The 72089-nt window shown below is 41.0% G+C and overlaps 2 protein-coding genes across 3 annotated transcripts in view; one reads left to right on the top strand and one right to left on the bottom strand.

The window, feature by feature from the left end:
• The window catches only part of bsna (bassoon presynaptic cytomatrix protein a), a 205836-nt gene extending 203130 nt beyond the window's left edge, over positions 1 to 2706 (top strand). Inside the window, exons 14-15 of the mRNA XM_078288251.1 lie at positions 623 to 678; positions 2607 to 2706. Coding sequence (XP_078144377.1) covers positions 623 to 663 — 41 coding nt within the window. The 3' untranslated portion in view covers positions 664 to 678; positions 2607 to 2706. The remainder of the gene's footprint in view (positions 1 to 622; positions 679 to 2606) is intronic.
• An 18470-nt stretch (positions 2707 to 21176) lies between these two features.
• osbpl2b (oxysterol binding protein-like 2b) lies at positions 21177 to 44831 on the bottom strand. Of its 2 annotated transcripts, XR_013507168.1 has the most exons (14): positions 44523 to 44831; positions 39936 to 40062; positions 37776 to 37851; positions 36878 to 37012; positions 36040 to 36137; positions 35746 to 35928; positions 34599 to 34706; positions 32306 to 32395; positions 30452 to 30572; positions 29334 to 29459; positions 28986 to 29109; positions 28274 to 28364; positions 25610 to 27844; positions 21177 to 22929 (listed from the first exon to the last, which is right to left on the bottom strand). XR_013507168.1 is itself a non-coding variant. In XM_078288253.1 (13 exons), the coding sequence occupies exons 1-13, from the start codon at positions 44557 to 44559 to the stop codon at positions 27742 to 27744; spliced, it is 1419 nt and encodes a 472-aa protein (XP_078144379.1). In that variant the 5' UTR covers positions 44560 to 44831; the 3' UTR covers positions 21177 to 27741. The 2 variants fall into 2 exon arrangements, 1 of the variants encoding a protein (XP_078144379.1); XM_078288253.1 differs by having other exon boundaries at positions 21177 to 27844.
• Positions 44832 to 72089: the final 27258 nt, after the last annotated feature.

Below are 72089 nucleotides of genomic sequence, written 5' to 3'. Positions count from 1 at the left end.
TGGTCATGCTATAGTGAAAGACATCAATAAGGTTTAAAGGTGCCACAGTATGTGTAGCAGTCATTATCATAACTTATTAATTTTGAGGCATGAGTAAAATTACCTTAAACAAATGAGATCAGAAGATTGGCCTCTACTCTGCATCCTCCATTGTTTCTCCACCTGGTGGATCTGGAGGGAAATCTGCTGGATCGCTTTATGGCACAAAACAGGAAGAGGTTCTGTTCTTCCAGAGGAGCTAAAGCTTTCAGAGCTTCTGGCAGCAGATGGTGGAAGGAGGGAAAGGCCGAAAATCACTTCCAACATATTTATCCTGAAAGAGAAAACAAACGCAAGCAGAGCGACGCCAGGGAGGGGGAGGGGGAGGGGGACAGGTAGCAGCATCCTCTTTACGACAGGAAGGGATTTATGGGAAATCTGGTTTTAATTTTGAGCAGTACTAGCACTAACAATCCACTGATGTGAGATAGAAGCTACCAGTTGTCTCGACCATGGTCTCATTTGTTTACGTAATTATACCAAGGTATCACAATGACTTTGACAATGATAGATTGATATTTAAAACTGCCATAGATAGCACCTTTAACCTCTAACCTCTCTCTCTTGTCTGCTCCCCTCCCAGCTATCACCGGATTTGGCAAGAAGTTCACCTCTTTCTTCTGAGGTGCTGAGATAAAGGTATGTGGTGTTGGTCAATTTACCTGGTTCAATAAACTGGGTCTTTAGTTGGGAAGCTTTCATTTTGTAAAGATCAGGGCTTTGGTTTGGTTTGTTACATCTGTTGTCTGGGCAGTCTGGGAATTTAAACTTATTCTATTTTTGCACTCATGGTAAGTCGTTCTGGATAAGAGTCAGTTACATGTTCAAAATGTAAAACGTAAATGTAAATGGTGGTGCTCAACATCATACTAGATCATATAGTCAGACTAATGGAAACTTGTAGAAGACTAATCATTCGTAGGAGTAGTAGCTCTCGATAACAGAATACGAAAATAGCTGGCAGTGATTGCTTCATTTTGCACTGGGGCTTGATTTTATGGATTTTATGGGTTTTATGGGTTTTATTGGTTTTATGGGCTGGCGTTCCTACATCCATAACACCTTCCCCAGAGCAGTTTGAATATGTGTGTATCGCTGCAACTCAATTTCAGTGATTGTCATGTTTCCACTTGAGCTGAGGATTTCCCTGGTCCTCAGTTTCGTGATCCTAGGGCCCATGAAATCCATTGAAAACTATGATACAATTTCTAAAATGTACATATGAAAAGGCGAAATCTAAGACCACTTTTCCAAAGATACAAAGTATTCATCAGACAGCAGCAATATTTTTCATCAATGATTCAGGCATACAGTACTGGAAATGTTTCTTCCTTTCTACAATAAACAAATCAAGTGCATCTCAAATCTTTGAAACGTTGGGTATAAAAATAAATATCTGAGATGCCACCGGTTCGAAGTCTGCTGGGAAGACAGATAGCTACAGCGTGTTGACTCTTGTAGGCTTCGAGTGGGTGGCTTAAAGTGGTTTACTCAGAATAGGCGGTGTGTTCTGAAAGCTGTGTAAAGAGCAGTGTGTGTGTGTGTGTGTGTGTGTGTGTGTGTTTTCTCTGTCTGTGTTTCTTATTTTTGGCCCTGTGGAGGGCTCTGCATGTGTGGGTTGAAAAAGACTGAAGTTTAAGTTCACATTGACATGACAACTTACTCCTGCTATATGGCATAGATCTGGATCAAACGAGCAGTGTGTTTACACGTCAGATTAGCACAACTGTACACACAGTGCTATGATGCAGAAGTGTCAAGTCGAGGGTACAGATACAGTCTGGCAGGTACTGGCAGGTACAGCTAATGCACTACAATTGCTAGCTGCAGTCTTTTGCATATCAAGGTTTAGCACTGTTTACCTTTTACAGTCTGATGACAATGGAATGGTTTCATTTTAGGCATGTTGTTTTGAATGTAACTATTTCATTGTTCGATGCATTGATTTTTTGAATTTAGCAGTGAAGTTGGCTAGCCTACTAGCTAGCTAACTAGCTAGCTACCTAGGTTAGATTCTGGTAGCAGCTATATTGGGACAAATATATTACCTTTAAATGTGACCCTGTATCCCTCTGGATTCTTGATATCCATTTGTTTCTAATAGGTTCTTCAGTTGGCAATCTGTGAAATGGTAAATGTTTGTCTCATTTGTGACGTTTGTGATGTGCATCTTGTTACACAACAGTAGGGCAGAGCTGGGATGTACTTTTCCAGGTAGAGTTTCCCACCCCAAGTATGATGTAAGCTCAAAATGGCCGATGTGATAATAAGGTCCATGGTGTAAAAGAGTGGAATTATAGTTTAGTCCCCTCAAAAACGACCATTACACCACTGCTTTAATTCAGGAATGGATATATAGAATATGCAAAATGGGGTGATGAATGGGACTGTTACTGTACTGTCGCATTGTTTTGTAAATTATGGTATTACCATTTGTGTTGCTATTGCTGGTGTGTTGGAATGCTCTCTTTGTAACATGAAATTATGAAAGTATAATAACAAAGGAAATATGATGCTTGTACATGTAAAACTGACTGAAATCTGTGTGTGTATCCGTACATTTGCAGGAGTGTGTAAATGTCTCATGAGGAAGTCACGAGGCCTCGTACCAGAAAAACCTACGAAGTTCCCCCTGCTTTTGTTTTTCTAAAAGAGAGAGAGAGAGGAAGGAGAGAGAGAGAGAGAGAGAGGAACAAAGAGAGGACAGCTGAGCATACTGGTGAGTACTGAAACTGTCACTTGTAAACTTTACCCTGCAAACAAATGTCCATCTTAGCAACTCACTTGATCTAGTACAGTGGTTTCAAACTTTCAAAGTAGGTAAAATAATAGGTTTTCATTCCAATCAATCACTATACCAGCTGTTTTTACTAATTAACACACCTATAACCAAGAGAGGGGGGAACTAATCATTGAAATCAGCTGTGTAGTGTTTGGTTGGAGCAAAAACCTGCAGACTTCTGGCCCACTTTGAGACCACTGATCCAGTATGAGTCTTAAAATATTAATTCCCTTAAAAGAAAGTGAAGAATTCTGCCAAAATTAGATAATGTTACATGTTTCAGTGCGATTCAACTTGCTTCAAGATTTCTTATAAAAAAAAATAAAAAAAAGGAGCCACTGCCTTGCAATAAGGCAGATTGCTTGATGTTTTAAATTCTTAAAACAAATTGGATCATATCAGAACAAGTCTTATCTCACACCTTTGACAGATTTTTCCACTAAAGACAGGAAAGAATAGTATAGGGCAACAGAAAATGAAACTTGTTGTTTGTTTTTTTTGCAGTGTAATATGTAGCATTCAGCACAGTGTGTATGGTTCAGGTTAGATACAAACCCAATGACATATTGCAAGCGACTGCCTGTCACACTCTATCACAGTAATTGCTGATGTTGGATAGTTTTCGGTACTCATCCTTTGAGCAGGTTGGTACTCACATGAGGATTTCATGCTCTTGCTCAGGTACAGTCAGTATTTGACAATGTCAGTATCGATGACTGAACCAGAAAGCAAACCTTGAGTAGTGGACTGTCCCTTGTTTCACAAAGTATGAACAACCTGAGGCCCGATGAAGGCAAATAGATTTCCCCCTTGTTAGCAAAATTATAAAACGGGTCGTTCCAACCGTGCCTTCTGATTTGCCACAAGGCATTTATAAAGTGGCATGTGCAAATAGATTAAAGCTACACTGGGCAAGAGTTTTACGTAAAAATCCTCCCGTCTTATCGGCCAAAATCTTAAAGTGGGGCTGCAGCAGAGAAGAGTGAACCGCCCCCTGTTCAAGATGCCACACTGGTGAGAAATCGTCTCCGCTCACAGAAAGTGACAAATCAAAACATGAGAGTGAAATCCAAACTGTCTCCTGAACAGCAGCAGAGAAAGCTGGACTCACCAGCGTCAGATCTTCTCCTCTCTCGTCTCTTTGGTTTCCTTTGATATAATAAAGCATCACAGACCGGCCGGATCTGTAAACATGAGCGAGCTGTGTGACGTTTACTGACGTCACGTTTCATGGTTTCTGGGTATTGAACGGTCGCCTCTCACACTGCTTGAGACTGCGAATGTGCAAAATCTTCTATTGCAGCTTTAAGAAAAAAAAATATCTTCTAAAATGTCGTCCCTTCTTCTTGCAGCCAACAAGGACTGGAACCCCAGGATACTCGATGTCCCAGGCCTGAACACACGCTGGCAGAGAGAATACCCTGCTCTCTCTGGCAGGCCAGACAGTAAGTATCAAACCCAGAGAACATTTTCACTTCCACTTTTGGCTGATTGAGACAATTGTCACCTTTTAGAAAAGAGCTCTTGCAGGCTAAACCTAAAATTGAGTGATTGTACTGTAAGTTGATAAGACAGAAAATGAGAAAGAATAGGATAGCGGAGATATTTTTTTTAACAAATATTCATCTATGCAGTTGTTATGATGATTATTTTGATTATGGGGAGTATCAAATTCAATCAACATGTATTTATATAGCACATTTCAGGCAATGTAACCCAAAGTGCTTCACAAACGCAGTTAAAAACAGTTCAGGGTCAAGATAACCAACGTCCTACAGGGACACAAGAACCGAAACATGTTACTACTCTTGTCACACCCACCAGAAATTGACCTGCAACTTATTTTGGGTCCCGCTACTTTACAGTTTTTTACAGGCATGTCTCAATGCTAGACTCACTTTTTCAAAACTCTTCACACTGTTAGCACAACAGAAGTCTCTGCGGACCAAACTGTGACTGACTCTTGCCTTGCTTTAACACAAAATGCATCGGTTTAACACAAAAGATATTCAATGACCACAGCTTTCAAAATTCTTGCGTTTTTTTCTCACTCAAAGTCGACCACCAGCAAAACCATGTGCAGCCCATTTTGCAAATGCTTACATATTCTTTTCAAAACTTAAATTTAAGTTCAAAACCTAACATACGTTCAAGTGGACAGCAAGTTGCCATCCCATTCCATTGAAATACATTCAAAATCCTAAAAAAAAAAAGATGGTTATGGAGACAAATAGTGAAAAATTATTGATTGAAATTATGTAAATGAGACCAACCACAGGTGATTCCCATCTCATTACCACCTATAAAAGGAGACATCTTTGGAATGTTTTTTTTTTTACACCTCAATTTCAAAATGGAGCCTGCAAGAGACGGAGGAGAAAGAGTGGCACGGAGAGGGAGAGGAGTCCGCATGTAAGAGACCAGCAGAGAAGACCAGGAGCCTGTAGTCCCTGATGAGATTAGGGCTGCTGTAATTGACCATGCAACAAAAAATATATATATACACACAACAGAAAACTAGAGCACAAAATGATTTACTACATCAAAGATTGCCATAAAATGACGCATCTACTGTAATGCTGCCTGCTGTTAGTGTTTTTTAGGTAATTGTGTTATGAGTGACAAAGTGTTGCTGCTGGAGAAAACTAGTGCCGGTGTTTTGGTAGAATTATTTGATTTTGACACAAGTATGCAGTGTTTTGGTGCATTTTGGGTGTGAAATTAACTGCTGTGCCAAGCTGCGTGTTGGTACAGACAACAGTGTGAAGAGTTTTGAAAAAGTGGACTCAGTATTGAGAAAAGTTTGTAACCTTATGACAAAAACTGTAAATTATAGAGCAGTAGATCAATACAGATCGTCTGTGTGAACAGTTTATATTGACAGTTGTTAGTGTCATACTGTATCTGACTGACTGACTGTAACACTATATGGAAGTGAGATAGAATGACTGTATAGGTCATTGGAGGTTGTGTGTGTGTGTGTGTGTGTGTGTGTGGTGGAGGGGTGAAGGGGGTTGGAAGAGGGTTGAAATCATTCTCATTAGGATACAGTAACATACAATCCGCTAGTGATATGATATCATACCATGCAATAAGGATACCATGCCAAATGCAAAGATGAGCTTAATTACTCTCCCTGAGGGGAAATCAGCTCATTCCTGTTCATCTCCCACAGTCCACAGTCTTCTCATGCTAGAAATGTTCTTTTTTAACAGCTCAGTAGCTTTTACTCTGAGCTCATTGTAAATTATTTGCTTTTTTCTTTTAGTTAAGGAAATGTTTACACCAGCAGTCTCACTTCTACTCCTGTGAAATTTCAGCAACGTAACAATGCTTCCACTAGAGCAGGATATCTCAGCTCTCCCTCCCAGCCTGGTCTTTTGTCCTGGGACACGAGGTCTCGAAAACGTATTGCCATTCTTGTCATGCTGAGACAACTGAGACGAAAGAAAGAAATAGAAGCAGCCTCTGTTGTTCGTTCCTGCAGCGCAGCCTGAAGCCAATTCTGCCTCCTATACTTCTGTGTTCTCGCAGCCGCGGTCCTGTAGCCGCTCCTGCTGCAAATCGGTGGCATTTGGGCCGTGTGAGTCGAGTCGGCTCTGCCGGTCAGAAGTAATGATTCAACACAAGTCAATCTGGCTCAGCGGACTACTGTCTGATTTTCAAGTAGTATATAATTGCGACATAAACCCCCAAATAGGACCAAATCTCTATATTATAGCTGAATTACAACAAAAAAACTACGACCAAGATAATTAAGTCAGTACTTTGTGAATTTTTTATCAGTGTGTTGTGTTGGGCTGCTGCTGCAAGATCTCCCCGCTCTGAAACTTGGCTCCAAACAGAAGTCCCTGCCCCTCTGGTGGGGACACTTCAGAAAACAGGCCTTCAACCCGTTTTATCTCTCAATTCACAGTTTAAGAAACCAGGAAAGATGCAGCACAGAGTGAACTGACATCAGTGTTTGTCTGTTTCGTCCACATTCCCTGCGAGACGCTGAGCCTAAACCGATTGATCGGCATTTTCTCAGGCCGCCTGATTTGTTTCCTTTGTACTGACTGTGATGTCATTTCACGTCGGTGGTATTTAAAATTTGAGATGCTCAAGGGATTCGACTTATTCATTTATTTTAGGGGTTTGGTTTATTTATTTACACTTTGATAGAAACATCACAGAAGTCACAAAAGAGAGAATTACGTCTGAGAGGTCAGAAGACAAAAAAGCAACGGGAACACCTAAATATAAACCAATGAGAGGAACGATGCACAGTGAAAATGCAAAAAAGTGGTTAAGTAATTACATAATATAAAGAGAAATTGTATTTAAAAAAAACACAAATCCCAGCACCTCAGACAGCAGTGTGATTATTATCAAGGCTTATATGACAGTTTCACATCATCTAAAAAAAAACATCTAAAAATTTGTCATCATGCTGAACTGTGTCACTCCATCTCTGACCATCTGTCCTGATTTTCCATCCATATAAACTGATTTCAACTCTATATGTGACACATTTTGCTGTTGTAGTTTTTAGCCTATATATATATATATAGTGTTGCATGTATCTCCAAATAGGAAACTGTTCAGTATTTAAAGGTGCTATGCGTGGCATTTTTGCATTTTTGTTGAAAGTGATTTCCCCATCTTCCTTTCCTCTCCTTCCACCATCTGCTGCCAGAAAACTCTTTCAGCTTTAGCTCCGTTTGCTCTGGGAGAACAGAAGCTCTTCCTGTTTTGTGCCGTAAAGCGATCCAGCAGATTTCCCTCCAGATCTGCTGACCTGGTGGCTCACGATGTAAAATGCAGCGCCAGTAGAGGCCGGTAGAGGCTTCGAAACTTCTCAGCGATGGTCTTTGTTTGTTTACAGTAATCATGCTAATGTCTCTAAATCAGACGTGTGGCTCTGATAAACAGTGTGGACGTGTTTTGTGAGTTGAACAGTGGGAGTGTGCTTCATGCCGGTGACGGACGGTTACACGGTATATGAGGTTTGGGGCCGTGAAAAAAAACAAAAACAAAGCAGCAGCGATGTTAGGAAAATCGCTCGCATACTGTAAGTTATTTTTCACTTCCCCTCACTGCGTTTCCAGTCGGGGACGGTGTGTTTTTGCCTCTGCACGGTGGGTTTTGAAGTGTTTTTTTGGTGCCGTGGGCGCTGAACACACACACTGCTGTTGTGTTTTTGTAGCTTGCACAGTGTTGCATATGTGCCATGAAAGAGAATGTGGTGTCTCGCTGCTCCTCTGCGCTGTGCAGCCATGCGCTGACTAACTGCCTCATGTGACTGCTGCAGAACCAGCTCTCCCTCCGTCCTCCCACACTCTGTTCCTGCTGTCAAACATCTCTCCATTTTTTTCTCTCCATCTTTCTCTCTCTCTCTCTCCTCACTCCACTCCCTCTGTCAAGCATCTCTCTTTTTCCCATTCTCTTGCTCTCTCTACATCTCTCATTCTCTATTGTTTTTTTTCCCTCTATCAGGCATGTCTTTCTCTTTTTCAGTCTCTCTCTCTCCTCATCTAATCTCTCTTTTTGACCCCACACCCTGCCACACACACACACACACACACACACACACACACACACACACACACACACACACACACGCACTCACACACTCTTTCCTTCCCACACATGAAATGTCTTGCTCTCTCTCCATCAGTCTGTCTCACGCTTGCTCGCTCTGTCTCTCCATGCTCTCTCTTCCTCACTCTCGTTTTTCTTTCCCTCCCTCCATCTCTCCTGTGTCTGCTCAGTGAGTCAGCTCTGTGTGTGTGTGTGTGTGTGTGTGTGCACGTGCATGGACAGCTTGCGTGTCTAGACATTTCCGCAGTGCTTGCTGTATACGTGTGTGTGTGTGTATACATTCATGCATGTCTTTGTGTGAACGCACGTTTTTCTGTGAGTGAGTGCTCACGTGTGTTTGCATTTTTGTGCGTGTGGGTGCCTGCGTTCACGTGTGTGTCTTTGTGTGTGTGTGTGTGTGTGTGTGTGTATCAACCCTTTGGGCGCTGTGTTCACTGGCACAGAGTCTGGTGCTGGACGACATGGAAATATACAGGATGTTTGGAGCAGTTAATCTGGGTCAGGCAACAGAAACAGAAGGTTCTCACTCTCAAATGCTTCATATATCCATTTGGGAATAATGCTGCTACCTACCAGGAAGCCAGCAGGGTGCCAAGAAATCAGTGAAATGTGCAGATTTTGACAGACTCCCGGTGCGCCCAGTGTTTCCACATGGACAGGACCTCCATCACCGAGCTGTGCTGCTAATTTGCAGAGCCAGATTGCTCAGCTGACTTCCCTCCCGTGTTACTTCAGGTAACATGCGCCCTTTCCATCCCGGCGACAGGTGCTGTGTCAGCCGGACAGGACAGGGTGTCTAGGGAGGTTTAGGAATATTTCCGGCCTCTTTCTCCTGCTGCCTCTTAAAGGGAAAATCCACCCTAAAACACTTGAACTGTGTATCTGCATTTCTGAATGTGCTTTTCTGGGTCCATTTTGTCGTTTGTTGGAGCGTTTTTCATATTCCTGCGGATAGCTGACATCACATCACATATTTCCAGCGCAGCCACAAAGGAGTTTGATAGCAGAAAATGTTTCAATGATCTAAAACATCAACAGTAATTTTACTTTCATGCCAGCTTTCATTTTGTTAGAATTGTGAAATGACAGCATTCAATATGCACTTTCTACTTTTAAACCATAAACTTATGACAGATTTGAAGTTTTTATCAATTTCTGGATTGCTGAGCTCATTTTCACAGCAATGTGTATTCTTTCATACATCTACGAAAGAATATGTATACATTACATATGTACTGTATATCTATGTATACACGTGTGTGTATGTGTGTGTACATGTATGTGTATACATATTAAAATGCTAAAAAAATAATAAAAACACTTCTTCAGTGATAGAATACACATGTAGACATGTACTGAGTATTTAAATGAATCACTCACAATCTGATGTAAACGATTTGCAATCTGCTTACACTAAAACACTCTATCCAGCCAGCAAAATCCTTAAAAACACATAATCACTGTATTCAGTGGCATGCATAGCTGTTTTAGTCCCAGCCAGTACATTACATTGAATTATATTGTCTCATATTAAGGATCAACCAGGAAACAATACTGTAGTAAACATACAGCAACAGCTGGTTTGTCTAATATATACACAAATGAACATTGTGGGGGCAGCAGCAGTCTAAAGGGTGGAGGGCAGCGCTTGGAAATGGAAGGTCACCGGTTCAAATCTCCATCTGGGAAGTCTGGGAGTGAGGAACCTGAGTGACTCCCGCTCTCCCTTCCTTAACATGTAGCGTTGAGGTGGCAGTGAACCCCCAAATGTATCAGTGGAGCTACTCCAACAGTAGAAGACTGTGGTTTTACTGGGAGGCTCCCAGAGGAGATTGTGTATAACTGCATGAATGTGAAGCAGGGCGTTGCTGAAAAAGAGCAAGCATGTTCAGCAAAACCCTTCACTGCACCAGTAGAGGTGGGTGGGATGTAGTGGAATATCATCCCCATTGTTAACTCAGGATGTACGTCCCTTTTATTTTAGGGAAAAATCAAGAGAAAACATTACTTTTCCTTGCCAAAACATGATTTGAACAAATCAACCAAGCTTTAAAGTCCCAATGAAATGGCATTTTGAGAGCATCTTGCTTCCTTAATTTGATGTATTTCCTGTTGAAACAGGATATTGGGGCGGCACATAACACAGGAAGGGATCATTCTTAAGTGTAAACCAATGTGATATCATTTAGGGAGAGTAATGGGGTTTTGATATAAAACTACAAGAAAATGTTTTATTATTTTTTTATTTTTTGGGCATTTATTGTTAAATAGGTGTATATTGTGGCATGCAAAATTAGCTAACAAGGTGAAAGGTCATTTTTAATTTCAGTGAGTTTAAAGCAAGGATCAAGTGTATTTCTTAGGGTTACACACCATCTAGTGGCCAACTATATCACTGCACCTTTACAGAGTGGTCTCTCTCTGTGGTTTGGAGAATGAGTCTCTGTCATTCATAAAACCTGCGTAGGGGTTTCTGGCACAACTTCACCTACTTCGAAGGTGCATGGAGAAGGGAAAAAGGTCTAAAAAGGTCAAAACTCCAGCAACACTTGTAGTATATAGAACAACTTTATTGTTAGACCAACGCGTTTTGGCTTGTGGCCTTCATCAGGCAATATTATTATTTTTTATGTTATTCTTTTATGATAAAGTAGATGAAGTACCACCCCTTAGGTGCACTTCTCCAGTTTATGACCCAATATGGTGTCACCCATGCCCCTTATTGGACACTCCCCTTGCCTCTCTGCCAGTCTGGGACTATGATTGGCCTGAAGCCACATGACCATACCCAACCCATCTTTGTAGGTACCCCATTGGCTGATATGTGTGTGGATGTATATGACTGGTTGTCCTTTATTATTTTTTTACCTTTTTGAATTTTTTTCTGTTACCCTATTTAAATGTTATTTGTAATGTGTTTCATGATGACCCTGATGAAGGCCACAAGCCGAAATGCGTTGGTCTAACAATAAAATTGTTCTATATACTACAAGTGCTGCTGGAGTTTTGACCTTTTTATTCATAAAACCTGCCGCAGGTTTGATATTGAGGCACCTTGGTGGCTCAGTGGACTCAGCCTCACAGCATTGTGAATGTGTATCAGGCCATCGACCTTTGTTGTGTGTCATTTACTCTCTCTCCTACCTCTATTCTATATTCTATAATGCCGAGATGCCATAATCCTTCCCCAAAAAGAACATTGAATGCATACAGAGAGAGAGCATCAAATCGGTTATATGCAGTATTTTTGACCTAAATCATGTCTTCCTTTTTCCACAGATCATTCCAAGGCCTCCCGTTCACCGTCCATCTTCTAAAGCAGTAGCCCCGCCCCTCCAGCCTCCACAGCCAAAGAATCAAACGCCACCCTTGCCCTGGCTACCTTCGCACCCTAAAACCAACCTACAGCAGTGGGACACCCCATCCATGTCCAATGAGAGAGAGCAAATGGAGGCAAATAAAAAAAAAATAAATAAAAAAAAAACAAGTCCGCATGCCTTGTTTTTGCTGTTCTGCCTCCACGCCACCAGGGGGAGCTCCGCTGAGGTCGCTGGAGGTCTACACAGCCGTTGAAGACGAGCAGAATCAACGGGACCCGAGCTCTCCCCGTTGATTTGCCACTGCAGCTTCAATGGAAGTGAACGGGCGGGCGATGCTACGCTGATTCACTACGCCGATGATTCCACTGTTTATATGAGAGCTTCTTCTTCTTGCTTACAGCGTCAGAGGAGATAGTAGCTTCACCACGGGCACGGCGGCACGCTAGGATCCTCGGTTCCATGCTCCTGTGCTCAAACTAGGAATAACAACAACCCCAGACTCTCTCCTCTTTCCTTTCTCCTCTCAAAGAAGAAAAAAAAAAAAAAAAGAGCGATAAAAGGAATCGAACTTTCTGAAGCGCTTCGCGGGTTTTTCTGGTACTAAAAGACCTCTTGTTTCGCCACCAATCGAGAAGGGGATTGAGTAACGGGGAAATACAATAACGAACGAGTAAGACGATGATGATGATAACGACGTGACCGGCACACAAAACGAGTGCGTTTTTTCGTGTGCGTCTCTCTTTCCATGGTTTGCTCTGTTTCTATCTACATTCCAGATTGGAACTGTTTCAACCCTTCCTCCCCTCTCCTCCTCCTCCTCCTCCTCCTCCTCGCCTCCCTGCGTTTTTTGAATGCTGACTCGTTCTCGCTCTATCGATTTTCCTTCCTTCCTTCCTTTCTTTCTTTTTGTCCTCTTTCCTCAACCTTCTTGCCATGTCTTTAAAGAAGTGTATAGTGGAAAAAAAAAAAAATAATAATGTAGGAATTTGGAATGCATGGAACTTTATATCCAAGACCTTACACTGTTCATCGTTACTTAACAGAGGCCATAAAGACACTGGAAAACACATCTTAGGTAGATGAATAATGAATAATGACGAAGAAGAGAGATGTCCGGGAAGGAAGAGGAAGTGACAACACAGGAATCTGGCCACAGGAAGAGGAGGAGTCATTGGTTTTGATTGATTGATTATTTGAAATGAAGCCGTATATGTGGCCGGGTTGTTTTTCAGCCATTACAAAGCCATTACCTGCAATGCTTGTGGTGATGGTGTTTCTCCAGCTGCTCTACAACATTTGGGTCTCAGATATTTTTCATGTTGTTGTAGTTATGTTTTTTTTTGTTTTTGTTTTTTACAATATTTTTTTTAATTTGCCTGTTTTTTCTGTTACAGGTTAGCTATATCGCCTTAATCATTTTTTTTATGCTTTTATTTTGAAGTAAAAGTGACATATTTTTTATTACTCCATGTTTACCCATATTTTCATCATGCCCTTTTTTTATGTAATGACTATCAGCTGGAACACTGGCCACACTGAGATTAATTTATATTTTTGGATTCACTTTATGTTTGTAATTATTTATGGTATTGTTTCTTTTTTATTTATTTATGTTTTTTTTTAATGTTTTGTTACCGCCATCAATCCTCTGTCGATTTTTCTGGCTCTTTTATTTATTATCAATAATTATAAAAGCAATAGCATTAAGAGTAAGGAAGTAAAGAGCACAATCTTGTGTCATTTTAAAAGTTAGTGGATCAGGAATGTGTTGCCTCCGTCTGTCTATCTTACCACTGAAGTACCGCTCAAGTCTGACTTAACATGGACTACAAAACGTACTCCGACATTGTACTACAGCTGTACTAATACAACATCAGAACAGGACCTCACTTATACAGAGTTTGGTACCGCCCAGATCTTCCCCTACAAACCAATCGCGAGACGTTGGTGTCTTCTATCAGCCAATCGGTGGATCGGCGTCGATTTGCTGCTTGTGTCAGCCGGCTGGGATGTGATCTGAAAGCACTGCAGGACAGCAGAGAGGCACTGAAAAGCAGACCAGTCACACATCGCTACAGAAATGGACTCTGACGTTGTCACCTCCGGGGTTTGGGTTTCGACGTGATTCTTCTGACCTTCCAAGATGGACGTTTGTCGGAGTCTGCAAAGCGCAGGCCGGCTCCTTACACATCAGCATGTGTCTTCACTCTGTCAAAATGTGCACAGTGCACGTGTAAGCACACTCTAAAAATGGTGTCAAAGAGAAAAATCAACACTAATGTGACTGAGGAACCAGAAAACACACTTGGTTGTGTCACAAAGTCACTCGCCTTTTTTTTATTTGTTTTCATTTTCTATCATGGCGGCGTCCAGACCTGCAACCCAACCCCGACCCTCTCTCTCAGACTGTCGGTTGTCATGGAAACTTCTCAGGTCAGTGTTCTCCCTGCTGTTGCTCCTGCAGTGCATTGTGGGATCTGCGGTACGGTACTCAAAACGCACTCTGTCAGGCCAAACATTGTGAGGCCTTCAGCAAACCAACGAACCAACCAACTTCTGCTGTATATTGTCTGTGTGTGAACGCTCGCTGGGAACCTTCGCATGCCTCCCGGCGCAGAAAAACCTCAAAGTCACCTCTATATTGTTCTGTTCCTAATGTTTGTATGTACGTATGTATGTGTGTGGGGGTTCTGTATGCGTGTATTGAACTACCATCATCCAACGTGGAAAAAAAACAACAACAACAAAACAAACACACGAGTTCAACCACAACAAATGCGGTGGGCAGAAGAGGCGACCTCTCATCTCCAACGTTCTATGCAATGAATCATATTTGGAAAAAATTGAATAATGAGGAGGAAAAGGGAAGAGAAACACACAAATGGGAAAAAAAAAAAATCACACAATCATTGTTTATCACGCCTGAGTAATAATGATATCAAGATTGCTTTGTTTTGGCATTCCTGGTAGATCAAAATAAGGAGATTTAGTGAATTTGTTTGTGTATAATATACAGAAGGTCACTTGTACGTCAGGAAATGATGAAAAGGGTCTTTGTTTTATTTGTGTTATGTTAACCCGGCATGTTCAGGGTCCCCTCGCCTCCTACACTGGGAGCCTCTGTGGCCGAAGGGTCTCTCTCTAAAGGTGCGTTCAGGGTAACTGGGAAATGGCAGGTTTGTGGCCTCTATCTGTAATAATGAATGAGGAGACGGCCGTGTTTTCACCAGGGATCCATCAGTCTGTTTTCAATTCAGTCAATTCATGAAGTAGAAATTCTTCAAAATACAAAAAAATGAAAATCTTTTGCCATAAACAGGTTTCTGTAACTATCAAGAAATTATCGCAAATTTGTATTTTTTTATTCAGCCAGGTAGTCCCATTGAGATGTATTGGTTTTCAAGGGAAACCTGCATCAAGACAAACAAAAACAACGTGAACGAAAAAATACAAAGTCACATAATAGAAGCGCTACAATAGGCAGTATCCCAGTATCAAAGTCCAGTTAGCAGTTTAAAGTAATAATCTGCAACATTTTCATATAAATAAAAACCAGTGTAAACTCACCAAGAGAAACCAGCTCTTTCAGTTTCCAACAAATAGATGAGTTATTGTGAATGGCAAGATCAATTTACATTTCAAACTGAATGAGCTGAAAGTGAATTTGTCGCCGTCCTCTCCTCAGGTCGGAAACTTCCCACTTCCCAGTTGTCATGAACGCACCGCAACACTCGTCAGCCATCTTGCTTTTGCTTTGCTTCAAGCATGGGCAGCTGGGTTCAGTGAAAGGTCTCGTCCAGAGTTTTATACATAGAAATACATAGAAATTATATATATATATGTAAAGCATATAGATATACAAAACAGATATCAATATATTCACTTCTACGGCTTTGGTTTTTGTCTGCTCAGGGGTGAAGAAGAAGAAGAAAAGCTCATTTTCTATTGGATAACCTCGGCCCATGTTTCACAGCGATTGGCTGCCTGACTGTGCACTTGATATTCTGTTGGAGAGAATGAAGCTTTTGAAGAATGTACAGGAAACATACAACAAAGCCAGTTCAAATAGAAATTTATATTATAGATAGCGTTATATGATATATAGAATATATTTGAGTAATAATGAATATATAATAAACCACTGACTTGCTGTAGGCCACTAGTGAAACACTATTTATTATTCAAGGCATTCCTAAACTTATTCAGCTGGTGTGAGAGAGACTGAGTCGGTGTGTGTGTGTGCGCGTGTGCATGTGTGTGTGTGTGTGTGTGTGTTTGAAGGTGCACTGCCACAACACTAATAAAAGAGAATAGAGTTAATTCATCTGAAGATTTATAAGAGTTTGCAAAAACACTGTGGAACGTAAATTTCTGTATCTCAGAAAAAAAGTTAGTTATCTGCAAAATTATCATCCGTCTTATTTGGGTTGCCAGTTTGGTAGCAGCAATTATAAAACTATATTTATGAAGGTTTTAAAGAGGTGGTATATGATATAGTAGGAAAACATCCCTTAACCCCCAACTCCTCCTTTACAATTCTTACGCCGCTTTATTTGAGTATGCCCTAATAAGTCATTTAAACTGTGTAAAAGAAGTTATTATATATATTTTTTGTGAAACATTTATGAGATGATCTATTCAGAAAACTTATTTTATCATACTGATGGATAGAGAGGGGATGGAAAGAAAGCTGGCTGGAACTTAAGAAAGAAAAGAGAGTTAGCCTTGAGATGTACGGCATGTAGAGAGTGGAAATTCACTTTATATGATGTTATCTCTGCCTGGATTTATGCACAGCCACAAAAATCAGATTCTTCACTTTACATGATCCAGACCTCGGCTTTTACTGCAGCTGCACTCGGACTGCGTTTACACAAGAACAGAAAAACTGTTTTGTTTTTATGCTTTGTGGCGCAGATGTGATGTTTTTGTGGCCATCTAAACAGGAAGAACCGTGATTCCATACGTTTTCTTCCTTTTTAGGCAGTCGCAAGAGAAAATCAGATCAGTGCGGGTTAAAAATCTAATTTTCCAATATTTTTTGTAAGACTAGAAGGGCCAAGACACTGTCAGTTGATGGCTGTTATGAATTTTAGAATTGCTTTCAAAATGTACTTTCATGACGTAAGTTTTTTAAAATCATGCAAGGGAATATTAGTTATGATTATATTTAACTGCAGTTAAGGGCTTGTTGGCCCTTTCTTGAACCCCCAAAATCCACGGGCCTCTCTGGGGTTCAGTGCAGCTGTAAGGTTGAGGATCTGATTACTGTGGTTCTGTCCTGATCCAGCCGTTCTTCTTCTGTCTGCTGTAAACAGCAGCGGACCTGGAGAGCGCTTCACAGGAACACTGCCACCGGATCAGTGACTTCACCGTGACTACAAAACACTAAAAATTAGACTTACAGCGTCAAAAGTCGTACAAACAAAACGGAGAGTTCAAAGTCACCCAAATTATTACCGACTTCCTCTTATTGTCTGTCGTATGTTTTTGGAAGTTTGTAAAAAGGAAAAAAAATCGTTTCTCAATCACTTTTGCCTCAGGAAAGCACACACTAAATGCAGCATCGCAGTGGAGATGTTCAAAAGACAATAGATAATAATGGATGGGTTTACACAGGCGCAAGAAATCTGATTTTTGACACTTTACAGCTCAGATCTGATCTCCTCATGGCCGTCTTCAACCAGGACTAACGTGTAATATTTGCGTTAGACAGCCATGAGGAAATAAACATCTAGATCTGTACCATAATGTGTTAAAATGATCAGATTTTCTGTTTCTGTGTAAATGCAGCCATGAAGGTGACTTAAATATGCATAGCAGCAAGGGCTTATATACTACAATACTGGTCAATGAAGAAAGCCATTCTGTTACTGCCCTCTAGCCAGTCGTGGTCTCTGTCTATACTCTGCATGGTCTCTGTCTATGTCCTGGAACGCGACGGACTTCGGTTCAGACCACAGCAATCACACAGTGGGCAAAACGAACAATCCACGGCCGGGTTTCTCCGAGGCGTTTCGGCACAAAGGTAACGCTTCGAGAGTTGAGCTCCAAAGCAAAAATATCCACCGTTTGATAAGAAATCTGCTCTGATGAAATGATTTCTGGGATAAAACATTTAAGAGATGAGTCTGCCCAAAAATAGCGACGATTTTGATGACAGTCTTGCCTCGAAATGTGTTTTTTTGGAACTGAACTCTTGGGTTTGTTGGTTTGCAGTAGAACACAAAGGGCCGGATTCACAGACATGAAGCCTGGTGCGAGACTGAGAGGTTGTTTCCTGTAGAGATCTGTTTTTTGGAGAAATAACTCCTCATCCAGCATGATCCATGTCTGTGAAACTGACCTGAAGAGTCTTAGCAATAAGGTTGCATTCACACACAGTCAGAGAATTGGATTTTTGACACTTTGTGGCATCGATCTCAGTTTTTTTGGCCAAGCAAGGTTGCACATACGAGGAATTCAACTCGTATGTGCAGACGTTTCTCATCTCTGTTAAAACAGCCACATGGGATCTGATCTTTCCCTGATTGGACAACCATGGCAGCAACAAATTTGTGCCATAAAGAGTTCAAAACACAATATTTTCTGAAGCTGTGTAAACGCAGCCTGCGTTCGGGAAACCCGGCCTGTGTATCTTTTCTTAACCAAAAAGGTAGCAAACAGTGCTAAACAGTGCTTTTACGTAGCAGAGTAACTGTCACTACTGTTCTTGCTGTCGGCCGTTCGGACAGTCAAACGTATAGCAGGACCGGAGAAAGATTTAAAAATAAACAAAAAATTAAAAAAAAAAAAAAAAAAAGGAAAGGTTTCACAGGTGAGAGGTTTTAAAAAGAGAGAGAATGCTGAAACAAACAAACAAAACCATGAGGAGGAAAAAAAAAGCGACAAAGTCCATCCTTCACTGTAAAACCATCAGGGAGCGTTTTTCATCTTTCACCTGTAATGAGTAGTCGATGAATAAAAGTTACAAGTGCATGACCTAGACAAGCCCCGCCCCCTCCAACTCCACCCCCCCCCCTGCCCCACCCCGCCCCCCCTCGTCCCCTCCTGAACTTCTTCGACCTTTGAACTTCCACCTCACAGGCTGCCATCTTTTTTTCAGTGTAAATACCAGATAGGAAGCGATCACAGTCCGCTCTGAACAAACAACATATAAATGCCATGAAGGCCATGTTCTGTACAACATGTAAATCTCATACATGCTACATGCCACAACATACACACACACACACACACACACACACACACAACCGTCACGGGCATGAGAGAGGCGTCGCACACAAGACAGCGACACAAGCTGCAGCGTATGCAAGCCTAACCCTCCCCGCCCAACTCTTGTGCTTTTGTGTATAAAAATGACAAAAAAATAAAATAACAAAGAAGAGCAGTTGTTGATTTTAATAATAAATTACAAAAATTGCATTGTGTACGTATGTGGCTGGCTCGTGCGGACTGTTTAAAAATCATAAAAAAGTTGTATTCGGATATAAAAAAAAACATAAAAACATATTGGTCTGTGTAGAGTTTCTATACATGTTGTGTTTGTAAAATGAGATGATATCAAAAATAAAAAAGGGAAAAACTTCCTCATAAGAAATATCCTGGCTTCCATGTAAGTTTTGGGGTGGAGAGAGAGAATTTTTTGGGAGACGGAGAGAACGAGAGAGAGAGAGAAAATTGGATGATGTGTAAAAAAAAAAACGACAAAACAAAGAAAAATAACCTAATTGAATGAAGAAAAGAGGGTAAAAAGAAAATACTAAAAAAGTTGGAGACCCTAAAAACGACTAAAAGTGTTCCATTCACTGTTGTAAGTGCAATGAGCTAAATTCCTGTTTCCCCATTGTAAAACCTTGTGTATGTTTCCGTGTATTCTTCCTGTAAATGGGTGTAGTAGACCTGGTGCATCATGCCATGTAATGTGATGAATGAAAAATTATGACCTTACAATACATTTCAATCAGGAAAAATAAATAAAAGACAAATACATAAAAACAACAAACTTGCTGTGTATGCTTTTTTCCTTTTGTTTCTTTTTTTTTTTCTTCGCTGCAACGGGACGGATTTGAAGAGTTTCGTTCCAAAATGAGCATTTGAAATAAATGATGCCTACACTCAACCGTTGTATAGGAAAAAGTCATGCTGTTGAGCATAAAATCATGTGTGTTTTTGAAATACTGACAGATGAATTTCAAATAATTGCACATTTTTGGAAGGAAATGTAATTTGCGCTGGCAGGCCAAGAGACCAAATCTGAATTAGTGATTATATCTGATAGTCTGGTGAGGCTGTTCACACACACAGCAGATTAGTGTCCAGGTTCAGACAGCAGATTGGAGTTTTAGTTATGTAAACATTGCTCAGAGACAGAAATAATCTGATTGGTTGAGTTAAACCTCAGTGGGCGGAGCCAAAGAACTACAGTTTTTCAGAGCACAAGTTAGCTAACTGGAAATCTTGAATGGTAAAGAAGGAACTCTGGTCAAAATATAAATAAAATGTAAATAGCAATGACTTAATTTTGTCATTTCCATGACCATGACATCATGATGTTGAAGGTCAGCAGCTAGCTAACTAGCTAGATAGCTATAGGCTAGTTTGGCTAGTTTGAACTTGGAAGGTCAGCTAGCTAACTAGCTAACCTAGATAACTCAGTATGGCTGGATTGTATTTTTCAGCAGAGCGTTAGGCTTCATAATATTAGCTTCCTCTTCTCTTACCTCTTGTCTTTTTCACTGGGCTTCAGTGAAACGTTAATTTAGCCAGAAAAACTGTGGTTCTTTGGCTCCGCCCACTGAGCTTTAACTCAATCAATCAGATTATTTCTGCCTCCAGAGCAGCTCTGCCTCTGAGAAATATTTGTAGAGCTAAAACTCCAATCTGCCTTCAGACAGAAGCTTTTTGAAGCAACAAACATCCACACTGAATATCAGCTGAACCCTCATATCAGTCATAACTGCCATGATGAACAGTCCTAACTAATCACAGTGTTTAGGACAGGTTGCTGTTATGATTATGTTTTGAGAACACCCATGTTTTGGAAATGTATGTGCGCATGAAACATAGACGCTATGTATTTGGTAAGGGTGAAAATAACAAATTACACTTACCCTTTACCATCGAGCGGTCGGAAATTCAGACTGGAAAAACTCTGATTCTCATTTTCTGTTGGTTATATCCTTTAAAAGCCATATTATCTGTATAATCCAGTCAGGTGGTGGTTGGTGATTTTCTTAATATTCCAATATTGTACTTGAGTTGAAGCAGACAGTCACTTCAAGTACTTCTGCACAGGGTGATGAACAGCTACTTTATCTATCTTAGCTACTTTATTTATATTTAAGTGTGAATGAAAACGGCTTCAGGCTGCAACAGAAGTCACATCTGCGTCTTTATATCAGTGGCTGTTGTGTTTTGTGTGAGTTTGGACGACTGTGCCACAAGCAACGTGTTCCTCAATATTCATTTTATTTCAAAAAGAAAGAGACATTTTCCAAAACTGAAATTAGGATTTTTATTAGTAGACATTTCCCCCGTTCATTAATCTACCGAGCTGTCCAAAGTATTGATGCTACCCCTTACAGTCCCACCTCAAATAAAACATCTTGTACAATGTTCTCACCAAAAACTGTTTAAATACTATAAAAATAAATCAATTGCACAAAATAATATGCCATTTTGCTTGTGATTACCTCTGTGCAACACTTGTACACATATATAACATCGACAACCACGACACAGTCCAAGAGAGGGTCAAACTCAACAGGAGACATGTTTTATAGAAATAACCAACACTCAAAGCAACAGAAAACCTACTTCTACTTTACTGACGGTCCTGCAGCTGGTCGGGGTCGGTGTTCGCGCAGGACAGTCACCGATCTGTCCACGATGATGGTGACCATTACACTTTTTACCAGCCAAAATTAGTTTTTTAGAGTAGAAAACAACTCTCTGCCAAACAGCTAGAGGAGCGAGCGATCCTACCAGCCACAGCCTAAACGTATTAGCATGAATTTGCTGGCATTCGGCTGGTGGCCGGTGTTCATTTCCCACCCGGACTCTAACTGAGGCAGTGTGACTGCTGTGAGTAGTGTTTGTGTGATTGAGTTTTCATGACTTTTTCTAGATAGACATTTAAAAAAAACAAAGAAAAAAACAAAAACACTCTGAGCATGAAAATAACTTTCTCACCATTCAGCCACAGTGGATTCAGGAAAACACTGATTCAACACTGATTCAACACTGATAGTTACTTTCCAAAGTGAATAAAAAAACAAATGAAACTAACTTTCTCATCATTCAAATTGAATCAGTATTTTTTTTTAAGAATCCTGAAGACTGGCTGAGCGGAAGTTGGCCACAAAACTAACTTTCTCAGTAAAGTCACGGATTCAGGATTTCACTCGCCAATTCTAGCAGCCAAAATAGTTTTTAATAGGAAAAAAACGGATTGAACGCAGGTTGGCTACCTGCCATACAGGCTAACAGTACCGACAGACCCACCAGCCACAGCCAAAACGCACAAGCGTCATCAAGCCGGTGACTAACGTTAACGTCAAGCCCTGAAGACGGACACTCCTCCTCTCCACTACGGTTCAGATTCGTCACAAGTAAAACAGAAAAATTAAGAGCTTAAGAGAAAAATTGGATTAGCTACGTAACCAAAAAAAACAACATTGAACAAAATATTTCATAACACCTAAAACATCTTAAATAATACACAGATGAATTAAAAAAAAAAAAAAACACAGAAGAAAAGGGAATCTGACTTAAATCCAGGCACTAAGCATCACATGGAAATGAAGTAAATACAAAAAAAGAAAAAAAGATACAAATAAAAACAAAAATTGATCAAGACGTCGTGATACAAGGCTGGTTGTGTTGCTTATCACAGGTTGTAATAATTTCTAATCATCTGGAATATTTTAACATACTCACTAAGAAGGCATAGTCATCGTTTTGAGACGTTTCTGACTAAATCAAAGGAACAAAGGAAGCAGCAGAGAGGTTTTTTTTTGGGGAGGGGGGCAGAGGTTTGGGGGATTTCTTCAGTCAAATTCACATTCTTCTAAAGATGCTCTTTTCTTTTTCCCCCCACTACTCTTCTCTCTTTCAGTACAGCTTACAAGGGAAGTGAAGTCACATCACATGAATCACTGATGAGCTGCAGCTTGGAGTCTCACATGTCATTTGTTTCTGTTGCTGGTCAGAAGGAACGGGATGAAATGGAAACGAGTATTATTTAGTATTTCTACGCCGCTCTGCTGCTGAGCAATGCCACATCACACTGAGTGTTACTGGTAGGTTGCATAGATTGAGTCTGTTACTGTGAAACACATCACAGGACCTGAATGTGACTGTGAAAATGTGGCTTTTTTTTTTTTATTTTTTTTTTAAAGATCTTATTTCAAACGGAGCGCTAAGAGGAGAGACATGTGACCAGCAGGGATCAGGATCACACAAAAACAAAAAACACAAAACAGGAATGTTGTATTAGAAATGATTGGGAGTTATATGTCCAAAACATCAAATCCTGAAGAACTCAGCCCTGGAGCATGTGCTGTATATGTGTATTTTTGATTTTATCTTTTTTATTTTTTATCTTATTTATGCACTTGAATGTGCGCAATTTCCCATTCTATGTTGTGGGATATGGAGGGAAGGGTGTGGTTTTTGATGTCTTTTTTGTGTATTATGTTCTGTGAGCACACTGAGACAAATTCCTAACAACTGCAAGTCGATGTGACAATCAAATATTGAACTTCAATTTTGCCCAGCATCATTTGCCTCAGCACGTTTTATCTCGAGTATAAAAAACGTAAAAACAAATCTTTTCTCTTTTTTCTCTTTTACAACATCAACCAAAAAAAGCATCTTGGTAGCCCAACCGACGCATGTCAAGTACTTGTGACTCCACAGATTTGAATTCATCTTTCTCTCTCCCATATATAACTGTATAATGGAGGAGAGATACTTAAAAAAAATCTTTACAAAAAGCTCTGAAACCTATTCAGCAAGAGTTGTTTGTGCTCAAACGTACAAAGCCACAGTTTCACCAGTACAAGCAGGTCTGCAGGTAGGAGAACGGTGTGATACATTATGGTATGAAGACGAGTCTGGGGAGACTTCAATAGCTGCATGCATTCAAAATGTTGTTAATGTTAAAAATCTGTTTGTTTTATGTCTGTTTAAATCACAATGAGACACTGTTTTATAATGATAAGGCCCCGTTTCACCTGGAATGAAAACCCAAGATGTATTAAGATTGTATATAAATGTGTCCAAGTCACATTTAAACACAAGTAAACTCTTCCACATCATGAGGAGTTTTTACAGTTTATATCCATCTTACAACATATTGAGGATCATAACTTCATTCATGCAGAGTGTTGGATCTATAATTTTATCTGAAGCGAAGCAGCATGTAGCAGCTGAATGTACCAACTTGTCAAAATGTAATAAAAAATATCTCTAAATGGTTGAAAATGTAATTAAACCTGTTAATAAATTGCCAGTAAATGTAATATCAGCTGCAATTATGACTTCATAAGCGGTCTAACATATATAACAGATGATGTAATATAACATTTAGTTATTACAGAGTATTGTTATTACATTCTTCTTACTTTTATGAACCCATTATTTAGTAATAATTGCAAGTTAATGTAACAATGTGATACAATAACAGTTTTTACTACATTTTTAACCCATTTTAAAAGGGACATTTTATTAAATTTTGACAATTCATTACATTATCAGTTGCTACAGAGCATCTTCAACACTATTTTTATCGTTGTGTGATAAACTCAACTGCAGCTCTTTCCAACCTTCTGTTATAATGCTATACGGGGTTTAGGAAAATCCGTCCAATCAGGTGTATTTACTTAGGTGTTTACATGTGGCTTGGTGTCCAATCAACACAGAATTAGCATTAATTTTCTATCTGCGTTTGGATTTGAACCCCAGGTGTGAACGGGCTGCTGGATGCATTGAGTCCTGCTCAGCTAGAAGGCAAAATACTGAGAATCTACAATCTAAGAAGAAGCATCATGTATTTTAACGTCAAGATAAAGTCCAAATTTGGGCCTAACATTTAGTACTGATGTCGTAACTTATGTCTGACATGATTCAATGCCACAATATCTAGAACATGTGCACAAGGTACTATGAAGAGCCCACTGTACACAGCATGTCATGTTGAGTTATGGGCTTCTGTACAGAGAGAGTTCACTTTCAAAATCATCATGTTTGGAAAAAGACTTTTTTTTTTTAAGAGGATCCAGTCTGCCAAACTGGAAACTTACTGACTATCCATTCAAAAGTACCATCTTTTTTTTTTTCTTTGTGCTAACATTTCATGTCACATTTTTCTTTTCTTTTTTTGTTTTGTTTTTAAACAGTGGATATATCTCATATTGGGAATGATGAAACACTTCATATGTAGTTAGTTGTTGATGACGCGGTGCAAGTCTCATTTTCACTACAATCAGTCTCTATTGTAAGAAAAGGCAATAATAAGGTGAAGCTTCTGGAGAATGAGCTCTAACATCCACTCCAGCCGGAGAGCAGAATACCTAACGCTGCATCTTACATTATATTACATCGACATGGATAATGCTTTTTTTTTTTTTTAAATCATGCTATAATGATAGTAGCTATAATAATGTAAATCTGGAGGGTTCACATTCTCAAGTTCTCCTCATTCACACAGCAAATCCACTCGCTCCTGTAGTTAATATGGCTTTAAGAGTCTGTACATATTTCTACACTCATTCATACAACACACACACACACACACACACACACACACCTGTTACTTGGTATTACTTTCATTTCATTATTGTTAGTCATAATTAACCCACTTCAGTGCTCAAGGCCTTACCCAGAAACATAGATGGAGGTTGAGTCTAACCCAGGACTGAAACATCTACTTCAAAAAGGTAAAATCCACTGGTACTTTTGTAGAGGATTAGATGGAACTCTTTATGAATGAATCCAGCTTTCCAGGCTCAGATTGACACCAGCACAGAACATCTGATCTTAACTCTTTGTGGGACAGATCTGATCCTCTCATGGTTGTTAAAACAGGGGAAAAACACAGATTCAGATTTCTGGTTCTGATTCAGGTTTCTTTTTTGGGGCGGCAGCTCGGTTGAGTATGGAGATCGCCCTCTGACTGGATCACCCAGGTTTAAACCCCACTTCTGCCCTGCTGAAGTGACTCGAGAGTTTGCTGCTCTATTGACCTCACAGCGGCCATTTTGAACACTCAGCGGGAAACTACCTGGAAGAGCTAAACTCGGCCCTTGGGTTGAAAAGATTTTAGAAGCCCTGATATAGTGAATTCACATTAGGAGTAAGCGATGTGGATTGCTGATCTAACAATTTATCCTGGAAGTAAAATGATTCTGAGGAACGCATACAGACGCTACAGGTTAGAAGACGGAGTCAAATTTTGAGGGGCGAGCAGCTCGGGCGTCACATGGGACCTGCGCTCTGCAGCGTTAGCTCAACTCTGCCGCTGGGATTAAATTCTCTTCAGCTGCTTCAATTTTCACTTTTCTGCTCCCGGCATCGATCCCGCAACAAGCCAAACATTCCAGACTGCTGTCGAGGAAACATCAGTTTCGTAGTTTTGTCCTTTTGCCTTGACCTTATCTGATATATAAACCTTGAGTAGCAGAGGGACGATAGATGGTTAGCTCTTATGTTTTAGGGGTGTGACACATGGACAACACTGAGCTCATGTACAATTGTGACATTTATGTATAATTCTGTTCCTTGACGACCAGTGTCATCCACACTGATTTTTCCTTGTGTTTGTGTGTCTTAAGTCCCCAAAATAAAAATAAAAAAACATCCTCAAGATCCATCTTCAGTCAAAGGAGCATTCACATCCCTGATTTCCCCATTGACTGGGTGTCTGTCCATGTCCATAAATCCATCAGTGATAATATTGTCTGGATCCAACCATGTGAAATACTTCATTTTGTTTTTGTCACTCGTATTCATCTATTAACCGCCCATGTAGCCGTTTAAATTTCGCCGTTCAGGGGCCGGGCAAGGGTTTCCTCAGGAGGACGGAGTTTGATTGTAAAGGCGTTAAAAACATTCAGATTGGACTTGTGAGTTTGTGGGCTGGATGCCGTTAAACCTGCGTTTACATGTGCAACTCTCTGCCGCTGCGACTCGTCAGGAACACTGTGGGGCGCTGGGTTGAAACATCATACGATCCGATCGCTGGTGAATTCAGGAAAGCAGCCACCTCAAAGAAAGCTGTGCCAGACCCCTGAATCACTGCGGTCAAAATGGCGTGCGTGATTAACGAGCGAGTAGAAGGGAAAACATAAATGAAATTCACAAGGCTGGACCCTTCAAGGTGATGCTTGTGGGAGAAATGGGGCGGGGCGTAATGGTTATTGTGCTCTAAACGATGCCAGGAGAGAGAGAGAGAGAGGGATGAGGACCGTCTGCTGGTCATTTAGTGACAAAATCACCAAGGAGGAGGATGATGACGATGATGACTGAAGTAGAGATGAAGGTGATGAAAGGCCAGTCAGGTCAGCAGGCATGAAGCAGGTCGCTGTAGTTCTTGCATGAGGAATAGGAGCAAGAGGAATAAGAGTGGAATGGAGCGAAGGTGGTGTGGGAATCCTTTACATGTCTCTCCAATTCAGCGATGAAACGCTGGAAGGCCAGTTGATTCAGTAAATATCAAACAGGCTTCTTCTTCTTCTTCTTCTTCTTCTTCTTCTTCTTCTTCTTCTTCTTCTTCTTCTTCTTCTTCTTCTTTATACGTCTTTCCAGTCCGCATCGGGTATGTTGATGCAGTTTAAAGAGAACGAAGGAAATGTTGAAGGCTAGCAGGCCGCTGTGGTGCAGTGCGGAAGAGGAGGAAGAGGAGGAAGATGGGAGTGAAGGTGGGCATGTGGATCCTTCACGTGTCTCCACAATCCACACAGGTTACAAAGGAGGAAGAGGAGGAGGAGGAGGAGGATGAAGGCTAGTAGGATATCAGTAGATATTGGGCAGGTCTGTGTAGTTCCTATTGAAGTAGCCGCCAGTGTAGAGCCAATCCTGGGAGCTGGTGTAGGGGTTGGTGCCCAGCTGGAACCACCTGGGAAACACACACACACACACACACACACACACACACACACACACAAACACACACACACACACACAGATAAGCGGTCTGCAGGGATTTCCATTTGACAAAGACTTCACTAAACAACAACTAAGGACACCTGACTGTTTCAAAGACGTTTCAAATTACAAAGAGAGCCTGAAACCAGCTATCAGCCCTGAGTTGCACATATCAGAGTTCTTGGGTTTATCTGTAACATGATGCTGATGTTTTACAGCCTTGGACTTGTTCACTAGCTTGCTGTTGGAAGTTTACAAATGCAGACAATTCTCAATCCTTTAATCTTTAAACCACGTTGAACCTCTGTAGCGTTAGAACCACATGTAAATTATAACTTAAATCAGTCGATGCCGATGAGTATTTGAGGTGTGTGTGTGTGTGTGTCTCTCTCTTTCCTACCTGGTAGACCACTCCTCCTCACTCTTGGCTCTCTCCTTTCTGGCAGCTCTCTGTTTCTCCTCCAGTCTCTCCTTCTCCTGACTCGCCTCATCTGCAAGAACGACACAGTCAGGCTTGTCTGCAGGTTTAACTTCTTTCAATACCGGTTATTAAATTAAATTCCCGGGACTTAAATTTAAGACCAATTAAGCCAACTTTGGGTCCCATCCCAGTCTTTAAGAAAACACTACAAGAAACAACAGCCTTCCTGGATCATGTACGTATATGAGACCGATACTCATACAAAACATTAGTATTTTTTACTAATATAATAAAGTTGCATGTCCTTGCTCATCTATATGACTCATCATTAAGTTCACACAAGACAGACGATGCCCTAGACTATGCGTCTATGCACTTTTCCATGTACCAGTAGGTGGCAGCATTGTATTATTATTGTCTATTCTGTCTATGTTTCATGATGAGTCATTATAGGACTCCTTGCTTTCAGATTTATTATTCCCCAGCAGAAATATAGAAGCTCTGAAAAGTACGTTTTTCAGGAATTGAGACAGCAGTGCAAATGTCAGTTTTAAATTATATATTAAATATATTAGAACATAATTCCTAAATAAGAGTTGTGAGGTTTCAGCAGGACACTGCTAGTATACAAGTACTGCCAGGCAAAAAAACCCTCCACTGGACATTGATGAAAGAGTAAAAACTACATTACCCATGTTGCCGTTCTCCATGGCTCTGATGTCGGGCCTGAGGCGGCAGTCGGTGGGTGCCAGCAAGGCCTCCATGCCGGGCTCCAGCTCATTCAGAGACATGGCAAAGTTGGTAAAGTTGTACATCTGGGGAGAGCACAGAGGAATTAGGGATGTGTGTGTGTGTGTGTGTGTGGGCTAGAGCCAGTGTTAATTTTCGCAACATGAAGCCTTCTTTTTAGAAATGAACTTACATCTCCAACTACATAGCAGTGAATGAGCTGCATTTGGAAAGAGTGAAGGTTTATGAATTGCGTCAGTGTGTGTGTTTGTCTGTGTCAGTGTGTGTGTGTGTGTGTGTGTCTTCTCACCGTAGCAGAGTGGGCCGGTCTGGACGCTATCCTCCACAGCAGAGTGCTTCCTGGTATGACCGACACCGTCTCCTGGACCTCCGGCATGTCGTCTGCATCGTCGTTCTCCGCTCCCTCCGGCTCCTCCTGGAAACAAATAACAGCTCATTATTACAACCTTTATACTGAACAGCTACAACCTAGATGTTACATAGACACAGAATTACCACCGACATCAGTGTTTCCTTCACCTGGATTCCTGTAACTTGGTGTTTGGGGCCTTGATTATGACATTTCAAGACTTTATAACTATAATAACTGCTCTTAAAATGATTATTCTGGAGGAGTCACTTTGAAACTGCTGTTAAAAACTACTACAGATAAAGAATATGGAGCAGGTTTTAACAGCAGAGTTTTAGTGCCACATCATCCACACACACACACACACACACACACACACGCACACAGGCTCGTCATCTGCATTGTCAATCTCTGCCTCTTTCTAGACATCATAGCAGTGTATGTCTGTCCCCACACCCCCCAAACAGGATGCAAACAATAAATAAGCATACAGAATGTTATAAACACAGGAAATACCACACATCATACTGAAAAACACACACACCTCTGTTCGCATTGTTTCACTACATACATGTTCCAGCTATTACGCTTCACTACATGTAACCAAGCAGCCTACAGCAGAAGATCTAAGGACTACAGCAGCAGCCTACAGCAGCCTGTTGGTTTACCTTGATAATACCTCACAGAACGCTATAAAACACCAATAAAAAAAACAAAAAAGAAAAAGAAACAAATCATGGAAAGTGGAAAAGATGATCATAAGACAATAAATACACAAAACTAACTCTATACTGTTGGGATAAGTTAACTTACTGTGCAGTGTTCATGCACACAGTTACAATAATATAAACCACTTGAGAATTTTCAATTTTGGTTTATGCCTCAACGTGCATGAAGAAGCAGCAGAGAAACGTATTTTTACACAAACAGGCACAATTAATTATGAATCACTCAATATCAGAGAGGCTCCTAACAATAAATGCAAATTAGGAAAGGAGCAGCTTGAGATTCAGAGTAAGGTTGGGTGTGTTTTCATTTAACTGATTTAATGAAAATACCTGTTTGTGCTTCTTGTTGTCTCCTTTCTTCTCTGCCTTCTTGTTGGCCTCGAAGACCTGAGGGTCAACGCTCCACATGCACTCTGTCCACTTCCCATAGATGACACACAGCTTCTTTTTACTGCACACACACACACAGATACAAGAGAGATGTGATGAAAGAGATGGAGGAGAAGAAGAAGAACAGCAAGGAGGAGGAGGAGAAGAGGAAGGAATTGAAGAGGAGAGAAGAGGGAGGAGAAGAAGAATAAGTAGAGAAGGGGGAAGGACGAGAAGAGGAGAAAAGAGAAGATATAGAGATATAGAAAGAATAGTGGGGTGGAGAAGAAAAGGGGGGAGGAGGAGAAGAAGGGGGAGGACAGGAAGAAAAGGGAGGAGAGGAAGGGAGAAGAGGCAGAAATGAAGAGGAGGAAGGAGAAGAAGATGAAGGAGGATGAATAAGTGGAGAACGAGGAGAGGGAAGGTGAAGAAAAAGGAGAAAAAGATGAGGGGAGAAGAGGAAGAGGGTGGAAAGGAAGAAGAGTGAGGAGAAGAGGAAGGAGGAGAGGAAGGGAGAAGAGGCAGAAAAAGAGGAGGAAGGAGAAGAAGAAGTGGAGAACAAGGAGAAGGAATGAAGTGGGGAGAGGAAGAAGAGGAAGGGAGAAGAGGCAGAAATGAAGAGGAAGGAGAAAAAAATGAAGGAGGATGAATAAGTGGAGAACGAGGAGAGGGAAGGTGAAGAAAAAGGAGAAAAAGATGAGGGGAGAAGAGGAAGAGGGCGGAAAGGAAGAAGAGTGAGGAGAAGAGGAAGGAGGAAAAGAAGAGGGAGGGGAGGAGAGGAAGGGAGAAGAGGCAGAAAAAGAGGAGGAAGGAGAAGAATAAGTGGAGAACAAGGAGAAGGAATGAAGTGGGGAGAGGAAGAAGAGGAAGGGAGAAGAGGTAGAAAAAGAGGAGGAAGGAGAAGAATAAGTGGAGAACAAGGAGAAGGAATGAAGTGGGGAGAGGAAGAAGAGGAAGGGAGAAGAGGCAGAAAAAGAGGAGGAGGAAGAAGAAGAATAAGTGGAGAACAAGGAGAAGGAATGAAGTGGGGAGAGGAAGAAGAGGAAGGGAGAAGAGGTAGAAAAGAGGAGGAATGAGAAGAATAAGTGGAGAACAAGGAGAAGGAATGAAGTGGGGAGAGGAAGAAGAGGAAGGGAGAAGAGGCAGAAAAAGAGGAGGAGGAAGAAGAAGAATAAGTGGAGAACAAGGAGAAGGAATGAAGTGGGGAGAGGAAGAAGAGGAAGGGAGAAGAGGTAGAAAAAGAGGAGGAAGGAGAAGAATAAGTGGAGAACAAGGAGAAGGAATGAAGTGGGGAGAGGAAGAAGAGGAAGGGAGAAGAGGCAGAAAAAGAGGAGGAGGAAGAAGAAGAATAAGTGGAGAACAAGGAGAAGGAATGAAGTGGGGAGAGGAAGAAGAGGAAGGGAGAAGAGGTAGAGAAGAGGAGGAATGAGAAGAATAAGTGGAGAACAAGGAGAAGGAATGAAGTGGGGAGAGGAAGAAGAGGAAGGGAGAAGAGGCAGAAAAAGAAGAGGAGAAAGGAGAAAAAGATGAAGACGAGGAAGGAGAGGAATAAGTGGAGAACAAGTAGAATGAAGGAGAAGAAAAAGGTGGAGAGGAAGAAGAGGGAGGAGAAGAATAAGTAGAGAAGAACAAGATAAAGAATCAAAACAATCCCTACATACAGTATACACACTATATATGACTTTCATCAGCTCTGCCCATCCTTACACACACAGTCAGAGCATAATAGTGAACCAAACCATTAGATAATACACAGAAGTTTATTCATTTATTCACTAGTGGCTCAGGAGTTCAGGAGTGAACTGGTCCTGGTACCTCTTATCCTGGATGTATCCCTCCACTCTGTGCAGCTCCTTGCCAAACATCCCACATGGTTTGAAGCTCAACACACACTTGTCTCCAGTGCTGCAGGAGAAAAGAGCAGAGAAGAAGAATCTGTTACTGTCTGTTCGCTAGCTGGGCTTCCATCCAAGTGTGTGTTTTTCGTGAATTGTGATGTGTTGAAACAGAAAATATGAATGGAAAAGGCGAAATTCAATAAAAACGTTCTCAATATCGCAAAAAAAGATTTATGCTCCATTGAAGTGGATTTTTTTTTTGTCAAAGAAATTCAGCAAAACGCATTTGACAAACATAGGGCCAACGACTACTTCAGTTTCATTGCACTTTCTGATGGAAACAAATCTAATTAAAATTTCATTTTTGGTGACCTTTAAAAAGTTTGAATTAAATTTGCTTGCCAGGTGGATGAAAACAGCCAATCTATAGTGTAAAAATAAGTAGCATAAGTAAAATGTACTAACGGTTAACAGGTTATAACACTGTTTTGAAAAGGGCCTATCACTTTTCTTTACACAGAAAGATCAGGCTTTGGGAGTTCAAAGGTCAAACAAAACCAATTACCAGCACAAACATAAAGGATTAAAGTCAGTGTTGGGGTCAGGACTCCAGTGTTTCTGGTACATCCTCAAGATACAAGAGTACCATTACTAGTAGAGTATTATTAGTAGTATGTTTTAATTTATCCTGGCCCTGGGACACAGGCTCATTAACTCTATTTAAATCCAGCTTGGAGAAGTGGGCTTGTGGCCAGAAGGTTGCCGGTTTGAATCCCAGAGCGGGTGGGAAAATCGGGGCACAGAGAGGGAATGAGTCACAAGCTCCCCTCCCTCAGTGACTACAAACAAGGTTCCCATGAGCAAGGCACTTAGAAGAAGACTGTGGTTTGACTGGGCAGCTCCCAGTGTGAATCAGTGCAACTGAATGTGAAGCAGGGTGTTACTGAAAGACTACACATGCTCTGCAGACCTGCCTTGGATAAATAAAGGTGGAAAAAACAATCCAGTGATTCTGTTTGCCTGTCCGCCGTGCCCGAGGAGACACATTAAGTGGGTAAGTAAACATGTATCTGTGTAAACATGGCAAGGCATGCGGGCGCCATCCAAGAATGCCAAGCAGGTGCTTTGATATCTAATGTGAGCACTAGATATCACAGCAGAGTCACTGTGTTAGGTTTACTGTGCTTTATTTGTACTTGACTGTCTCAGCGGTGCCGTTTCAACAGTAAGCACTAGGGACAGTCACGGATCACTGAGGAGAGACGGGGTTGTCACAGGTTCAGTCCCTGCCAACAGCCATGTGTCATGTCAAAGAGTTCAGAAAGACACTAACCCTACCTGTTAAGGTGCTAGGGATAAAATCTAAATGCCAAAAACCAGGTCTACATTAATGGTTATCATGTTGATGCAGACCAACATGATAACTAAAGCTTAACATGCGCCTTGTAATCAAACTGAACAAGTTTTTTTTAAAGGGGCATTAAATGTTTTACTCACCTTAGCACAAAATTACCAAAATATATCTCTCCTCTAATTAGCTAGCTTCTCTGCCTCTATTGTGCAAATGTGACTTTATTTTATTTGACTTTATTTGAGTCAATTATTGATCTGCAATAATCGATGAACAGCACAGATTACTGAGAGCTGTTGTAGGTAAGTCAGAGAGGAAAGAGATCAAAATTCAAATCAACACAAGGAACGACTCGCCTTCCACTCCTCCTACTGAGTGACAGGAGGAGTGATTGACAGGCCGGAGTCCCGCCTTCCACCTCAGACTTGTCAGATGGGTTTCCACACATTTCACTTTGAAATGAGAACAGTAGAGGAATGGGGACATCGCTGTTTCTGAGATTCTGACAGATTATCCCGCTCGTCTTTGGCCACCAAACGTGCCGATGGATTTTTATTACTCCTAAATAAATGTTAATCGATAAAAGTTACCTAGTACAGCTTTAATATCTCTTAAAATCAACATCCTTATTGTTGCACTGCTCTTTCCAGAAATTCTCTCATATAATAATCCCATTATAATTACAAATCACACTAAAGACTACAACTGTCACGTCTAATTTACTATATTTACTATATAGACTGTGTTAAAACTACAACTGTCACATTTGGTGTACCTGTTATTGATGATCTCCACTGTTTTGAAAACCAAAAATGCGCTCAACTCCCATATCAACTTATGGGAACGCCAAATCACTCCATCCTCTCACGACAAGGACTACAGTTCACAATCAAGACTACAACTCCCATGTATAGTTTACCTGTGGTTGACAATTTCCACTGTGCCATACTGCTCTATCCACAGTTTGCCCAGGATTATATTGTGGACGCAGCAGTAAGGGTTACTCCATGTATACACCTCATTGTGCCTGGAGGAGAGGAAGAGAGAGAGGGAGAGGGAGAGGGGAGGAGAGGAGAGGAGGAGGGAAGAAAAAGAGAAAGAGGGGGAAAAGGAGAGGGAGAGAGGAAGGAAAGGAAAATGAAAGGGAGAGGAGAGAATGGAGAAGGAAACGGGAAGAAGGAAGAAAAAAGGAGAGGAGAAAATGTAGGAGAGGGAGAAAATAGGGAAGGAAGAAAAGGGAAGAGAGGGAGAAGATATGGAAGATTAAGAGGAGAGGAGAGGAGAGGAGAGGAGGGAAGCAGGGAAGAAAAAGAGAAAGAGGGGGAAAAGGAGAGGGAGAAAGGAAGGAAGGAAGGAAAATGAAAGGGAGAGGAGAGAATGGAGAAGGAAAAGGGAAGAAGGAAGAAAAAAGGAGAGGAGAAAATGTAGGAGAGGGAGAAAATAGGGAAGGAAGAAAAGGGAAGAGAGGGAGAAGATATGGAAGATTAAGAGGAGAGGAGAGGAGAGGAGAGGAGAGGAGAGGAGAGGAGGGAAGCAGGGAAGAAAAAGAGAAAGAGGGGGAAAAGGAGAGGGAGAGAGGAAGGAAAGAAGGAAAATGAAAGGGAGATGAGAGAATGGAGAAGGAAAAGGGAAGAAGGAAGAAAAAAGGAGAGGAGAAAATGTAGGAGAGGGAGAAAATAGGGAAGGAAGAAAAGGGAAGAGAGGGAGAAGATATGGAAGATTAAGAGGAGAGGAGAGGAGAGGAGGGAAGCAGGGAAGAAAAAGAGAAAGAGGGGGAAAAGGAGAGGGAGAGAGGAAGGAAAGAAGGAAAATGAAAGGGAGAGGAGAGAATGGAGAAGGAAAAGGGAAGAAGGAAGAAAAAAGGAGAGGAGAAAATGTAGGAGAGGGAGAAAATAGGGAAGGAAGAAAAGGGAAGAGAGGGAGAAGATATGGAAGATTAAGAGGAGAGGAGGGAGAAAATTAACAACATTGCGATGATATTCAGTAGTTCAACTGATATTGCATCAAGACACACACACACTCACACACACACACACACACTTCCACCAACATCCCTCTGGACTCACTTGAGTAGCTCTAGTGTGATGGTCCCTTTCGGCTCGGCCTCGACACTTTTGCCCCAGAACTTGAGTTTGGGGTAGATGGAGCCGTGGAAGACGAAGTCGCCGACCAGGCTCTCTGCGTGGAAGGCACTGATCGGGGGATGATGGGATACCTGCTCCGACACCAGCCTGAACCCCTGCTCCTCTCTGCACAGGGGAGGGGGGGAGACAGAGGGGGTAAATAAACTGTTAGAACTGGGTGGCATTAAAACGTGGGTGTGTGTGTGTGTGCGTGTGTGTGTGTGTGTGTGTGTGTACCTGGTGAGTTCATAGGTCTCTCCCAGCAGAGGGTTGAAGGGTTTTCCAGTTCTGTCCCACTGCGACGCCACTGCTGACACAGCAAAAGCAGCTACTGCCTGGAGACACAGACAGAATTACAGATCTTGTTAGTGTGTATGTGTGTGTGTGTGTGTGTGTGTGTGTGTGTGTGTGTGTGTGTGTGCTCCTCTCTGAGCTGCATGCGTTCTATGGAGTCGGACAGCGAGCAGGCTCTGTTGATGAGGTAAGTGTGTGTGTGTGTGTGTGTGTGTGTGTGTGTGTGTGTGTGTGTGCTCCTCTCTGACCTGCATGCATTCTATGGAGTCGGACAGCGAGCAGGCTCTGCTAATGAGGTAAGTGTGTGTGTGTGTGTGTGTGTGTGTATGTGTGTGTGTGTGTGTGTGTGTGTGTGCTCCTCTCTGACCTGCATGCATTCTATGGAGTCGGACAGCGAGCAGGCTCTGCTAATGAGGTAAGTGTGTGTGTGTGTGTGTGTGTGTGCTCCTCTCTGACCTGCATGCATTCTATGGAGTCGGACAGCGAGCAGGCTCTGTTGATGAGGTACGTGTGTGTGTGTGTGTGTGTGTGTGTGTGTGTGTGTGTGTGTGTGTGTGTGTGCTCCTCTCTGAGCTGCATGCGTTCTATGGAGTCGGACAGCGAGCAGGCTCTGTTGATGAGGTAAGTCTGTGTGTGTGTGTGTGTGTGTGTGTGTGTGTGTGTGTGTGCTCCTCTCTGACCTGCATGCGTTCTATGGAGTCGGACAGCGAGCAGGCTCTGTTGATGAGGTAAGTGTGTGTGTGTGTGTGTGTGTGTGTGTGTGTGTGTGCTCCTCTCTGACCTGCATGCGTTCTATGGAGTCGGACAGCGAGCAGGCTCTGTTGATGAGGTAAGTGTGTTCCATGTATTCTGTGATTCTCTGCAGGAAGCTCAGAGGCTCGTTGAAGACGATGGGCATCGTGATCTTGGACAGTTCCTGTGAAAACGACACAACATGAAGTCACTAATCCTCAGTCCAGATATCCTAGATCCTTTTTAATTTGGCTTCACCTTGGCTAACACAGCTCTGAGCCCCTATGTCCTACAGGAACTGCTTTGTTTTTTTGGCTGCTAGCGCTCAGCAAATGCTCAGGAAATGCTTTGATGTTGGCCTGTAGCAACTGATAATGTAATATGTCCCTCTAAATGGGTCCAATATGTAATAAAACCCATTAATGTAATACATTTCCATACATTTCCAGATAATGTAACTGAAATTGTAATAATTACAGTTTACACCTCTTATAATGTAATAACTGCTGGCTAATGTAAAAATTATAATATGAAGTTTTATTACATTTTGGGCCCATTAAAAGGGATATTTTACTACATTTTGACAAGTTATTACAGGTATTACATTATTAGTTGCTACATGGCCCTGCTGTTACTATGAGGTAACTGAAAACCTGTTTGAAGCTGTGGTGCTCTCTTTCTAAACGTTAATACATTTTAAACCTCTAGCGCTCAGTGCTAAAATCACGCTAAGCTCTTAGCCCTGTCTGATCTTTCAACAGCGCTTCCTTTTCATTTAAAGAATATGAAAAAGAAGCGAGCACTGTAAAGAAAGGTGTACTAACAGCCCACTGGTATATTCTATTACCTCCCAATCCCACCAAAAAGCATCCAAAATATCCCCCAAAGAGATAATTATCATCGGGACAATCATGCTGTCACTCGTGTAGAAACCTGGGAGTCCTTACCAGTCCAATGCATTTCTTCAGGATACCCCACACACTGATAGTGTTTCTGGAGAACATGGGGGCAGGTAACGACGTCCTGAAAATAAACAAAATGAAAAATGAAAAAGGGTGCGCACAAACACACACAGTTTCCCCAATATCTGACACTTTGTTTGCATTTTCTTCAATGAGTAGATTTGGCATCACAGGATGAAATGATGTTTCAAAGATCTTTTGCACCAGAATAAACGACAACTTCCTGAAAGTTAAAAAAATAAAATAAAAATACAACAGATATAAATACTAATGTTTTCCATAGAATTTAATAACATCTGCTACCCTGCCTTAAAGAACGTCATTTGTATTGGTTTCAATGAGTACTTTAAGGGTCAGAGGGTAATATAATATATATAATATCTTTTACATCCAACCAAAAATATTTCTGGGGAAATGGTCACACACACACACACACACACACACACACACACACACACACACGAAAACCCTTCAGTATCACTGTGATGTGTATCAGTACCAACAGTATCTGATCTAACAGACTCAGATCTGTTGGGTGTCACAGATTGAAAACCAGATTAAGAGAAACAGATGAGTACAGAAAGAGAGAAAGACAGAGAAAGAATAAAATGAGAAGGGGAGGAAGTGATAGAAATAAGAAAATAGAGGGAGTGAGGAAGAAAGAGTGCAAGACAGCGGATGCTAGTAAAAGGTAAAAGAATGCGAAAAGAGACATAAAAAACAGCAAACGTAAGAATGAGAGAGAGAAAGAGATAGAGACAGACAGAGATGGGTACCAAAGCGGTAGATAAGAGGGGGAGTACAGAGACAGAGAAAGAGATAGAGAAAGTAGAGAAAGAGAAGGACAGACAGACAGAGATGGGTACCAAAGCGGTAGATAAGAGGGGGGGGACAGAGAAAGAGAAAGAGAAAGAGATAGAGGAAGAGAAAGAGAGAGAGACAGACAGACAGAGATGGGTACCAAAGCGGCAGATAAGCGGGGCATGTGGTCTGACAGGTCTGCTGTCAGGACAGAGGACACAGACAATGCTGGACGGAAAGCAATGGAAAGTGCTAGAACGAGGAAGAAAGGGGAAAATTCACCCTAAATCAGACGTTATACTGATGATTGAGGACAGAGAGAGAGAGAGAGAGAGAGAGAGAGAGATAAACCAGTCTGCATCTGCTTCACATGAACAAGCCTCTCCCAACAGCAAGAGCAACAGAGTCACGTCTCTCTTGATGATGCCATCCCCCGCAGAAAAAAAAATCTCTAAACACTGGAAGTGAGTGGGATGATGAGTTTGTGGAAACAGTGACAGTAAAACTTGGGGGGATTTTTCTGGTGATTTTCTGCTCCCTGTTTTATCACCAGGCCTCTGCCGATATGAAAATGTCATAGTACGATTATCTTGGCCATAATTATCTCCATATACAATATTATCTTGATAATTATTAATAAGATGAAAAGATGAAAACTTGATTAAAAACTATTGCAATATGCTTCAATTACTAAATCATCATATCAACCGCAACACATTTCTCTTTTTTAAACATGTTTTAAGGTAAGACTGTAGAACATATGTAAAATATTTATGTAAATTTTTACCTTTTTTGTTTGCTATTCAGCCTCCTAACAAGTTGAGAATTTTGTCGGTGATATATACGGCTTGACCATCACAATTTCACAAGCTCTCCATCAAAATTATATTATTTACACTTTGTTATGACATTTTTACATTGTTGTTGTTCTGCACAGCCATACTTTGTTGTCATTAAACTTTTATTTATTACACCGTATCATGGTTGTATTGAATTGTGAACCCCATATCGCGTATTGAATCGTATCGTGAGATAAGTGTATCGTCCTACCCCTACTAACAATTGTAGCATTTATGGCACTATAAAGGATTTGAGGGGAAAAAAACAAATCAAACAACAAATCTAATGTTCCAAATTTAGAACATTGCATTTGTGGAGCAGGTCGCCCCACCCTGGGAGTGTCAGTAGGAGCAGCCACTCTGCCCATTTCATTTGTAATGGTTTCAATGGAGAGTTTTTGTGTCAAATAGTTTATGGACAGAGATACGACGCACACAACAAACACACACACACACACACACACACACACTGCAGAAGGAATGCGGTGGAGGAATGCGGCGGTACCTGTGTTTCTTGATGCCGTTCTCCTGCGGCACCGATCCGTTGTTCTTCTGACTGCTGCCGTCAAACACCAGCGCATCTTTAAAACTGGCCTCCGACACGCCTTCGTACGACTCGTCCGAATCCAGGCCTGCGGGACACGACACACGTGACATAATGTAGGTCACACAGGTTCGATTCCCACAGCAGCCGGCCGATACGTGTCCGTCAGCAGCCACACGTGTTCTGCCGACGCGTCTTTGAGCAAGACACGGCGGACTCGGCTTCAAATGTGAGAGAATTTTTTTTTTTTTTTTCTGCCTGTACATTGAGCCATGTGCATATAAAGCTAAACAGGAATTTCTAGTTTTGCTTGCAAATTGCTTGCAAAGTTTTGAATGTTGAATCTTGAATATAAACTGTAATGTAAATGTAGTATTACAATTAAAAGGGAGAACATACAGGGTGTCTGATATCGATGTTTTGAATGTGAGCTTAGGCAATCTTAGATAATGCAATACAGAAATAAAAAAAATGTTTTGCATCAGTAACGTTTTGTCTCGTTTTGTCCGCCCAACTTTAATGGTTGCATCAAACTAATTATAGTGCTTAATGTTAAGTACATAATAGCATAATAGACACATCATTATTATTATTATTATTATCGTCAACAACAACAAAGCACATGAACACACACAAACTCATTAACCACTGTCACTTCACACCCCCGCACATACTGCACAACCATGCATGTGCAATTTAAACATACAGTAAAAACAAATGCACAGGTAAAATGGACAGAGGCAGGCAATCACTCAACTAGCTGAGACAGACAAACAGGAAGACATCAACAACATGGGATATAGTGACGAATTAGAGGAAGGTCATATCATCAACTGACAAGACTGACAGGATTTCCTCACTGCAAAACCTCATTCACCATAGACAGAAACACCTATAGTGACACAACACAGCTGGCAGGTCTCCAGACACTGAGGTGCTGAGGCATGTAGCTGTGCCTGTTGACGAAGGCCTACAGGTTATATTTGTTGTATGCGACAGAATTAGACTTAACAGGGAATACCTGCTGCTGTTCAACAATACTGTGGGTGGCAGGAAGAACGTAAACACAGCATGTGAACTCCTACTGATGCAGGGTGGAGCTGAGGTGAGCTGGAGGTTTCTTACCATATAAGGTAAGCCTGGCACTTCCCTCTTACAGCGATATCTAGCACAAACAGAATAGAATAGAATAGGCCTCTAGGTGCAAGCATTTTAGCCATAGTTGCCCCTAAAATAGCGTGCAACCATAAAATATATATTTTTTTAAATGATAAAAAAAAAGGTTTGCCAAGATTTATGCTTGAGAGTGTGAATTTTATACAAACTGACAATAGTAAATGTGATGCAAGTTCGAATTCAGGACAAACTCTAGTAAAATAAAAGTTAAATCTAGTGCGGTTCCAGCACACTAGTCTTCCTGTATTTTGGCTCATATTGCAGCCCTCTCATCACTGACCCATGGACCTGGATATATAGGCTCATATAACAAGTTCCACAGAAGAAAAATTAAATCTCTTATTTGTGGTAAGAGTAGTGGAGAAGTATTTTAAGTAATTCATAGATGATTCATTAGAGCAATAGTTTTTGTGTTTGGCGACAGTGGAAATTCCTGGGGGCCAAAAAAGTGCCAAATACAGTCAGGTGACCACATTCAGTGTGAATGATCAAAGAACCCAAACCAGAAACGAGGCTACACATCAATGTTAAGGTCAAAGGTCAACATGCCATGGTTACATTACGTGATTCCAACATCGCACTGCCACTGGTTAATTCTACTCCAGGCCAGAAGGTTAGAAACCGAGAAGAGGGGAAAAAACAGAGAGTTCTCTGGAAAATGTCATTGCAAAACATGACGGGAAAACGATTGTAAACCAGAATCTGTTCTCAATTAATTCTCATACATGGAAAAGTTGTGAGACATGATGGCACTATCCTCCATTAAAAACATCTAAGGTTTATTTGAGCCACATTACACACTAGCTAAAAGTATTGTTAACATCTAGGGCTAAGATTTACGTTTTTGTGATGGTAGTTTTTGAGGTCTGTTCCAGATCGGCCCCTGTGGTAACGGCTTTATCTGTGGGGCAGAAGTGGAGGCAGACGGTGGCACGCGGGTTAACGGCCACTTTTTCACACCACAATGTGGGCAGAGACTGCGGACTGAGAGATTCATCTGCTCAAACATACTACCTACCTAGAAAAACCAGGCCAGTGAGAGGAAAAAGTAGATGCTGCTGGATGCCACCCAATGCTGAACTGAGACCTTCGGGGATCATAGCTGAGCCTGGGCGACGTCTACTAATGAATAATAAATGTTGGTACTGGTCTACGTCAAACACATTATCCCTGTCAGATTAGTAAGATGATCATAATAATGACATAGAGACAGACTGGGGCACACATACACACACACACACACACACTTGAATCTTTTATTTATACCCACATGGAAACAATAGCTTGCCAACAGAACAATGCCTGGACCTCACCATGGACGCCTAGCAATACCGCACAACAAGAAAACAAATTGCGGGTACAAAAAACAGCACCGTCTCCATATATAGCAACTGCCAATAATTGCTGACAGAGAACAATACCGCTGCTTTGTCCCGCTCTTCGGCCCCGACCCACCAGCCTGTGTGCATTTCCCAGGAGGCACTAATACTAATAGCTAACACTAATGGCGCTTTTCCACCGCATGGTACCGGCTCAAATCAACTCGACTCGCTTTTGGTAGTACCACTGGAGTAGTACCAATGGAGGATATGGAAGGGATGGTGTTCTTGATTCTCGGTGTGTGGCTGTTAGTCACAGCAAGGAGACAGATTTTATTTCAGAAGAGGCTGAAGGCAGCAAGACAAAAGACTGCTGAAAAAAAACAGGAGAGTTTGGGAAATCCTACAAAGGCGACGCAAGAGGGTAAGCTAACCTGGTAGCTAACGTTAGCATATGTTCGCGCGATGATGACGATTCTCACTTGCCCAATGGAAAACCAAAAAAGGCGAGTAGAGTCGAGTTGAGTTGAGCCGGTACCATGCGGTGGAAAAGCGGCTTAATAGCTGTCAACTGTACACAGGCTGTGAGATAGAGGACAAGAGGCTGGTACTTGAGTACCGTAGTAAGGAAGACTTCCTCGACACCAGTGGTTCTCAACCCCTTTGGCTTGTGACCCCTTAAAACGAAGCGATGCCTACGACAGTCCAACCTGAGAGTGATTTTCCCTTTCCAGGTTGTTTCATTTGATATCAGAAAAGGCCTAGCAGGTGAAAACTATTCAGTATTTCACAAGCAAAAAAACAAAAATTTGAGAAAAAAAACATTAAAAAAATAGACATGATCATGAATTTGTATGATAGAAAGATGTTTTTATCCTATCCCATAAATCATCTCGCAACCCTCTGGGGTGTGGTCGCTGCTTTGTTCCTTGATTGATGTTTTGTTTTTGAAAATACAGAAACATACAGATGCAAACAGACATACACACAAAAATACACTCATACCCCCCCCCCCCAACCAACACCATCCCCCACCCCACCACACACACACACACGCGCACACACACACACACACACACACACACACAGGGTGTTGCTGGCACAGGCGATCATGAGAGCAAAACAAAAGACCTCTGAATTATTGACTTAATCATCAGACTAAGGCAGGTTAGGTTCCATTGGATGGTATTATACCTCTATGATGGAAACCACTGACAAAAATAGATGATCTAATTAGGACTGACAGCCTCTTACAGTAAAAACACAGGGTGCCCCAACCTTGGTGCCACAACCCCTGATAAGAAAATGAGCTCCTAAGAAAAACAATCAATATAAAATCTTTATTTTGAAATGACAAAATACTGCCTGCTGCTTTTGGACAGAAGCTACTTTGAAAGCCACGCATTTACATTTACAATTGAAGCTTTCAGCTTAAAACGAGTGAGCAGTAGAGGTTCAGTGTCTTAAGTGCATTTCAACAGGACACATGGTCGTTAGTGGTCAATTCTTTCAAGCTGTGGAACAGTAGTGAATCGATTCAAGGCCAGTTCATATGATTCACTTTTGTAAAAATAGCTGTAAAAATGTTTTGTAGTCAACAGTTCTTTGGGATACGTGAATCGACATCACTAGTGGCTGTTTAGGGGATCAAACTGGTGACCTTCCAGTTATGGGACGGTTTCTCAAACCACTAGGCCATCCTAGCTGCATCCAGCCTGCCTATAAACAGCAGCACTTACCCAGCATGCAAGAGCACTCACCCTGAGGAAGACATTTTTCTATTTCTGAACTGACACAAGGAACATCAGTCATAAAAAATAATGAAATTCCGATATTGACAACTGCAATTCCCAAATTACAAGATGCTGCAATTTATTCTTGAAGAGAAAGACGTTTCAAACAACTTGAAGAAAAAGGTCCTAGTGTGCTACGCAGAATCTTTGGCCAACAAATCAAGATGTATATTGGAGAGAATATTTTCATTCTATTGAAATTGACACACACACACACACACACACACACACACACACACACACACTCACTCAGCACCCACCTGTGACGGCGTCGAAGAACTCATCCTCATTGCTCATTTTCCAGAGTCAAAGCCGACCAGTCGTTTAGGACAGATCTACAACTTCTAGTACATGTTCCTTTCGGTGGCGCTCCCTCAGTGTTCCTCTGGAGGACGACCTGTCAGTCAAGGTCCCTCCGGAACGTCACCACGGCAACAGCAGAACGTTCCTTCAAAATCAATGGAACGTTCCACAGATATCAGCTGAGGGTTTTGACCAACGTCGGTGGAACGACACGGTGAGATGTGAGTCGGGGCAAATCCACTGTCTGGTCGATGGACAGCCGCTGGAAAGTTGATTTCTTCAGAATTTCAGATTTCACTTCCGTCAAAGATGCAAATCAGTAACCTGCAGAGATACAAATCAACAATATGAGCCTGGAGCGTTGGTAAATCAATAATTCATTTTTTAGTGCAGTGCTATGGTCTTTAAGTGCCAAAGTCAGCTCAGTCAGAAAGACTAAAACCAAGCAAGACTGCAACTTAGTCTTAACTTAATAGATGGATGCTATGAAACTTCATCATAGTGTAATAAAAAAAAAATCAAGTCTGTTAAAAGAAAGTAACAGTTGGATTGTGAAAATTAAAAAAAAGAAATCTTCACATCTTGCTTCAATTTTGGTATTGAATTAGATTTTAGTATTTAGTATTGTTTAGCTCCAGGAAGAGTAAACGAAGGATTAAAACAGCTTAAGACCCTCAAACTCACAACTTTTACAGATAAAAGGTTTTGTCTGCTGTCATTCCCAGCTGATCTAGGATGCCAGCTGAAACTCTGCTCGTTTGGCTGAGTAACAATCTTATCTATCATGGCCCACTGAGTACGAACAGAGAGTTTTCTGGGCTAGCGCTTACATAACCAGGACAACGCTGTAACAGGCAATCTGGTTCTTTGTTGCCTTCTGTCTGGTACATGGGTTCTTAAACTTTTTAAACTCTGGACCCAAAACAATGAACTGTCTAAAATGATAAGTTATTATTTCAACAAATTGCTAATCTTTTCATTTAGGGACCCACCATCAATCGTCCCATAACCAATTCTGGATTTCGACGCCTAGTTACATTAAAGCAGGGTCCAAAATTACCACCAAGCACCAAATTTGTCTTTGGCAGATAAATCAGTAAGAGTCACCGCCACACTGGCAGTAACTTTTTTTTAGACAATAACATTTGAATACCTATACACACCGTCTTTGATGTTTGCCAGTTTTTAAAAGCGTCCCTGCTGGCTACACTCTCTCTGACAGAGAGCCAATCAAATCAAGCAAAAACAATGGCTCTGTATCAAACAGGTTTCGGTGGTCATTTACACTAGATGCAAGTTTTACATTAAAACTCTAAATCACCATGTAACCAAAACGACCAGGGTTCGAATCCGGCCCAGGACCTAGTTGTCATGTCATCCCCCTCTCTCTCCCAGTCTTTCCTGTCTCTCTCCACTTTCAACTGTCTAATAAAAGGCAAAAAATGCCCCAAAAAAAAATCATCACACAAAATAGCACTGAAGACCAGCAGGATGACAAACTGATATGAAAAATTTATTTTTTACAATTTTGGTCGGTAAAAATTATTCTTGGCAGGTAATTTGTTTTACCAGCCGTTGGCAGGTGAGACAAAAGTTTGATTTTGGGCACTGAGTGAAAGCCTCATTCTGAGCTTACACCTTACAGTCCCTTAGCATCTACCTAAATCAGAATAAGAAGCACCATATCCATAACATTTAACGTTCAAGTGAACTGGCTTTGACCATGTACATCACAATAACATCCATAGATGGCAATTTCACCAGCCTGTTGAATGTGAGTCAATAGAGAAGATATGGAGATGGAAATTAAACGTACCAGCCAAGCTACTTCCATTCCTCAACACATTATATATGGTACAATAGACTATCACTGAGGCAATGATTACACCAAGTAGTCACCACTAAAACTCTATGGAAAGTCACACCTCACTTACAGGGAAAACTGAACTGGTGTAGACCAAGTTATTCTGCTATGTAAAGAGACAATTTTTACCCATCACTTGTATCACTTACTCATCATTCCTTGGCTAGTTAACACTGCCTACAAGGAAACCAATTTGGCATTCACCGCATTCTTCACAATAACAGTACACACGACACAATATTTACCCGCTTATAATCGCTAACCGTTATAACCCACATGCTCACGTTAGGTGACACTACGAGGAAACTGATTCGGCATGAAAGACACTCTTCACAGTGACACGACCCACATGACAATTGTTCACTTACACACTGACTCATCACTTGTAGCAGAGCCTCACAGCCTGTGACTACTTGTCTTCTTCCTAATGTGGAAGTGGTTGCTCTAATTTTAAACAGCAGCGGTACTTGAGGGTAGTTTTGATTTCAGTTCAATATCTGCTCCTGTTTCAGTTCCAAATATAGAGCTAAAACCAAATTTCTTACGCTACTTTATCATGAGAGAAGCACGAGTTCTAAACATCAGGACTGCACTTCTTATTTAAGAGGGAAATTATTTATTTTATTTATTTTAATTTCACATTTTCTCAAGCGGTGGCCAATGAACACCAGGGTTTTTCCAGCCTGTTCACACTTTTAAACTATGCACTAAAATGTTTTTCCTAACCACCTCAACAGCAATACAAAGTACCCAAACTACAAAAAAAAAACTTGTCATGCAAAACATTTGGTGTGTCATCTTTGCATAAGGCCGCTGGACAAGTTTCAATGGCGTCCTTTCTCATCACGGTTTCTGAATTTCCAAAGGCCTTGTTTACATTTTAGGCAGTAATACGCTTCGCTTGCTAGATTGCGAACCAAACGTATCGAGTACAGGGGTCGAAGCTCAAAGCACATTGCTGGGACAATACATATTTTTGTGATTCATGATAGAGAAGTGAAGGGAAAAGAAGCGCTAGAGGAAGACCAGAGGAAAGAAGAGTTATTATGTGCTTTAAGAGGCCCTAATCCCAGTGGCGCCTGACCTCGAGGGTCGGGTTACGTTATCCGGTTCTGTTTTGGAACCGGTTCCAAGTTAGCAAAATACCCAGATTCGTTAATTCCAAGACCGAATCCTCTTATCGAATCTCCCATGATGTCAGTCGCCTGCATTCCCAGTCCCCACTTCCCAGCGTGCTTGTCAGCATGGTGAGTCGACACGAGCTTCTCAAAATTAAATCCGAATATTTGTGGCACAGTTGATGAATAAGCACTTTTCAACGTAGCGGCCCATAAAAGTTAACAAGTGTTTAGTCCTTTTTCCCCCCAATTAATTATGTATAAAAGTTTCGATATGGGATTCGAAAGGATTTGGATTCAATGAGCAGAATCAATACTGGATTCAGATTTGATTAAATGCTTTCGAACCCCCAACCCTACCTGAGTCACCTGGTCCCTTTAGTCTTTCCAACACTGTAAACCCATCATCAAATGTTTCCCTCTGCGTTTATACTGGCCTTATTCCATCACTAAGAAATATAATACTTTCCAACTGTTTTCCTCTTAGTTATTTTTAGCCTTAGTAAAAAAAAGACTGAATGACTGTTCGCCCTTCCTAATGTAGAAAACATCATAAAAAAAAAACATTTCTGTACTTGCTGTTCTCTTTACACTGGTTTTAATCCCAAAAGAAAGGCTGACACTTTATGAGCAACACTTTCACAGTTTTCTGAAAACAGCTTGGGCACAATGGCAGTGCAATCATGGGAAGAGACTGAATGACAGTGTGTGCTTTCTAAAATAGTCAGCATCTTCGAGTCTTTCCTTACCTGCACCCCCGAATTTATACCGGCTGAAATCCCAAAAGGAAGACAAGTCATTTGCTACAATTCTTCAATTTTCTGAACGTGAAGCAATGGGCAAAGAGACTGAATGCTTGTCCCCTCTTCGTCATTCCCTTGTTCTCGCTCTCCCTTTTTGTACACACTGTGGATGGGACCATTGACACAGACAGGTAACGCCTCGAACACACTCACGGACTTTGGTCTCAATGTCCACAATCGATAAGAGGAAGAGAAAACAGGCGTTCAGTTGTTCCAGCAGCCAATTCAATATATTCTGCCAAGTTACTTTGAAAACCTCTCACCTTTTACCCAAATATCTTCTCTTGGTAAATCCAACTTTGTATTGTTTTTATTTTATTTAACATTCTGCTGTCAGTTTTGATGAATTTGCTGGCTGCTGTTTCATTAATGGTGATGAGCTTTGTGTAGCCTAATGGTTTGAATGGCAATAGATAAAGCAACAGATAGTTTGACAGCTCTTATGTTTACCTAACAAAACTTCGATAGAATCAAGAGATCTCATTTCGTAAGGGAGATATTTTAGCTTGGCCTGGGCCGATATGAAGCCAATAAGACCTAAAGCTGAAATACAAAAAAAACAATCTTCACTTGAAGTTCACCGTTTATCAGCCAAGCATATCAAACAAAGGAATCTACAAAGATAAATCTTGATAAATTCCCTCAAACCAGGCCACTCCCAGCTTTGTCACATTCCAAAAATTTGAGATCTGCATTTTAAACCCAGATTGCTCATTAAGAGTGGTGTAAACTACAAAAAAGGAAGAAATAACCTAACCATTGACTAATAACTAACGCTGCAATAAGGTGACTCCTCAAACCTAAGGATACAAAGCCTGCCAAAACCACTGCCAGCTTCATTAAAGGGTGTGTTAGGCATGGTTATGTAACAAAACATGACCTAGCCTACATTCATGATAAGCCTTATCATGCATATTTCTGTGCATAAATGCACCCCAGAGTACTGTGCGTCCTTAACTTACATAACTAATGAAGGAATGCTCTGTGAACATCACTAGAAACTATATAGCAATTGAGAGACTTAGGGAGAAATATTAGGAAATAGTTTAAACACACTATTGAAAGAGAGGCTGGTGATTCAGGTAAACTTCATAGGTACTTCAATAGCTATAAATGTGGGAACATCACTTGTAAATTAAGACGAACCAAGTGCCCCACTAGAATAGAATCTAGGAAAACAGTAAAACCTTTGCCATAGTGCAACAGTAGTGTATTCCTAGAAGCTAGTCATGCCTGTGTCAGTGGAAAGAGCAAACTTGGCTATCTTGAAAACATGATTTGCATGGGTCATAAGGCTTATGCTATTGCAGGCTATTATTTCACTATCACATGACAAATAAGCATGTTTGCTCATCATTTGAGCCTCATTTTACGACCCCATTGCTGCTGCAGAACTGTAGGATCCATTCATGACAATAATAATAATTTGATACTTTATTGATCTCTGAGTAGTCTATCATGCACCAGACGCTTTGTCGCCTTCACTTTTCAAGTTTTTCTGAATGTAGCCATGAGAGAAAAGCCTGAATAACTGAGCTGCATCATCAATATATTTCCTTACCCGCTCTCCTCTTTTTGCACTGCTTTTAATCCCGAAAGACAGACTGGCAATCTGCACTTTTCCATTTCTCTGAACCCAGACACTTTCTAAAGTAGTCAAGATCATCAAATGCTTCCTTACCTACACTCATTATTTTATGCTGGCTTGAATAAAAAGGAAAGGCTGGCACTTCATCAACTACAATTTTGCAGTTTTCTGAGCGCAGCTTGGGGCAGAGAGCAATGTAGCCCCGGGAAAATATTGAATGACAGGCTCCTTTCCAAATGTAATCAGCATAATCAAACGTTTCCTTACATGTGCTCCTGGTTTTATACTGGCTTGAATCCCAAAAGAAAAACAATTCATTAGCTAAATTTCTCCAATTTTCCTCTAAGTGGGGACCCACCAGGACCCAGCCGGCGATCCATCTGGCCATACAGTTTCAGTAAATGAGGCTGAGTGGCTGATCGGCACCAGATCGAGCTTTGACCTGATCTCATACTGAGCTGCTTCCATGCATGACTCAAAAACAAGGCTGGGAGTCACCAGACAATTCAAATTTTGTATTAAGCAACAGGATGCATCGTGCTGCCAGAGCTTTCCCAAGTCCCTGCAATGCTCAGAAACACTGAATAATAAAACTCCAGGCTAATATCTTAGATTGATCTCAGTTTATATCCCATTAAAAGCAGATTTATTCTGTTAGATTACTAAAAAGCGTACATGAGCAGCTTAGATCATGAGAAAATTCCTTTGATTATGTGGCTATACACAAAGTATGACAAGCAATGTTTGAACTGCTGCCTTCAGGCTGTCCTTGGCCTCTGCAAGATTATACACAGATTCCACTCCTTAAAGTGTTTCGAAAGCACGGATGAGGAGGCGCGATGCACACTCAGTATCTGGGCCTCGATAGCTACCAAATGCCAAAGCTCTGCAAGTTTGAATTGCTTCAAATAGGCTAACTTGTAACATGGGTCGCTCTCAGACTGCAACAGGGTTTTAGGTCAGTTCACTTTCAATTCAGGTAATGAGTTTTCTTCACAATTCAAAAACTGGAAATCTTTTCCTGTGCAGAGGTTCTTCTGTCCGATCCATGCAGAAATTGAGAATGAGGGCAATATCTAGGGCTGCACAACGGCTAAACTGATAATCCCAATTATTTTGCTGGATACTGTGATCACAATTATTAATCCCCATTATTCCTTTAGATGATTTGAGGATTTAATTATAATTCAATTACGCTGTGAATTGCAGTTCCAATCTACATTCTGATTTGAATGAACAGAAAGTAACTTGACCCCAATTCTGCTACGTTTTTAAATCAATAAACGAAATCCCTCCACACACACACACACACACACACACACACAGAGCTCTCTGATTGGCTGCAGCAGACCCTCAGATCATATCGGCCGCTCTCTCCCAGACGCCCGTGAGCAGTTACGTAACCATGACAGACATGGCACCATACACACACACCCCTCCATATACATACAGTAGCTTATTCCACATAATCTCAGTTTGAGGCTCTTTCACTCAAACACACACACACACACACACACACACACACACACACACACACACACACACACACACACAGAAAGAGAGACATCTACATGGCGTGACAGTTGCAGAGTTATGCGTGTTTGCAGAGGGAATGGAGCTAAATCTTCTCAAAGTCTACGACACTATTCTTTTATCCCAGGGTTTCCTCGACATGGGTCACCCACTAAAACTCCAAACTGCTGACTACAACCTGACCTTGTTTACAAAGTTCACCTAAGTTCATCTTCAGTTTTTTTCCAACAGAAATAGGCTACCAAGTACTAATAACCAACCATGACTCATCAGCTAAAGCAGGGGTTCTTAAACCTTTTCAGCCCAGGACCCAGATGGGAAAAGATGCTTGTATAATCATATTGCTATTTTTGTCACATAGGGAAGCACCAGAACAAGGCCTTTGTTTTTGGTCCACATTTGGGTTGTTGAAGTCAAAAACACTAGTTTTTTTTAACATAATTATTCAAGTGAGCTTTGTTTTAGAATTTATTTTCATCAATAATCCTAAACCATCTGGAGCATGATTTTATGGAGCTGTGTGTAAAAAATGTTTTTTATGTTCATGACTGTGAACTTTAACAGCTGACAATATAGGACATGAAAAAAACACAAAATTGAATAGAGGTTTCGTAAAACACGGTAGTATAGTACAATTTCTCAAATCTGGTGCCCTACTTTGTCAGTGCCAGTACTGCATCCAACATTAGTCCGTACCCAGAGTTGAAGTCACAACAAACCCTGAAATTATCAGCCATGTCTGTCCTAATTAGTGATTAGCCCATCGCAACCAAACAACAAACAACAACAAACAGCCTCTAGAAGCTCTATTACTGACACCAGTTACACTGACAAAAAGATGGGAAGACACTGCATGATTGTGATAGACAAAAGTGAAGGTAAAGAAGATTTAGCCTGAGTTAAGCTGTCACAAATGTAAGAGATAAAGAAGAAAGTTTCCCATCATACTTTTTTGTTTGCCATCATCTAGAAAAACAAGGTCAACACAGCAACTAGTGATCAATGTACTAAAGGAATCTTATGTTGGACTGTTAATCAAGCCTTCCCATTTCTAAATGACATTGTCAGCATGTCAGTCCAAATAACTATTGGGGCATGTTAGCCCAATCTACCAATTTCTACTGACCTCATTAGCCAAAGCTTATCCATTTCCAGTGACCTTGTTAGCACCGCCGCCCCCAAACCCAAATAACTACTGTATCTCCGCAGCCAGCCGAACCCTTTCTGCTAACTGTGAAAAGGCATAATCCTACCCATTCAGAAGGATTATGTCTGCTTGTTAGCATCGCCTTCTCAAAACATTTAACCATTACAGCTTGTTAGCGCGCCTACACCTTTCTACTGACACACACATTAGCTGGTTAGTCAAACCTGCTAATAACCTCGTTACCATTCATTAAAAAAACCTTGCCAGGCAAACCTACCACTCGGTTGTTCCATTCATAGGTCCGGTGTGCAGATACTAGCCTAGCGACATGGATCTGCACAGTCCTCCGAGGGCTGACAATAACATCCAAAGCCGCAGGGAGACAGAGAAAGCGAGCGAGAGAGAGAGAGAGAGAGAGAGAGAGACAGGCCAAAGGGAAAAAACAGAGAGAGAGAGAGAGAGGGAGGAAGAGATTAAGAGACGAGAGCTGTTACCATGTGAGAAGGAACACGGTACTGAGCAACGATACGGTACGCACACACACCTTTCTTTCTCTTCACACACACACACACACACACACCTACCTAGATGTGTGACACACCTCTGCCTCTGACACACATACCATATATCAATATCATGCACACACAGGAATGCACACACCGGGTTTTCATGCACATTTTCAGTTTAAAAATGCCATGCTTTTGCTTTTGATTTGTTTTTGGTTTTTTTTCAAAGGCAAAAGTTCAACATGATGCATGCTGATAGTTATTATAACTGTGAAATAGGCCATATCACTCTATAATTGACAAATACTTTTCATAACAAATACCACACTGTGTGACATTAAAGTGGGACTACATAAACTACATAAAATATGTATTTAATAAATAAAATATGTCATATGTGTATCAATAGTTTTTCAAATTTTTCCTTTCCCTCTATCTTGTTGCGTAATTTCCAAACTTTTCAAGACCTGGAAATCATCACTTTTATTTTTCATCCTTTTCAAGACTTCCCACATCCTGACACCACAAACACACACACACACACACACACGCACACACACACACACACACACACACTAACCTGCCTGAAACTAGTGTTGGACTAGCAGAGTTCAGAAACTAGCTTCTGTCTCATTAGAATAGAATCCTGCCTGGCCAGAACAGCGGCTTCTCAGAGCAGACAATGACTCTGTATCTCACACACACACACACACACACACACACACACACACACACACACACACACATTAGTAAGTTTAGAATTACATGGCACACATGGAAAAGGTATACGCCTGAAAGATACACACCTGAATATCTGTGTGTTGCAAGAGTGTTCGTGTGTGTGTGTGTGTGTGTTGCACATTTGTCCTATAAAAAACATTTTGTGCTATAGTTAACTTTCCAGCTTAGTGAGTGAAGAAAACTAAAAGTATTCATACACAAATACTTAATAGGAAGCACTGTGTATCTTAAAATTATTCTTAACGAAAAACCTCCAATGATACACCCACAAGTAATGCTGTCTGCCTACATAAACCAAGTCTGTCCTACACTGAACTGAAGAGCTGAAGTCTTGACATTTGCAGAGGAAATTAAGTTATTTAAAATAACTTATTTAAGGATGTTCAGACATTCTCCAACTATTGCATCACTATGTCAATCCTTCAATCACATGTAGTGATTGAAGGAGGAGTTTTTTATTTGAAATCCCAGGAGCTGCAATCAAACGCCATCCAAAAGTGTCACAGGTTTTCCATAACTGTGCAACACAAAAACTGAAGCAGAGTTCACCCTACACCCTAAAATCTCATTACAATGTATTGAACAGAGCCAGAACAGGAAGATCCTGTGTGCGGCCCAAATCAGGGTGTCAAATAATGAGAGAGAAGCACTGAACTTTGGAGTTTGGAGTCATTTTGTCTGTCAGACTGCCTCTATAAACTGCTGCAACCCACAAAAAACATCGGACCGAATTCAATGTGGGGGAAAAACTGCACAAAAAGGCAGAAAATCAAACAAGTGGTTAATACTGTACACAGCACACACAGCACTATACATGATAAATCAGCTTTGTTTTTTTTCACGAGGTGCCCCTTTAAGACATCGTCTACATCGTCAGTAGAAAGATGCATCAGCACCGCCCGAAGGCTTGGAAATGGAAGCTGATATCACAAGACCGCTACCAAGGGAGAGCTGAAAAAGTCAATAGCCCGCAGCCTACTTTTTATTAGTGTGAGAGAGTGAGTATGAAATCAAATTCAGTCAACCTCAATCACAAGGCTAACCTTGTCGGGGGACATCCGCTGATTAGGCAGTCGGGGGGAAAAGGTTATAATGCCAACATCTAACGCAGTCTGCAGGGAAGACTTGCACTGCTGGCTCCAATAACGTCCGCTCAAATAAACACAAAAGAAATAGACATACTCTACCGGTCAAAGGTTTGGACCCACCTGATTGAATGTACTGTGTTTTTCATTCTCTTAAAGCCATTTTGATCTAAAGGCTTCTGCTTAAATGCTTGAACTCTGTTTCTTAGACAAATATAAATAGTGAAGTTGATCCTATGTATGAATTTCTTTCCAAAGCCTTTGCCTTTCCATCAAGGCAAAGGGCGGCTGCTTTAAAGAATCTAAAATATAAGATAGTTTTGATTTGTTTAACACTATTTTGGTCACTGCATAATTCCATTTGTGTTATTTCATAGTTTTGATGTCTTTACTATTATTCTAAAATGTGGGAAATAGTAAAAATAAAGAAAATGTGGTGTGTCCAAACTTTTGACTGGTAGTGTAAAACTAGACTATGTAACAGACACCGTAGATTCAGGTGTCAGGTGTGGTCAATGGCGGGAAATCATCTCAGTGCCCAGGAAGTGGTGAATTAAAACTTAAAGAGTAAAATAGAGAACTGTCTCCTAAACAGCAGCGAGCAAGATCTGCATCCAGAGAAAACCGGACTCACCGACGATGGACGAACCTCTTCACCAACTCCACTCCCGCCAGACTAAGACTGAGATGAAGACATTTAGTTTACTGATGACACATTATATGATTTCTGGTTAACAAAGTCGTTCATACTTTCAAAATTAAAACAGTTATCTCTCGCTGCCGCCTGAGGCCGCCAAAGTGCGATGTTGCCTTGAGCAGCAGTCACCTAAACAATTCAGAAACATCTAAGTATATAGATATCAAGTTGAAGCCAAAAAGACAACTGATACTGCTGAGTATTTAAGTCGCGTTCTGCTAAATTCTGAAAGCATATACTACTGTAGCATACTGAACCAATAGCTAACAAGCTATTACTACTAGAGTTCATAAAAATGAGCTTTCAGACGTGTTTTCAAGAGAGATGGGAGAATGAGAAAAGACGAGATCGAGAGAGAGAAAGCAATTAAGAAACGGCGAGAGAGCAAGAGAAAGCAAGAGAAAAAGAACATGCTAGAGAGGGAGAGAGAGAGAGAATGAACATGAGAGAGAAGGAGACACAGAAAGAGAGAGAGAAGACAGGGGGAGAGAGAGAGAGAGAGAGAGAGAGAGAGAAGACCTGATGCAAGCTCTAGATTTACGGCTGAGACACTCGGCCTTGGATGAGGACATGTGCCTTGGAAGTAAATCACAGAGGGATAAACACACTGTCCCACCCAAACACACACGCAAAAATTACACTGTAAGCGTTCGGCTGACACTTTTATCTAGAGCGACTTACAATGAGAACCACGGTAGAATAAAGTTAAATTCCTAGATTACCAACAGTAAGGAGTGGAAGGGTCAAGCCACAGTGTGTATTCATACATAATACAGGAGTGCTGGGTGAAGAAATAAGAGCCGGGGAGGAAAATTAACACAAATGTCAACGCAACCACACAACCACACATGCATGATATTAGCCTAACTGTGGTGGCGCAATCTAGGGTTGTCATAGGTTGCATAAACCCAACTTTCAAGTGTTTTGGTGCTGCCCAGAATTTAAATTGCCATCAGGCTTTCAAGTCTCAAGAATTCCCTCCATTCCCTCCTTCACCAGCACTGAGAAAGCAAAGCAGGGATGTCATTATTACTATGAAAAAGACTTGAAATGTGAGCTACATGTCGAGCTAAAATCCTATAAAATCCTTCAAAAATCTGATTCAACTACTGAGAATGAGAAAATTAATAACAGAAAAACAACGTGAGATCTGACTTGGTATGTGCTTTCCACCAGTTGTAACACGTAGTCGTAGATTTTAAAGGATTGAAGGTAAATCAAGTCCTTGTTTGACATAATGAGAAAACTAGCTGGGTTTCAATCCAAGTATTTGTATGCAAATTATTACCCATCGAATTAGAAAAGCTGAATGGAAAAAGCAAATTTAAACAATTCAGTATTTCCAATTTCATTTTACTGGTGGATGTATATTTTTCTGACATTCAGTAAGCTAATTTATTCACATCAACCCAGATGATGTAAACACACCTAATTCACGTTATTTTTTGCGACATTTCAAAAGTTTGCTTAAAATTTCCTCGACAGTTGGATATAGCTACTTTTACAGACCAGATCAAGAAGATTTGAGTTTTTTTGTTTTTTTTTCACAAAATGGATATATAGCATTTTGTAAACAAACTCTTCATGTAGTCCATACACGATCAGGAAGTTGGTTTATCAAGTTGGTTTGTGCCTCTGACTGGCTGTGAAGTGATGAGTCTGTCCTTTTCTTGTTCCTCCTGCTGGAACTCAGTGTAAACCCTTCGGGAACGTAACACTGTCTCATTCTGAGGATGAGGCTGAGCGCACACACACACACACACACACACACACACACACACACACACACACACACCTCCATTCAGTGTAGCATGAGTCAGCACGTTCCACCTGCTAGGAAGCGAAACCTGCTGGGATGATTCTCTCTCACACAGGTTTACAGACAGAAAGCCAGCTCAGCATCCTGCATCGAAACTTGTATCATGCTCCCTCCCTTACATACAAACAACACGGCACTCCCAGCTCAATGCATATAAAACACACGCAGGTTTTGTGTTCAACAAGGGTAGAGACTGTGCAGGTCTGCGACCGGACCAGGTGGGAAAGTCTGAGCAGGGGAAGTGAAGGAGAAACGCTCTATCTTTCCCTTTGCAACTAGAGTCGAGGTGCCGCTGAGCAAGGCAGCGGCCACACTGGTCCACTGTGTCTGTCAGTCTACATTCATTTCAATTCATTTTCAAAGAGAGCTGTCCTTTTTGTCCAGACAGGACTGACGATGCGTCCGTCTGTCAGATTTCCATCCGTTTTGACGGACAGAAAGTTCAACCCAGTTTCTGGATGGACTGATTCATCACCGTCCGTTAAGCCAATCAGAGGCATTCCTAAATTTGTTTTGGGAAAAACTAGCAGCAAACACAGAGACAACGGTCCGACCGAAACAAAGATAAAACAAAGAAAGCCGGGTATAATGTTGGGATGACTGTAGGTTTCCCAGGTCAGTTTCTTATTTAATTTATACTGTGGAGTCTGTTTCTTCTTTTTTCTATGAAGTAGCTCCGTTATGAGCAAAGTCTTCCTGTTCTTCTGCTTCTCCACCATGTTGACTCTCCAAAACAAACCAACAGACAGAAATCTATCCATCAATAATTCTGTCTGTTTTCTGATGGATCAGTGTGGCCGTCACCTTATCCCCCAGGTGCTCCAGTGAAGCTGCTTATTGGCCGACAGTAGCAGACCGGTTGCACTGGGCAGCTCCCTGGTGTGAATGTGTATACTTATGAATGTGAAGCAGGATGGTGCTGAAAAAGAGCAAGTGTTCTCAGCAAAACCCTGCCCTGGATAACTGAAGGTTAAAAAAAAAATGTAGGTCACCCAAAAGTTTAACAGGCTGGCCTGGGCTTAACTGTCATGCCCCGTTTCTACAGCGGGACGCAGCACTGAACTGCACTGAACAGCCTGATTTTGAAGATTATGCAATTGAGACAATGACACATCAAACCACAAACAGGATTGGAAATTAACACTCACCAAGCACCAAATGGCAGTAAGGCTGATTTATTCATATCAATGCAAGTCACCGGCCACACTGACCGCTCAGTAACTTTTTGAGACAACAACATCTGAATACTATGGTTATACACAGGCTTTGGTCTTTGTCCCTGCTGACCACCGTACACTCTCTGTGACACAAAGCAGGCATAAGGCAACCAAAAAGAACAAATGAAGCCCAAGACAAAAAAAATCCATTGTATAAGTGAGTGAGCAACTTTTAAATTAAAACTTAAATTGCCGCTTTTTTGAATGCTTCACACTGTACCTGATTCTATACATAAGACAGCACTGAAAACAGCAGGTAAATAGGTTTATAGTTTACCAGCCCATGGCAGTGAGCCAAAAAGTTGAGTTCAGACACTGATAGTACGATTGCAAAAATTACTTACAACTGGGGTTGCATTAGTGCGTTTTGCTCTGGCCACTTCGCAACATTCGCCTGTTGTGTTGAAACTTTCCTTTAAAGACGTGCCAACTTCCTGACCTTGCCTAAACTCTTTCCTGTTCCCCTAAATTTAAACAAAGAACCCTGAGACAAACTGCATAATTGAAATTTCCCCTTAAGGTGGTCAGACTAAAACACTTAACGACGCCCCCTTGTCTGGGCATAATTGTCTCACTCTGCTTCTCTATGGGGATGAAGCCAGTCCCTTGGTAGTTCAGTGTGATGCTCCTCTTCCAAACGGAGACCATCGCCATAGCAACAAACTAAGAGGGGGCAATTAAGTCACCTTTGGAGGAAGTCACATAACAAAGTGACAACAGGTGCATTTCCAGAGGGAATAGTCTCGTGTGTCGTGAAGGAATACAACAGGACAGTCAGCAGGTGTCTAGCTTCAGCATCCTGAGGAAACCTCCTAATTTCAAACTGGTCTTTAGTGTTACTCTAATCGACGGCCGACATTTTATAGACGTGAAAACATGTCTCATCAAATTTATAGGACAAGGGCAAAATTAAAATGCGTTGTAAAATCTTTAAAAAAAACACCATGTGGCAAAACTGAATCATTTTTTATTCATCTGCTAAAAGTTAATTTTCTGTTGATGTGTTTTTGCATGATAATGAAAAGAACATTTACAAATTGGATACTTATGCAGAATCATGAGTAAACAGCAGTGTCCGAATTTAACTTTTTGGCTCACCTGCCAATGGCTGTAAACTAAAGAAATGTAGCTACCATCAATAAGTTTTAACAGACAAAATAATGAATATACAATTCTCACTTGAATATGTCACCCTACCCATTTTCAGTGCTAGTTCATGTATAGAAGCAGGGGCTGTGTTGCACACACACTTGCGCAATGGATCAAGTTTGTAATTCATCATTAAGCGCAACAGAACTCAATATAACCGAGGCATTCAAATGTCTCTCTCACCCAGACAAGATAAACAGCCTGCTGTGTCTTCTACAGACTATCAGTGCAGAGCTTGGAGTCAATGACCTCCACTAACCTTTAAAGACAGCGCTTTGTTTAGTCTTTCTCATGAGTCAGATGCAGCTGATGGAGGCATTAAGGAGCCAAACAGGCAGGGGAACATTCCCACTGTTTCCTTTAGCTGCTTAACAAGTGATGCTGCAGAAGATAGGAGCGGATGTTAACCTACACCTTGGCGGAGATAGGTGCTGATGGTGACCTGGGGCTCCTGAGTGGACCCTGTCTGCTTCAGCAACGCCCTGCTTCACACAGCACACTCGTTCCTACTTGCTTCTCTTTTTCTCTTTGGCTGTCCATTTCTCTCTCTCTATTTCACCCTGGATTGTATTTGAATTAACAGTGAAAAGGTACCACTTACATGCCTGCTAGCTCACTAGTACTGTGTGTTTCTAAATCTGAAAAGAGTCCAACTTGCCTAATAACTGTCAATAACACTGGGATATGGATAGGTTACTTATTGGCGGGCTGTTTAAAGTTCACTAAATCTTCATTGACAACTTAACAGCGTACAACTCGCTACATCAGTGCCAAGAAAAACCCATCCCAAAGGCTATGCTAACGTAAACTCTGCCCGCTTGGTAACATTAGCGCAGTCTAGCAAGTGATCTAGCTGGATCGATTACAGCACCTTGACACCGGAGTTTTGAACGAGAACAAGGTAGTTAAATAAACATCTCAGCTGATGCTTGTCGACACGGATACAGATGAAGCTGATTGTCTCCATTCTGACAGGAGGCTAACAGCTAACAGCCAGCTAATGTTTGGGAGCTTTTTGACAGCTAACGTTAGCGGGCGGGCTAGATAAAAAGGTGGCTAACTAGCTTTGTTAGCAGTCTCCCTACTACACAAAGATAAAGCAAACATTACGGGCTTGAAAACAACACCATTCACCAAGACTGAACACTATAATTTCCCGAATATGTCACCTTCTTACCTTGGCGGTGAGTGTAGGCGAATGTTTTGACAGGTCAGGAGAGAGAAGAGCAGAAATTGTTGTGTAGACTAGCCGTGGACTGACACAGAAGCGGAAGTCGCTGGCAGGGGGCGGGGTCAGAGGCATGACAGACATGACACCCAGCCAATCACGTGTTAGTCAGCAGACCGATTGACCAATCGAAACACACGTTGAAACACAGGTACAGAATGGAACAGCGTGTACCAATACAGGTGAATTTATGACCATAAATGTGACCCGAAATGCAATAACACGCGTATTGTGGGAGGTGTTTTGGTTTGTTTGTTTGTTTGTTTCATAGATTATTGATCTTTGCACAGAGAGCTTTAATATGATATATTACAACTTAGAGGTTAATAGTTTATTTTGTTTGAATTATTAATTGTTGAATTAAAAAGGTGGATTTCAAAGTTTTTCTGATGTGAGACGGGTTTCCTGTAAAGCCGAGCCTGGGTTCATGAAATGTAATCACATTCTCATTTTTATTTTATTTTATTGATTGAATATTATAAAATATTTCACGATCCAAGATTTGTGCTAAATTATTTTTTTCAAAGAATTTCGTTTTTAAGATGATTTTGGACATTTGTGGGGCCAACATAAAGCTGGGCAGATTGTCTAAGGAAGGTCACCATTAACCACCACACCCCATGGTTTCACATTCCAGGCGTCCCCTCATTATCTCTTCAACAAGCTTAACTGAACATTATGTGAGTGACTGGAATTCATGTTCCTGCCCTTCAGTCCCACTTAGTCTGTGTCTTGCAGCTGACTTCCAGAGCGCTTCATGTCAGTGGCTGATGACCATGATGATGGTGAGGTGAGGGGGGTTAGGAGGAAGATGGTGATGATGTGGAGGATGATGAAAAAAATGATGAGGAAAGGGGTAAATATAATAACTTGAACATTTGCATTCTTATATCCTAACCTACATACATACATTTTTAAAAAGAAAACATAACTGCTTGAGTTTGTTCATTCATTATCTCTAAAATATAGAAAAACCAAGTAACTCTCTAAGTAGCTCTCCTTTATGAGCTGTTCCTATTTTGCACTCTTAGTCATTTTGTAAGACCAGAGCTTATTTTCCTGAAATGATGGGCATGTCATTTTGGTACTCAGCTCTCGTGGTGCAACCAAAACTGACCAGCATCTGGATGACAGCTGGTGTTCATTTCAAGCCTGTTTATGAGAGATCAGCCTGGCCGGAGTGTATTATCCTTCTCATCAATAATGGAGCCTGTCAGTCAGTGATACGGTTGATACAACAGCCTGCTTTCATAGAGAGGAACACAGGCATGACGGAAGTGCTAGACATATGGTCTACAGAGTCGCCATGGAGATTCTTAGTGTGTGTGTGTGTGTGTGTGTGTGTGTGTGTGTGTGTTTGTTTGTTTGTCAACTGCTCAATTAGCATTAATTGACCACATTGTTCATTTGACATTCTGTGGATTGAGGTTTGAGAGTGCAAGTCTGGGGTGTATGTTTGTCCATTTACATTTATGCACAAAATCTTTCTTTCTTTCTTTCTTTCTTTCTTTCTTTCTTTCTTTCTTTCTTTCTTTCTTCTCTTTAGGCAATTAAAATGATTGTGTAACCACTGAGATAATTCTTTCCAGAAGTGATGATCAAAAAAAGAATATATTGCAAGGATTGACAGCTGCAAAATAAACAATTTGTCTCAAGGTCTGGATTGAATTTATGACAGTAATATAAGACTTACCGCACAACAGTCCTGCCCACGCTGTTTGATTGACAGGTGGTGTCTGGGAAGTGCAGTGCAGGAACACCACAGTGATGAGGCTGAGCAACAAAGATGGAGAGTAAATTAAAAAACAAGAATCTCACGGATTACCATTTTGGAAAGACACTTTAAACTGCAGTGATTGTGTGTCTTTACATGTAAGTGACTGAACACGGGAAGGAGAGAGAGAGAGAGAGAGAGAGAGAGAGAGAGAGAGAAGGAGAGAGAGTGTAACCTTCAGTGATGATCCGCTGTGGTTCAGATGAGATGGTGTGAGAGTCAGACAGACAAGCAGTGTGGTTCTTTTCCAGAGTTACATAACAGTCATGATGGTGTGATGAGAAGAAAAGAAAAGAGAACAGAGGACAGGAAGAGGAAAAAGGAGGAGAGGAGGAGGACAGAGAACAGGAGAACAGAGGAGGAGAGGAGAAAATGGTCTCTATTCAGGCTTTCAGGAGCACAGAGTCCTGCTTGTACACACACACACACACACACACACACACTAGGAATGTGTTAATAGTGGTAGTGTACCATTGGCAAACAACCCACCAGGCTCAACAGAGTGTCAACATAATTACTACCATTGTCTACCATCATTGTTTACTGAGAGAGAGAGAGGGAGAGAGAGAGAGAGAGAGAGAGAGAGAGAGAGTCTGTTCTCTCAACAATTGACAACATAAAAAAACAAAGAACAAATCTGTGTCCAGCACTGTTTGAGAATGTAAAATATATCTATTTACATAAATTGGTTGACTGTTTATTGTTGTATTTACTAATTTAATGACACATCAATTTGTTAACTTTGCTTTGGCAATAAGTACTTTCGTATTGCATGCCAATAAAACATCTTTGAATTGAATTGAACTGAATTGAGAGAGAGAGAAAGAGAGAGAGAGAGAGGGAGAGGTTGTTCTCATCTTTCATGCCAATAAAGCACAACAACACACTTTTGGGTCAAAAACTGAAAAACTGGCCTGAGCAGCATCATCAGGGAAAAGCAGCCTGCTAAAGCCTCTTCTCTCTCTGTCCTTCAACATCAATCTTTGCAGCAATTATCCAACATAATAATTAGAATATTTTGCATCCTGCTTGCTTGTGCCAGATACTCTCTCAATGTAAAAGCAGTTCTGTCCCACGGCCCGTGAAGCTGAGCCAAGAAACTGCTTCTGTCCTCTTACCAATGCACAAACAAATGAAGCATGTTGTTGTCTCACTCTTATTCAGCCTGTTTTGACCTTGCAGTGTCCCATGCAGGTTCCTCCACTCAGCACTAGATGGAGGTAAAAGACTGTGGAAACCTTTTACCTCTGTGACGTCTGTAGATGTTCCTCAGTAATACAGGATGGAATTTGACTCATAAATGTTCTATAGTAGCTGGATTAGACATGCAATCCTATTTATTGGAAACTGTTTAGTTGTGAAGTTGCAATGAGAGCAGAGTTGATAGCACTGTAAATACTTTATTATTAATGATAATAATAATAATAAACCTTTATTTATATAGCACCTTTCTTAACAAGGTTACAAGGTGCTTTCAAATAAAATGAGAAGAAAAAAATAAAATAAAAACAGTAAAACACTGGCTACAGATAATAGATAAAGGAATAAAACAAAGGTAAGAGTAAGCAGTACAAGTGTAATCAAAGGAAGGAACTGAATCATACATACACTGAAACAGAAAAGCCCCGTGCAACATGAAGAAGTTAAAAGACATTTTGTTTAAAATATGTTATAAAAAGATTTAAAAGAAGATACTAAGCAAAACAGAAAACCACCCCATCACATTAAGATGTTAAAAATGCCTTTTTATAAAAAATATGCTTTTAAAGAGATTTAAAAGAAGACACTGTGTTGCTAACATCAGCCCTTGCAGGGAGACTATTCCAAAGCCTCGGTGCTCTGACTTTAAGCTTAAACTTATTTCAATGGACTGTCAGAAGCTCTGAAATTTGCCTTGAATCCCTGTCAGCTCCGTTTTCTTTTGACAAAATATGACAAATGGAGCAAGTGAAATGGCATGATACTGTTGAAATAGTTCAGTTGTGAAGCTACAGTGAGAGGAGATAGTACTTTAAATACTATAAGTGCTTGCCAGCAGCTCTGAAATTAAATTTAATTAAAATACGGCACTAAAACCTCTTACGAAAAGAAAGTGAAGAGTTTTGTTGCAAAACGAGATGTCCAACATTTGTAAAATCTACTGTGATACAATGGCTGACATGATCGGGCTGCAGGAGGCACCAACACACTATTACTGTTTTTACGTGAGAAGCTTAGAAACATTTCAGCTGCCTGTCTCTGCAGTAATGATGATGGAATGTGATATTTTGTTGATGTCCACTGGGAAATCCTCTTTCTGCTTACTGGTCTCCTAAAGGAAGACCAGCTACAGAGCAGCGCCCCCTGCAGCTGGTAGGGATGAAGTGTCTCACTCAGGGACTCTTCAGCAGGGTGGATTCCTAACCCTAATCCTAACCTTTAACCCTTCATCCAATAATGAGACATTTTTAAAGTGAAGATCCCCGTACAAAAAAGTCCCATGTGAAAATTAAGAATTCAAAGCACATTTGCTTTTTGGACACGTGTTGGTTTTCATATGTGAACATGTGAACGCCCCCATTTCCCACGTGAAAAGGACATTTTCTCCTGTGAATTGTCTCTTTGCATGTGAAATGTGAAACAAGCATTATCAATCAATCAATCAATCAATCAAACTTTATTTATATAGTTTGATTGATTGATTGATTGATGATGCTTGTTCATCATCTGTAATGGCTGGTGAAAACGTGAAAAAAAAAAAGTTCACATATAGGAAACCATCTATGAATTTAAATTCTCACTTCTGAAGTAGAAACTGACACACGCGATGTCAGAAAACAACATGAAACGAATTGTTCACATATGAAAGCCAACGTGGCCAAAAAGCACATGTGCTTTGAAGTCATGTGGGTTTTCACATGGGACTTTTTCATAAGGTTTGACAAAATATTCACACTTCTTCTCATCTTTATGGTCAAAACAAGGATAGAAGTATTGGAGCACTCACTCACACACACACACACACACACACACACACACACCACCACACAGTGTTGAGCAGCCCCAGGCGGGCTCCAGCAGTATCTGCAGGAGGTCGTGAGTTGATATCATTATCGTTCATATATAGGCCATCTACTGTGCTCAGCAGGGAGGGAGCGCTGCAGAAACACTTGTTATTCCAGATAAAACCGGCCACAGGAGACTCATTTTACTCGCGGATGACACATTTCCTCTGTGACACTTGCAAAGGGACTCGACATAATCTGAAGTCGAGGCTGATAACGCTGCTACAGAACCAGCAGCTCCAGTCCCAGAGGAAAAACCCAACCGCAGTTTAGTCTAATTGCACAGTGATAAATCATACAAGTGGAGTGAATAAAAAAAAAAACACAGCGATACTATAAAATGATACAAAATGCAGAAAGAAGATATGCAAATTATTAATTTCTGAATTAGATTTAGTTTCAAATACCACAAAAAGACTGTGTGAGTGTGTCTTTCATGTAAAAAAAAAAAAAACGAAGTAAAAAAAATGTGATTTTTGTGAACATTTTTGTTTTGGATGTTAATGGACATGGAAGAAAAAATTAATAATAGCAAGTAAACATAATATCCCACTGGAACCCCATTCTGAGCCCATAGCTGATATTTCCTATCTTGGATAAAGTGAGAACATAATGTCTTCACTTATCATAAACTGAATGGAGGTTAATGAAAAAAAGCACTATAGGATGACAGGTGAACTGGACCTACCATCCAAAAACCCCAAGCTTGAATCCCTGGTTATCGACTCAAAATAATGAAAGAACAGAAAATTACACACCAGCAGAAAGTAATTGTGAGCAGAGGAAATACCATAATTTAAAAAAAGAGCAAAACACAACACACTGTACATCAAAAGACAGGAGAACAGACTTGGAATATATCTGTCTCCTCATGTAGGCAAGCAGAGAGTACCAGTGGCACTGCTGATACAGCTAGTCTTCATAACCATGAGCACACACACACACACACACACACACACACACACACACACACACACACACACACACTACGGGATGACTGCTTTTCCAATTACTGGCCTGAAGATAACTTGCAAGGACAGGAAGTTTCTATTATCATCTCTTTTTTCCTCAGTAAAGCAGACTGGAAATCATGCCTCCCATTATCCAGACTGGACGGGAATGAAAGGAGCATCAGGCTGTTTTTCCACAGATAATTAGTGAAATATGCTCATTGTTAATAAGTGTTTGCTGATTGGTCGGCTGGGTTTCCTCCCCCCAATCCTCCATCCTGGCCTGGTGCTACAGCGGAGGAGGGGGGGGGGGGGGGATTAGTCGCCATGGCGCCCGCATGGTGTTCATCGCCTCATACACACTCCCATTCCACTCTTTGGCCAGCTGGTTGGCTGATTGGCTGGTTAAATGATTGGCTGCCTGGTCGATCAGTTCAATCAAGCAGGCAGGTAATCAATCAAAATGTATACATGAATCCCTGAAAACCATTTTGCCATTAAGTGCTTTACTAAGCTGCAAAAGACACACACTGCAAAAAAGTTGTCCAGTGATTTTATCTTGTTTCCAGACCTGTCAAGTTTATTTTGTGATATTTTTAGTCAAATTATTAATTATGTCTGATAATCTTGCTGGTAAATTTCACTTGATTCATGCCAATATGACTTCTTTCAAGAAATCATCATAAAACAATGAAGAAAATCTTGAAACAAGAAACTTTCTCCAAGACAATTTCAGTAAAGTAAATGTCCTGAAACAAGTTACATTCTCCTGAAAATTTTTTTTGTTGAAACCGGTAAAATTATCTGCCAGTGCAGTAAGATGATTTCACTAAAAAAAAAACCCCACTACTACTTCTTCTGTTATTACTTCCGTGTTAACAAAGCACGCTACTGCCACCTAGTGTTTCGGTGGAGTACTGCACAATCACCGATGCAGAACCATAAATGCTTGGACCGCCGTAGGCTAGGCACCTATACTGTTGCTACGGCGACAGTTCACCGGAGAAGTGTAATTTCCCCTTGATGTTCAGGCAACATTTTAGCACATTTTGCAGATTCACTCACCTCGAAAAAGCAAAATAACTTGGAAAAGTAATGGTAGCTTGTGCCTTGTCACCTCAGGCCTCAGATATTCTATTCCACTTTAGAGAGAGAGTCCCATTGCTCACTTTAAGGATGCTCTTAGTCATTTATTTCTGCCGCTGGTTAAAGTTAGGACATGGTTGAAGAACTGTGCCATCGCAAAGCTCACTCCTATTTGGAAATTGAAAACAAATAAAATAAAAAATAAAAAAACGGAATCAACAGCTTCAATATGCTCTGCAGGACCCCTTTCATATGCAAAACACAAAATATTATGACTCAAGGATGAACTCCTTCTGCAGAGCGGAGATTTGGTCTCTGAACGGAGGCGTGGGTGCAAATCCCACTTCAACACATGTTTACCCACAGGGATCAATAAAGTTTCATCCAGTGGTTCTCAATCATGTGTAGTCTGCTGGTTTTCACTCAAACAAATTTTGATGAACCAGCTGATTTCAAGGTTTTATTTCCCCTCTCTGGTGTGCTAATCAGTGAAATCAGCTGCTGTAGCGTTTAGTTCAAATGAAAACCTCAAAAACCTGCAGACTCTTGGACCACGATGGCTCCTGATTGATTGAAAGCCATTCATCTAAAACTGGCTGGCTGGCTGGCTGGCTGGTTAGTTGGCCGACAGTCTGCCATGCTGGCTGGCTGCCTGTCTGACTTCCCAAAGAGAAAGCACACACGACACATTTTGCAGAGTCACCCACCTTGAAAGTAGACAGTTTGTGTGTGGAAAAGTAGGGGCTGGTGTTGGCCTTGTCCTGTGGGCAGGCTGACAGAGAGAGAGACAAGCAGAGAGACAAGCAGAGAGACAAGCAGAGAGACAGACAGCAGGCAGGCAGAGTGACTGATTTGCTGAATCACTTACAATGAAGACGTTAAAGGAAAAATCCACCCTCAGTAACACTGTTATATATCATCAATCTGTGATGTTCAGCAGATATGTGAGGTAGTTTACATTTTTTGGTGAACCCACTTTCCTCATCTACCTCTACAACAGTTAGTGATTTCCTACATTTCCCACAATGCCTTTCGACCACCCCTAGAGAATGGGCCTGAACTTGTTACCATATAGAGCAAGAGAGCAAGTTTTTCCAGTCAAGAAAACCTGAGTCACGCCCCTTACTCAAAACTGCCTTGATGCTGCATTGCATTCTGGTCTGTTGAGGCTGCAGTGGGTGGAGAAACTGGTCTCTCTCCTCTTCTACGATGGATTTCTCCCTGTATGATTGTTGAACGTCTTCTTGGTGCAAAATGGCGGCTCTGGAAAGAAGCCCTCGCTCTTTGATTCTGAGGGACTGACACCAAAACCTGACGTTTACCGCTGATGTTTTACATCCTGAAACATTTTCTCATATCAAACTCCACTGTAGCTGCTGGAAATATCTCAGCATGACGTTGAAGTTTGTCCAGTTATCCACAGGAATAAGAAAAATACACCACCCAACAACAAAATAGACCCAGAAATGTAACATACATGACCAGTAGCTGGGTTTTTTTGACAGTGTTAAAGTGTTTTAGGGAGGATTTTTCCTTTCAAAAAAATGGTAGCAGCTTTACTGTTGTGTCCACTGAAGAGACTGAGAGAGATTGAGGAAAGGAAATCCTGACTGTATTTAAATATATGTACTGTTAAATATATAAAAGAAAATTTTAATGACAGTGAAATGCCCCCAGCACACACACACACACACACGCACACACACACACACACACACACACACACATTACTCTATTGTCCCAGTGGAGACTGAAGCGCTGTAATTTGCCCAGGGTTCCTTCTGGAAGTTTCTTTATATAACATAGTGATATAACCGCAGAGTGATGCCTGTTCGTCACCACAGCCTCTATTGTCTTTCATAACTTCCTCACTTCAGTGTCAGTTCTGTCACTACAGTTCATGAATGTTATTGACGGCCAGGAGTGGGCCTGTATGGGAAGTTGTAGTTTGTCTGGCTCACACAAGCTGTATGTGGATTATACATCGCTTTTGTTGGACGAAAACCTTTTACCTGCCAAAAGCTTTTCAGGAATGACAGAAAGAACGGTTGGAGAAGTTTCCTTGGATTGCAACTTTGTTGTGTTTTCCATTCAGAGGAATTGTTCGGAAAATTAAAAATGAGTTATTTCCAGCTGCCAGAAGATGCAAGAAATGAGCTGTGAATGGGCCAATTGAGAAATATGAGTCTGTCTTTTTTGTCTCTACTTAACCATATTTGAAAAAAAAAAAGAAAAGAAAGAAAGCATATGTTGCGATGGCTGCTGCAGCTGTGATGGACGACAAACAGGACAGATGCAGGTTATAAAATGGCAGTTCAAGGAAGCTATGAGAAATCATATTGGGATTATCCACCTTTACTTATTTTAAGAGTGTAGTAGTGGTTAAACCCCCCACCCCACCCCACCCCACCCCACCCCACCTCAACCCCCACCTTCCTTCAGCAACCACCTCACATTTCTATGTAGGCACTCATTTCTTGCTGCCTAATTTAACAGGACAACGGACAGATCCTGTGTATGGGCAAATGTAAGCATTGTGTTTAGTGTTGTATAATTTGTTGTACAGGTTAATGGGTCTCTAACCTAATTATGTGCAATGTCACATTAAACCTGCTGTAGTATTATCATACAAACGGAAATGGGATTTCACAAAGAGCTTCTAGTCAAGGAGCAAATTGCATGAATATTACAGGGAGGATTGTAATATTAGTGATACAGGAATTTCACTTTATTCTACTTATCTTAAAAGCGCTGTTGAACTTTGGTAGTATCTTGGGTTGTGTCTCTTCCTCCATGATAAAACAACAAAATCAGTGATTCTGTGATCTGTTGCTCCGGTAGAGGAGATTGGAGAATTGTGTTTTTTTTCCTCTCCATTCACTGTCATTGTATGGAGGAACAGTCTGAAAATCACTTCTAACACATAAAGGAACACGAACAAAGCAGATTTTGACAATATATAAAAAAATAGTCATGCTGCTGAATTGTTTTTAAGTGAATCTCTTTCTTTATGTTTATTAAATCTTTCAGTTTGAACAAGTGTAACACTGAAATCCGGTCGGAGGAAACTTATGACGATGGAACGAAGAAAATAATACATATAGCAATAATTGTAAATAGGCGAAAAAATGTGGCAGACAGGACTTTGACAAAGCAGATTCTGCCAATATATAAAAAACGAGTCTCAGATAACAGAGAATTTGCGGGTATTATCATGTCCAGGAAGCTCCACAACCCAAGGCACTACCAAAGTTCACCATCACTTTAAGTTGCTCTGGATGAGACCATCAGCTGATGACTCAGATGTGAAGGTAAATGGTTGTGAACTGGTTAAAAACGAGCAGTATAGGGCCTGGAGTGTTTTAGGGTAATCAGGGGGCCAACATGGGGGAGCGTGCTCTTTGTGTATCACATGGATCTCTACTTAATTATTCAAAGAATGCCATTTTGCCGCCCCTTTAGATGCCACACCGGATTGGCTGCTCATGAATGATTCAAAGATGCCATGCTGCCACTCCAAATCGCAACCGCCATGCTGAATTGGATCCTTAATAAGTGGTCTGAGCATAGAATTACAACACACAGAATAGACTAACATCATGTAGCCTGGTGTATCATCATCTTTGGATTATATAAGATCACTCACTGCCATAGAAGTTTGATAAGAGTGAGTCCAGTAAATTTGTGTTTTTTCCTTGTCTACACATCAGTTTTCAGAGCCTACACTCTCCCATTGCTCATATGGCGGCCATCTTAAGTGGACCATCCCAGCCTAAATATGGATATTGATTTGATTGATAATATCCATTGCATTTGAACTCTACGGCTGCCACATGGGGGTTTAGTCTGATCATGGACTTGCATGTCATGGAAATGTTTTTTAGTATAAGGAAGATCACTGACAGAGAATTTTGCTAAAACTGTCATTGAAATTTCATTTGTTTGGGAGTGTGGATAGTGCAAAATACTCAGAAAGTTAGAATATTCAACAGTAAAACTATTATTTTCTTTGGTAATCTGCGAAATCCTCTGTTTTCTTTTTCTTTTTTTGGATGACATCATTGCTGCTAAATGGTCGTTGTTGTGATGTTTTTGTTTTGGTGTTTTTCCAAAGATCACATGGAAATCAAAGACGTGTCCAGGACTGTGACGTCTTTTTCCTTGGATTTTCTGTT

This window comes from Centroberyx gerrardi, chromosome 14 (assembly GCF_048128805.1).
Source record: "Centroberyx gerrardi isolate f3 chromosome 14, fCenGer3.hap1.cur.20231027, whole genome shotgun sequence".
In the NCBI taxonomy this organism is placed as follows: Eukaryota; Metazoa; Chordata; class Actinopteri; order Beryciformes; family Berycidae; genus Centroberyx; species Centroberyx gerrardi.
Note: the sequence above shows the minus strand (reverse complement) of the source record. Positions and strands in the feature narration are given on the sequence as shown.

Bases quoted from the DNA above. Each gene is read 5' to 3' on its own strand.
- osbpl2b (XM_078288253.1), bottom strand. From the start codon at position 44,559: ATGAGCAATGAGGATGAGTTCTTCGACGCCGTCACAG. The intron at 35,929-36,039 runs GTACACACACAC...TCCCCTGTGCAG, and splicing joins GAGACCTATGAACTCACCAG to AGAGGAGCAGGGGTTCAGGC. The intron at 30,573-32,305 runs GTACCAGGACCA...GTGTGTGTGCAG, and splicing joins GGATACATCCAGGATAAGAG to TAAAAAGAAGCTGTGTGTCA.